Source organism: Rhinolophus hipposideros (genome assembly GCF_964194185.1).
Source record: "Rhinolophus hipposideros genome assembly, chromosome: 17".
NCBI classification, from domain to species: Eukaryota; Metazoa; Chordata; class Mammalia; order Chiroptera; family Rhinolophidae; genus Rhinolophus; species Rhinolophus hipposideros.
In genome coordinates this window covers 34,144,572-34,214,751 of record NC_138063.1, presented here as the reverse complement: position 1 = coordinate 34,214,751, position 70,180 = coordinate 34,144,572, and the positions used below count along the sequence as shown (strand labels likewise).

The following is a 70,180-nucleotide window of genomic DNA, read 5'->3' as shown; positions in this document are numbered from 1 at the left end:
ACACCTTGCAAGGAAGCAGATGAGAGAGGTGCATTGTACTTCAGATTGTGCTTCTAGTAAGTGTTCTTCACTTACATTCAGGTTTTATTACACATCTCCAAAGTTAAAATGATTTACTTGAGCTGAGCTGTGAAATAAAGCCTGCAGTATAGTTAAGCTTTGGGGAATTTTTGAAAGGAGATAAAAAAAAAATAAAAAATGAAAAAAGATTTTAGAACACGTCAAATGTTTAATGGGGAAAGTTAGAATTGTTCAGTAAAGTAATACTGTACTATTGCTTTTAATTGAGTTCAGTACTTTTTTAAACAACCCTCTGCTGCTATTTTGAAGGGATCAACTAGGATCTTTTAACAGAGTTGATGATACAGTGTTAACACGAATGAAAATGTACTAAACAACCCCATTTCCTTATTCTATCCCACTCCCAACTGAATTTTCTCACTAACATAAATTTTACATTCCTGATTTGATTTGTCAGTAAGCTCTTGGCTTATATATGCTCCAATTACAAATTCCAAATTATATAGTATGATATATTTTTCTAGCTTCAAAATTCAGTAATGTATTATTTATGGCATGTCATTTCTGTGTGTTTGCTGTATAGTATTACCTGGTTAAAAATCTCTAAATAGAATCAAAGCATCCTTAGCCAGAGGTAAATTTACATTTGCATGATAAAGGAATTTTTTTCTCTTTTCTAAATTCAGTGTTAATATAGCTCAATAAAATAAAACTGAATATGACAAATTTTTAAAGGATTATTATCCCCAATTACTCAACTTTTCTAGGGTGTTACAAGATCAAAGAATAGTTGTTCAACATCCAACACTTGTCAAAGGGGGCTAGGCAGTGAATTATTTTACTTGCACTATTTTGCTCTATGTTACAGCAGATGATGTCAATATTTTCAAAGCCACAATATACTTCTTACTTTAACTCTGTAGACAATGTAAAATTGTGATATTCTGTAGCATGCCAAAATGCAGAGGTGTAAATAAAGTCATTCACAGGGAGTCTTTCTTTTATTTCTTTCTCCCATTTCATTAATGATGGGTAATCTTTCCAGAAATAAAATCAAAAGGTAATTTTTGAAATATACTTAAGTGTGCTTGGGTCCAGGAGTTTAAAGGACTAAAAATAATTATTAACTAATTATTAGTTAATTAATTAATTAAAAAGAATGACATCTAACCACAAGTAACTTACTTGTCACTTTGATATGACACATCATCAAAAGTATTTTCTTAAGACTCCTGATATCTTCCAGATAGTTTTTTTAGGTTGTCTAACAAATGCCAGAGTGACCATCTTCAATAATTGTTGTTATTTAGATTCATCAGTTACATAAAACCATGGGAGATACAAGGAAAAAAATGGCAGTATTAGTCATCAACCTTTCTGGGAAGATACTTTCAAATTAAATTGCTTTTTGTTTTGGGGTGTTTTTGTTTTCTTGTTTTTGTTTGTTTTTTAGGATTACATATCAATATTCTAACTTTTTCTTCCTAAATTTTAAAATTAACTTTTTAAGACATCAACCATTCTGTCATTTAAATGCATGCTACTTTTCAATTAACAGTCCTTGGGGAGAGTTTAATTCTTCCTTTTAGATGCTTTCATTTATAGACCTTAGGTTGTTACATAGACCTAAGAAATGAAAATTATTTAATAAGTGAATAGTTATCATTCAAATCCACATTACAAGCTGAATTTCAGATCAAATTGCTCTTAAATGAGAAGGAAGAAATCGTGATTTAAATGTTATGTATACATAGCTTGAAAATAGTGTTTTAATGTGTATAAAGCACCTGGCTTTATAAAGAGGTAGTCCTTTGGGGTAAAAATTAGTGCCTTATGAATACTTTGGTATTTAATATCAACCAAAATACCATCTTGTGCTAATTTTGACATTGAATTTTAGCTATATCTGCTATATATTATTAATTTCTATGTTGTTGATGTAACTGTGTCTGCACTGAAAGGTTTACAGAAAAAAGTATTCATTTGGGGTTATGTATAGCCCTTTATTTCAACATCTGTTCTACATTCATGTATAAGTTTTTAGCCTTATAATCTTCATTCAGTGCAATATTCTGACAGAATTTTAACTACATAGCTTCAAAAAATACATATTCACTCTGACTGGATGTTTTAAATTATATACACAATTCATTTCTAAATTTATACCAACATTTGAATGTCAGCCAGGCTATAACACATAGTATGATACCCTTTGACTTTAGTAGGAGTTTAAGGGTGTTATAATCATTGGCTAAAATGGCCATTGCTATTTGAGGAAGACATTTGAAACCCAAAACAAACTTTACAAAATATTTCTATATTTTATTAAAGGTTAATAAATTCTAACCTTTTGGAGGATTTCTAGTATTTTTAAGACCTACTTCACATTGCACTGGAATACACCAGTCCACATATATTCCAACACCCATGTAACAGAATATGTCTTCCAGTTCTAAATTATTTCATTTATGTTAGGACAAAAGCATGAATGGATCAACCTGTTATCCATCAAGCAATTTTAAAAGAATACACAATCTATTGTTTAATTGTCTATAGCCATTCCATTTAGCTATATTAGAATTACTGAACACTATGTCATCAAGCTGTACTTAATCTAACTTATTTTTCTTTTGCTATTTTGAAAGTGTTTTTAAACTCTGATATTCATCTTTGGTGATGTTTAAAACAAGGTGCTTTCCTTCAAGTTTCAGTATAAAAGTCTTGGATTATTTGGGTGTTAGTTCCTTGCCTAGTCATATGTTGGCTATTTTAAGTTTGTTTTAATTTCCGAAGAGTTGTGTTTATAGCAATAAAATGATGAATATGCTGTCATTATCTTTTCTGAATTTTAAGGGGAGCTGGATTTTAGACTATAAGAATAATTAGAAGTTACCAAATCTAGTTATTATTTTCAGCCCATATAAGCAAAGAAATATTGTGTTTGTTAAATTTTCATACTATTAAAATTTATTTTCACTTTCTACTTCCTTGCTTTTTTTTTTTTTTTTTTTTTCATGTTTACTGAGGTGCCTGCTCTCTGGAGTGCTGCTTAGTAACGTCAGGGCATAGCCAGAAGCATCCCTGCACAAATAAGTGAACTATGAATAGCTTGCATTTTAAACTTTTAATTATTACTTTAGTATTTTATTTTTTTACCTTTCCTTCTTTCATACTCTAGTTTTTTATTTTTGTTTATTTTTAAATGGCTTTGCTTCTCATTTGGCTTTAAAATCATATCCTTTCATTTTTATTAGGGTGCATCACCTTTTTGCTCTCCAATGCCACTTTTCAGACCATTTTCATCTTCATCTTGTACAAAACCTTACCCTTTTCTGACATATGTGATCTGCTTATATCCTCCTCCCTCTGTTTTCTTTGAGACACTTGACTTCTTAATAATGTCCCCAATTTTACCAATGATGCGTATTCTGGCCCACAGTGTTCTGTGGCTTCTCCAACTCCTGAGGGTGTTCGCAGTGACTTAAATGACCGTATAGATAAGGCACTTGACACCCCAGATTCTTAGTTCCTAGACCCCCATTGTCCCCACTCCACCTTAGCCACCCTCTTCCTTGTCGTAACCCAGCGTGGCAGTAATTTGAATGCCTCAGTTTCACCTCCTCCTTATCCTTCCAGCTCACTTGCTTAGGTATTCCAATGTTGCAATTCCTTCCCTTCATCAGAGCTTCTATTTTTAAACCCCCACCACTTTCGCACTATCTGTCTGCTTCACTTCCCGCCTTGTCTAATCAAGCTTCATATAGTCATCTCAGTGAATATCTTTGACCTTGTCCTGCTCTTCCTCTTTCATATCCCAAATCTTTCACCCTCCATCTGTCTGCACAAAAACAACTAAACAAATTATTCAAGTGAGCTGACATTTTTCACTTTAAATACTCAAACTCAAATCTCAGAGTAACATCAAATGCTTCCCTACAATTCTATCTGCTGTGCTAATAAGACTTTGCATCTCATTATACCATATAACAATTCCATACCTTCTCTGTCTTCAAACCTCCCACACCTCCTCTTTCTGCCTCATTCATAGTTGGTGATCAAATCCAACTGTTTACTGAGAAAATATAAGTCATCAATCTCAAATCCACTCATCTTCCTCTGCCAAACCTACACATGCACCTGCATGTGAACACTTATTTTCCCCCTGCCTATTACAATGGAGTTTTTGTCCTACTCATATAAAAAGACAATCCCTATTTGTGCTCAAGGACTTTACTATAATAACCTCTTTCCTATTCTATCTTCTATCTATCTATCATCTATCTATCTATCTATCTATCTATCTATCTATCTATCTATCTATCATCTCCTGGAATTTTTCCATCAGCACCCCACCCTGTACCTACAGCCTCGTTTTTTCTTTGTTCACCAAACTTCTTTTTTTTTTTTTTTTGGCTTTTCTTACATATTTTAATTTATTTTATTTTTAAATGTTTTTAAATTACTCTTGACATACAATATTATATTAGTTTCAGGTGTATAACATAGTGATTAGACATTTATAACTTATGAAATGATCATCCTGATACATCTAATACCTATCTGACACCATACATAGCTATTACAATATTACTGATTATGTTCCTTGTGTTGTACTTTACATACCCGTGACTGTTATTTTAACTGTCAATTTGTACATCTTAATCTCTTACCCTTTTTCCCCCATCTCCCAAACCCCCTCCCATATGACAACCATCAAAATGTTCTCTGTAACTATGACTTTGTTTCTGTTTTATTTGTCCATTTATTTTGTTTTTTAGATTCCATATATAAGTGAAATCATATTCACCAAACTTCTTAAGACTCATGCACCCATGCTGTTTTTCCTTTCTTCCCTATGTCCCATCACACTTCAATTCCCACCCATCATTCCATCAAAATGGCTCTTGTCTAAGACTTATAGTGTCAAATACAAGACCCACTTTTCTGTCCTTGTCTTTAATAACTTCTGGAAAGAACCTGAAAAAAGAACCTATTCTTTCTTCCTTGAAACACTCTTCTTTCTTGACTTTTATAACACCATGCTCTCAAGATATCACTTACATTTCACCAGTTACTTTTTCTTTTCTGATTTTTCCCCATCTATTCATCTTTAAAATGGTGATGTTCCCCTAAAGTTTGGTTCCAAGACCTCTCTTCTTAAAACTCTATACTCTCTCTGAGACCTCATCCAAACCCCTAAACTTGGAGTAATTTTAAATACTCAAAATTAAAGTTATAATTTCACCACCCACATATCCCTTATCCCAGTAAACATGAGCCCAATGATTGATTGCTCAAGCCAGAAATTAAGTATTTCTTCTGGATTTCATCCTTTCTCTCAACCCTTACATTTGATCCATTAGTAAGTCCTGTAAATTCTATAACCAAAATATATCACAAGCCATCTAATAGTTTCCATCTCCATCTGACATCACCCTACCAGAACTTCTTCTTAAATAGTCTCTACTTCTATACAGGCCTTCTTCAAACAATTTTCTACAGATGAGCTTATTATGTGACCATCTAAAATATAAATTAGATTAAGTCTGTTTTAATAATTTCAATGGATATTCATTACATATCCTAGAATAGCATACAGGGACCTGCTTGATCTGGCATAAAATGTGATGGTGGTTTGGAGTAGGATAGTTGTAATGGAGGTGAGAAGAAATAGATTAAGGAAATGCTTTGACTTTTGCAACTGGTTTTCACTCTGCATGAAACATTTCCTCCTCGTTTTCATATGGTTACCTCCTTTCATCTTTTAGGTAGCAATTTATGCATCACTTCCTCAGAAATTCTTTCCTTGACCAACTTGTTCATTCATTCATTTATTTATTCATTCCACATATGAATGCCTAATAGTTATGCCAAGCAGTGATGATATGACATTGAACAAAACACAGAAAGTCCTTCTCTTTGTGGAGTTTATGTTCAGGATAGGGAAGGGCTGGAAGAGGTCTGATAATAAACAAGTAAATATATAGTGTGTTAGATGGCAGTAAAGGGTCAAGAGAAAAATAAAGTAGGGCAATTTAGGATAGGGAGTGCAGAATGGGAGAAATGTTCTTTTATATAAGATAGTTAAGATAGGGTTCTGTTATAAACTAATATATGAGCAGACTCCTGAAGAACATTAAGGGAATAAGCCATGTGGATATCTGGGTACAGGGTACTTCAGGCAGAGGGGACTGCAAAATTGCAAAAATTCTGGGGCAGGCACATGCTTGGGGTTATTCAAAGAAGTAAGAGACCCATGTGGCTGGAAAGAGTGAAAGAAGGAAAGCAGTAAGAAACGAAGTCTGAGAGATAACAAAGAATGAGATTGAGTTTGACCTTGCAGGCCACTGTAAGAACCCTGAATGAAATGGATAGCCACTGGAAAACTTAAGCAGAGAAGTGCTCTGCTCATATTTGTATTTTTAAAAGACCACTCTACCTACAGTGTTGAAACTCTTGGAAGGAAATCACAGAATCAAGGAGATTATTTAGAAAGTTACTGCAATAATCCAGGTGAGGGAGTGGTTGTTAATAATTTATAGTTAACTTTATTAATGAGGGACCACTACCACCTGGTTTGACCATAACAGCTTAGTAGAAAAACAAGTGACAAAAATAAAACAAACACCATCGGCAATTTTAAAAAGCAACATTAAAAAAGAAATTGGAAACAATTTCTATTGCTTAGAAATTTAATCTAAGCAATAGATTAAAACACTTGAGCTGCAACATTTGACCATAGTTGAATGAAATTTGTATGTCGCTGACTGTGGCATTTGACTTTACCCCACAATCTCAGTGTTCCAGAAAAGATGTGCAAAGCAGATGTACATTTTTAAATATTTTTGTGTTTTTCAAGAATGAATAACAATATGAAATTTTTATACTTTAAAGTAATCATTTATTTTAATAAAATGTAGCACCTTAACTGTATTTACTTAAAAATATAAATACTGTAATTATTTTTTGTGGATTTTTGACACATTTTGGAGAAAAAACTTGAAATTAATTAATGCAGTGAAAGAGTTAAATTGAAATCTCATTATAAAATGTCTTGGAAAAGCTCAAGTATAATAAATACAAATAGAGGATATTAGATTAGTCAAAAAGTTTGAAAATTATGTGAGTTTCTGGGCATGTGCTTGGTGATTGAGTTCAAACTCCAGCTGACCCTGGGAGACTTAATTTTCCCTAATTTTACAAACAAAACTTAATTATGACGAACTTAGTATATTCCAGTCTGCACTATGCCTGTGTTCCAATCATCTCTTCTCACACAAAACCTAAGAGAGTCAAGGACTCAAGAACTTGCCCAGAACTACTCAAAATGATAGGCTCCAATTCTTACCAAGTTTCATATCTGGTTGGACACAGAATGTAACTTGTCACATTTTTCAAAGGAAAATACTTTGCTGTATTCAAATTAGTAGCTACCACTTTGAAAATGAATGCCAGTTTGTGGTGACCCAGGCTTGATCACATCTTAAATGGGGTTCACCCAGAGGTAGACCCTGAGACAGGATGTGAAGGCAATCTAAAAGGGAGAAGTGGACATGAATGAACTACCAGTAGGGAACGGGTAGATGAAACAGGGAAGGGAAAGCAGTCAATAAAATGTGAGCGATCAGCTAGTTACTACCAAAGCAACTGAAGCTCAGCCTTCCTGGAGAAAACCCTGAGAGCTAGTGTAGTTTAACTCATGTACCGCAGAGTTTAACCATCCCAGAAATGAGGGAAATCATGCATTTAGAGAACAGCTACCATCAGTTGATACTTAATGGGTGCCTCTGGGAACAGACTTCGCTGTGCCTTCTGTACAAGTGGGCAAAGTGGCTATGGCACCAGTGAAGTAAAGAAACAGAAGAGTTGACAGAATTTGGGTATGTAGTACAGAAATGAAAAGAGTAAAATATGGCGAGGGCACCAACAGGGTCTGTTACAACCATTCATATACTCTGCAGCACTCTGGTGAAATATGCTACAAGAAACCTCAGAATCTTCTCATTTGACAGGACTTGAACATTCTACTGTAAATAAGAATGGATCATAATCTAAAATGTTGATAGACGATAATAAAACACAAAGTTATGAAAGAGAAAAGTTTTCAGGTCCCTCTTGTAATTAATATGTACCTTTATAATATTGTCATGTTAATTAAATGTTTGTCCTCACAGAGTGTTTGGACATATAATCATTGTCCTATAATGACTTATTTTACTATCACACATTGAGGAGTGACCCTAATATAGAATTAGTTTTGATGTATATTTACTTCCAAAAAGAAGAACTATGAGTCAATGAAATTCATTACTTTTTGTAGACATAACCCCAACATTTTAATAACTTATTTGTATACAACATCATGCTAATTCACTCAGTCTCCAAGATATAATCTTGTACCTAGCTTATTTATAAAGGTATACTAGAAATTACCTTGTTAGTTGGATATGGAAGTAATAAGTAACAAATTTTGAATTAATCTGTGATGCCCAGAGGTCAGCACAGTGTCAAGCAAAAACTCAATAATTACCTTTTGAACACATGAATAAATGTCATCCACTCACTACTTAATTTTTCTAAAATCCATCCTAGCATTGACAGTTATATGAGAACTGAGCCCCCCAGATTACATCATATTGCTTGTCAAATTCTCACCATTCCTGAGGATTTCTGGTCAAGATGGCAGAGGAGGTTAACGTTGTGCTAACCTCTTCTCAGGACCACATCAATTACAACTAAACTACAGAACAACCATCACTGAGAATTGTCTGAAGTATAGCTGAACCAAAGCCTTACAACTACCAACATACAGAAGAAGCCAACTCAAGATTGGTAGAAGGGGCAGAGATGTGGAACGTGCTGGTCCCATACTCACATGTGACCATTAAAAATTGGGAGGAATATCTGAGTGGTGGTGGTCCCCCCCTGAGGAGGGAGGGGTTCCAGCCCTTCCCCAGCCCAGAGTTTCAGTGCTGAGGAGAAAAGTTCCCATAACTTCTGGCCATGATAACCAGCAGAAATTGTGCCCAGACTTACTTGCTGACAGACTCACTTGCTCTGAGCTCCAGTGCTGGAGCAGCAGCCTGAAAGGTGCCAGGGACATATGGAGATAAACTGAATTGTCTACCTTTAGGCTGAGGGCTGGAGGGACAGCTTTCTTCAGACAGAGGAGCTGGCAGAGCCATTGTTTCTTTGTTGAGCCCTATCCCTTTCTGCGTGCAGACACAGGCAGATGCCATATCTGAGTCTCCATCCGACTGGCTATCACCATTCCCCTGCCCCACCCTTCTGATTCCTTGAGATCACACTCCACCCAACTTTTAGGTACACACAAGCTTCTTCCAGTAGCTTTTCTGTATAAACGGCCTGCCTTGACTCATGCTGCAGCCTTTCCTGAAAGATCCAAATCTCTCAAAGATCAAAAAAATCCAAATAAGGAGCATCTTGCTTCAGCATGTTCTGTACCACTGGCTGAGTAACCCTAAGCCCAGCGCTAGTGACAGCTGGCCTTGGTTCCTGGTTTGCCCTCTTCCGGCACCTCCAAGCACAGAGTGGTCGTCGCCATCTCTGTATTGCTCTGTGGCTCATGCCAGGTGGTCCTTGGCATGGCACAGACGGCAGCTGAACTTTGCCTGCAGCAGGTCCCCTCCTAAACATCCCCAGGTCTCGCAGCCCCAGTGACCAGGTACAGACTGGACTGGAGCATCACCCACCACCTCCAAGGATGACACATCCAAAGGGCAGACTGGGCAGGCATCAGAGCCCTGCTAGAGTGAACCCTGATCGGTAGGGTCAGCCCTTGCACAACACCTTCTCCACTGTAGTCACAGACAGTCCTCACAACCAATCAGCCTGAGGGTCCATCCCTCCCATTGTTATACAAATAGTAATTAAGTCTCAACTACAACAGGAGGACAACACAACCCACACAAGGGACACACCTGGACACCCGGCTCTGGTGAAAAGAAGACTGCACCACTGGGTCTCACAGGACACCTACTACATAAGACCACTCTACTAAGACCAGGAAACATAGCAGCCCTACATAGAAACAAACACAGAGAGGCAGCCAAAATGGGGAGACAAAGAAACATTTCCAAATAAAAGACCAGAACAAAGCTCCAGAAAAAGAACTAAACAAAATGGAGACAAGCAATCTGCCAGATGCAGAGTTCCAAACACTGGTTATATGCTCCGTGATCTCAGGGAGAACTTCTACAAAGAGATAGGAAATATAAAAATGGAGGTAGGAAACTCCAGTCAGAAATAAAGACTACAATAACTGAAATGAAGACTACATTAGAAGGAATCAACAGTAGATTAGATGAAGCAGAGGATCAAATCCATGATTTAGAAGAAAAGGTAGCAGGAAACACCCAATCAGAACAGCAAAAAGAATCCAAAAAAAAAAAAAAAAAAAGAGGAGAGTTTAAATGGTTTCTGGGACACATCAAGCACAGGAAGCACAGAGAGTCTCAAGCAAGATGAACCCAAAGAGGCCCATACCAAAACATATCATAATTAAAACGCCAAAGGTTAAAGACAAAGAAAGTATCTTAAAAGCAGCAAGAAAAAAGCAGTTAGTTACCTACAAGGGAGGTAACCATAAGGGAGTTCCCATAAGACTGTCAACTGATTTCTCAACAGAAACTTCATAGTCCAGAAGGGACTGGCAAAAATATTCAAAGCGATGAAAAGCAAGGACTTACAACCAAGATTACTCTACCTATCTAAGCTATCATTTAGAATAGGAGAGATAAAGAGCTTCCCAGATAAGAAAAATCTAAAGGAGTTAATCAACACCAAACTAGTATTACAAGCAATGTTAGAGGGACTTCTTTAAGACAAAAAGAAAAAAAAAATCTCAAAAATATAAATAACAAAAATGGCAATAACTGTATATCTATCAACTATTACTTTCAATGTAAACATAATATTAAAATAATATTGAATTAACATAGTATTAATATTAATTAATATTAAATCAATATTAAATAATGTTGAATTAACAAAATAATATAATACAAAATAACATTGAAGTTAATATAAAATAACATGAAGTTAATATAAAATGTCAACTACTGAAAAATTTAAATGGGAGGGAAATGTGAAGGAGAATAAGAGGTTTATATTTCCAGGTATAAAACAAATAAGTCATGAAAATGTAATGTACAGCTTAGGGAATTTATTCAATAATATTGTGATAGGATGGCACAATGTCAGATGGTTGCTGAACTTATGTGATCACTTCTTTAAGTATATAAATGTTGAATAAGTATTGTGTACACCTGAAACTAATATAATATTGTATGTTAGCTATATTTTAATAAAAATCTTTCTTAAAATTTCACCATTCTCAATAGAACTTCTTTTTCTGAATTGCTCTTTGGCACAATGATGCTTCTTTAAACTGAGGGATAATATAATTTGATTTTTATCAGATTGTAAACTACATCTTGACCAGTTGTTTTAAATGATCTGGGAAAAGATAAAATATTTAAAAATTTAGACCTTACTAGTATGTAGTTAGAATTAAAGGATAAACCTAAAGCAAAATAGTTTGTTTTCAAATATAACAACATTTTCCAAATATTTGAAAATAGTCCCAAAAAATTGGGACAAGAATATGGCTTTATTCATACGACAAAGATTATACTAGTAATAGTAAAATGCTCCCAGAACTATGTGAGATTGACAAATCAAAATATCACCTGACAGATTAAATCAAATATATGTAAAAGTTCAGGCCTTTCCTGAATGCTGTTCTGGAGAATAGATAAAGATATTCCTTCTCAGAGGGCAAAAATATTTTGCTAAATATCCTTATGTGTAAGATAAAAGTCATTTCAAGTTATCTATCCATCTTTGCTCTCTATTTATGATCAACAAATAATATCTGGATTGATACCTTGATTTCTAGGGCAAAGTAAGAGCGTCCTTTGGAGAGAGAATATGAACTTTGTAAGTACCCCATGGAAAACTCCTCTCATTGGAAATTGATATTCATCCTTTAAAATCATCATCTATAGACAAAATTATTGAACATCAATCACAAGAAAAACTGATCTGCTTTCAATATAAAGACAAAAATAAATGGGAGCTTAGAAAATCGGGATGTAAACCTTGTAATGGGGAACTCAAGCCAAGTCAGGCAATTAATAAGGCCCATTTAAATGACTAACTGGCTAAATTTCTCTTTGCAACACTCTTAACATTAACACCTAAAAGCTTTCTTTCCAAAACATTATTATTTGTGAAGTAAGGGTAATGAGCCAAGTTTTTTTAGAAGATAAATAATGTATTTTTAAAATCATTGAAATCAAGATGAGAATTAAAAATCAATGAAATAGAATAAAAATTCAATGACAGTTACAAAATTGTTAGAAATTAATGTGCTATAAACAAGAGTAGCAAACAAAAAGGAAAAAACATATAATGACTGCCACTAAAATTGAATATTAATATAAAGTGTAGTAAAATAACATATCTATACGTAATACTGCAGGTTTTTAATTAACAACAAGTCTGTTAAAGAGATATACACTAGAAATGCTGAGAATCATTCAAAGAGAGTGCACTGTGTGCTAGTTTCTATATATAAAGGTATCTGATTTAATCTCCCAAAATCTGCCAGGGAAGGAAATATGAGTAGATGAGAAATTTGCAATTTACAGAGATAAATTAACTCACAGAAACAAAGCAAATTAGTGAAATTCCTGAAATTTGAACAAGATCTAAATCTTTATCCATTTCAATATGCCACACTGACATAGGACATTTACCTTAACTCTAGAAAACAACTAAAGCGTGATGAACTAGAAGCTATAATTTGGGATAAGTTACATAAAATAAATAAAATAAAAATGTATTTTAACTTCTACACAATGAAAATTAATAAATGTGATGAATATGAAGACAATGAGAATTTTCAATTACTGATAGCAGGGTCAAGACATTTTTACTTTATGCAACTCTATGAAATTCAATAACAATGATAAATAAAATAATAATTGAAAATAATAATCCATCTTTTAAAAGAACTAAAAAAAGATTCCAACCCCTCTACCCTTGAAAACACACACACATGCACACACACACACACACACACACACACACACACAATGTCCAATATGTACACTGAAATCTGGATCAGAACTAGGATGTTCTAGAGCCAGTAAATATTTCTTTATATCTCTTATGAACTGGAGATTACTCTAAAAGTAAATGACACATTCTTTTAAGATCTAGTGACATAGGTGAACAATAGCATTATTAAAGAACATTATTGTAGAAAACTGGTTCCACATCACTGGTCAGTCTGGAAAGCAGACTCCTTAAAGATGTAACCTTTATTTTTTGAAACTAAGCTTCCTACTCCATAGAAATGTAGGGATGTGAGGTAGGATGGAGGAGCACCAAACAAAAGAATACAAAAGCACATTCAAGGTAACCCAGAGCCAATCCAACTAGACCTTCATTGGTAAAATCAAGCAGGAATAATATAAAGACAAAAAATACCTAAAAAGAGTTCAGATATTGAAATTATCAGGCATATGCTATCAAACAAATAAAAATCTAATAATATGTATATACCTAGTAAGACTGATCAAAACAAAAAGAGAACATGCAAATAAAAAATATCAAGAACTCTTTACAATAGCATATCACTATGGATCCCACAGATATTAAGAAAATATTATAAATAAGTTGTTGACAATTAATTGGAAGATTTATATGAAACAGACAAGTTCACAGTAAAAAGTACAATTTACCCAAAATGTCTCAAGAACGAAACATTCAAAGAAGAAATAATTTCAATCTTATATAAGTACTCTAGATAAAAGTATAAGACATTACAATCCCCAACTAATTTTATAAGGCTAGCATAACTTTGAAAATAACTTCAACAAGATCAGTGTAAGAAAATAAAATTACCTAACAATTTCATTCATGATTATGGATGGAAAATTCCTAAATAAAATATCCACAAATTGAATCCAGTAATACATTAAAATGATGATAACAAAATCTGGGTTTATAACCAAAAATATAAGATTGGCTAAACGTTAGAAAATTCAGTCTATGTAACAAACCACAGAAACAGATTAAACAAGAAAAATCATATAATCTTCTCAATATATAGGAGAACATATGTTTGTGCCTCTTTTTGGACTTTTGATCTTCAGAACTGTAAGATAATGAATGTGTGTTGTTTTCAGTCACTAGGTTTGTAATAATTTGTTACCACAGCAATAAGGAAATAACAGATAGCAGGGTTGTTGATAATAGCCTGTTGTATGTAAAAACAAAATCATTATCAGTTGCAAAAAAAATCCAAAACAAACTCAAAAGAGAAAAAAAATTAAGTAAACAATAGTAGCGACACATATAACAGAGGTTGATTTTCCTTACATCAAAAGAGTGTTTATAGAGATCCAAGATGGCAGAGTAGATAAACACTGTGCCTTCTTCTTTTCATGAACACATTAAAATTACAACCAAATTATAGAATAGTCAACCTGGAGATCCATCTGAAGTCTAGCTGAACAGTTTTATAACTAAGGATGTAAAGAAGAAGCCACGTAAAAAATGGTAGGAGGGGCGGAGATGCAAACCAAGCTGGTCTCAAATCTCCCTGTGGTGGTTCAAAATAGGGAGGGATAAGCTGGCCATAGAGGTTCCCAACCTCTATGAGGCTGAGGCATAGACCCCAGCCTCATTCCAGGCTCCCCAGCCCAGAGTACTGGCAATGGGAAGAGGAGCCCCCCTAAAATCTGGTTGTGAAAAACAGTGGGGATTCCAACCATCTGGGTGGGATGAAAGACTGCAAGAAACCCAGATTCCTCTTAAATGGCCAACGTACAGACTCACTCACTTGCAGGGATTCACCTTGTGCTCCAGAAGAGTGAGGGTGACTCAGGGGGTGTCAGAGGCATATGGGAAACAGACTGAGGTGTGTGGCCTTGAGGACAGGGCTGTAGGACCGTCGCCATTTTCCCTGTAAGGGATCTTCCTCCCATGCAGCCAGGCAGGCAGCCACCATCTTTAATGTGTTGAGCCCAGCCCCTACACTTACAGGCAAATCTGAATCTGATTGGTCTGGTGAGCTCCAGGGCTCCAACCTCCTAACTCACTGGGACCCCATCCCACGCAACTCCCCCAATACTGGAGGTACTTTCTCCAAGAATAGCCAGCCTCGCCCACATTGCACACTTTCTTCGAAAACTATCAGAGGCCATGGGCCCCAGGTGAGTGATGACTGGCCTAAGTGTACTCTGAGACTTTTCCTGAGTAGCTCCTGGCTCAGCGCTGGCACCAAACCAGAATCTACATTAACCTGATGACCACAACTCTTTCCACTCTAGTGAATCCCTGAGACCCTGCTTTACTCAACTCCCATACTGCACAAGGCTTTATCAGCGACCAAACTTTAAGGAAGCCAGAAAGTGGCAGCAGGCCTTGGGGTATCTGACTGTTTGCAGAGCCACCCCAGGCTGGGTACTGGTGGCATCCTCTGTTCACAGCATGGCCTCTCTGACGTGCCTTCAGGTTCAGCACAAGCAGCAAAAAACTATGAATTACTTTGTAGCTCCTACCAAGTACTCCCTGGCTACAGGCAGTGGGTGACCTAGGCCAGCACCAGAGCCCTTCCCAGGAGGCCCCAGAACCAACATACCTGGAGGTTGGTTTCAGAACCACAGCAGAGTACTGCCCAACTAGCCCCACAAATGGCATACACAAAGGGTAATCTCAACAAGCATCAGAGCCCACTGGGGTGAAGCCCACTCACTGGTGTAAGCACCCTGCACAGCAGCCTGTAAGTTGTGGACATGGCCAAACCCCACAGCCAATCAGCCTGAGGGTCAATCCCACCCACTGATGTGCCAGTAGAAATCAAGGCTCAACTATAGCAGAAGGGCTCACACAACCCACCTAAGGGACACTCCTGGAGCACCTGGAGCATGCGATCAGGGTGACTGTACCACTGGACCCTACAGGACACCTATAATATAAGCCCATGCAGCCAAGACTGGGAGGCATAGCAGATCTACCTAATACATAGAAACAAACACAGAAATGCAGCAGCCACAATGAGGACCAAAGAAATACATCCCAAATGAAAGAACAGGAGAAAAATCCAGAAAAAGAACTAAACAAAATGGAGGCAAGTAACCTACTAGAGACAGAGTTCAAAACAATGGTTATAAGGATGCTCAAGGAACTTAGTGAGAACTTAAACAAAGAGATTGCAAGCATAAAACAAAAAGATGTAGAAATCATTAAAAAAGAACCAGTCGGAAGAAAAGAATGCAATAACTGAAATGAAGAATGCACTAGAAAGAATCGCCAGCAGACTAGATGAAGCAGAGGATCAAATCCGTGATTTGGAAGACAAGGGAGCAGAAAACACCCAATCAGAACAGCAAAAAGAAAAAAGATTAAAAAAACAAAAATGAGGGAGGATAGTTTAAGAGACCTCTGGGACAACATCACGCATAACAACATTCTCATCATAGGAGTACCAGAAAGAGAAGAGTGAAAGCAAGGGATTGAGAATGTATTTTAAGAAATAATGACTGAAAACTTTCCTACCCTGGCAAAGGAAATAAACATACAAGCCCAGGAAGTGCAGAGAGTCCCAGACAAGAGGATATTGTGCTGAATGGAGTATGTCCAACAGAGAAAGCCAGATGCAATGTGATTCCGCTTATATGTGGAATCTAGAGAACAAAATAAACAAGTCAGAAACAAACTCATAGATACAGAGAACATTTTGATGGTTGCCAGATGGGAAGGGATTAAAAAGTACAAATTGGTTGTTACAAAATTGTCATGGGGTGTATGGTATAGCATAAAGATTATAATTATTAATATTGTAATAACTATGTATGGTGTCAGATGGGTACTAGATTGGTTGGAGTGATAGATGGGAGGGGGTTGGGAGCAGGGTGAAAAAAGTGAAGGGATTAAGAAGTACAAATTGGTAGTTACAAAATAGTCGTGAGGATGCAAAAAACAGCATAAGGAATATAGTCAATAATGTGGTAATAACTATGTATAGTGCTAGGAGGGTTCTAGACTAGCCAGGGGGATCACTTCTTACATTATATAAATGTCTAACCATTATACTGTATCCCTGAAGTTAATATAAAATAATACTGAATGTTAATTATAACTGAAAAATTAAAAAGGGAGGGAAACGTGAAGGGCAATAAGCAGTCCAAATTACCAGGTATAAAACAAATAAGTCTTGAGGATGTAACGGGAATATAGTCAATAACATTGTGATAACGTGGTACAGTGTCAGATGGTTGCTGGATTTATCATGGTGATCACTTCTTTAGGTATATAAATGTTGAACAACTATGGTGTACCATTAAAACTCATATAATATTGTATGTTAGCTATATTTTTAATAAAAATCTTCAAAAAAAGAAGAGTGCTTATAAATAAATAATAAAGACATCAGTAACACAATGGGGAAAAGGAAATAAATATTTCACATGAAAAGAAACACAAATGCCCAATAACCTCCCCCCACCACCCACCAAATTAGGAGATGCTAATCTTACTATAATAGAAAAATGTCCATGATTACCTGTTGTCTTTTCTCCCTGAGCCACCTATAGGCCCAGGTTAATTACCCTGACTGAGCAGTTCTTAAACTTCAGCTTGCGATCTTAGAATTACTTAGAAAATCTGTCAAAAATGAATGATTCTAGGTTCCATCCCCACAGATTCTGATTCAGCAAACCTTGGGTCAAGAAATCTGAATTTTCTCTACATACTGAACCAAAAGATTTTTGGTGCGAGTGATCCAAGAAATATATTTCAAAAAGCACTGCCTAGCTCTTGACTTTCTTATTCCTGGATTTCATCCCAAACAACTTGAGCCCAGATCCCATTCAGCGTCTGGTAGTTGCATAACTAACAGCATCAAAGATAAACTATATACACATTACAGCTTTGCCAAAGAGGGGCACTGCCAGTGCCATCAAAGTAGCCAGAGTGACATCTAAGTAATTATTACATGGTGGAACTGCTGCCATTGTGGTCATGACCAGGAGTCAGAGGGAGGACGAAGATGACATTTTTCAGTATAAGTATACAGCAAGTATGTAATAAGTGTGTAAGTAACACACTTGAATTAATACAGAACTAGTAGCCATGCTATTCTTTCTGCACTTACTTGAATGACATCCCACACTGAGGACATGAAGTCACAGAATCAACAAAGCACCTCTTGTCAGGGTGTATGATTTTAGGGTGTAAACATCATCCTTATGGTATTAACATAACTCTTTAGGAAACTGACATTTAATCTCCATGATTTTGAACACCGGCTAAATAACCTGGTTTGCTGGCACCCTTGTTGGCATACATAAATTGGCTTTAATGAGGAGACAGGTTGTTTATCTTCAGTGCCATCATCTCAAGGTGAACAGTCAGGCATGTATTCATAGCAACCGCTCTAGGTCAAAACCAAGACAAGCTTTGTTTACCTTTTGTCCATTTACCCCCAGGCTCATGCCAATGAAAATCCTTTCGCTTGAGTCAACTCTAGAAACTACCTGCCTACTGCATTTGAAAAACATGTTAGGAACATAAATATTTTTAAAATTTCCTTTCCTCTAATACCTGCTTTCAAGAAATAGAGCTGTCCCTTGGCTACTTAAATAATATCCACCATGAACCCTAAACCATGATAATTTGATGACAAACTTTACCCTAACATAATTTTCATAATATTTGGCCTGCATAGATTACATTTCTTTCTTTCTTTTTTTTCCCCAAAAACAAACAAACAAACAAAACAAACAAACAAAAAAAAACGCATACTGGAACATATTGAATTAGCTGTCTTCTATGGCATTCCCTTTACAAATATAAGTGTTAGGGTTCTTACTATGTTTTAAATGGATATGATGTAGAGAATGAAAATATCCCACTACTTTGGAATCAGGATGAGACAATATTACAGAAGCACCAGACCAATAATTAAATATCAAGAGTATCCCTGAAATTCAGTGTACATTTTCATATGAGCAAATGAAATGCTGCTCATTTGATATCAAACATAAATAATAGGACTAAACATAAGTAATAGTACAAAAATATGCTTGCAGAGCCAGCTATTAATCTCAAAAATTTGGTAAACTATAAAATACGTGAAGGATTAACATGTTCAGATATCATTCAGACATCAACACTTTTCTATTTTGCCTTCTCATATCTCGCCAATACTAGAAAGTGGCTTGGTATTTATATATATTGACTATAAAACAGGAGATAAAATTCTTGCCCTAGATTCAGCACCAATAAACTGTACAGCCTCTCTGTGCTATTCCTATAACGTGGGTAGGAGAGCATTTAGAGAATTGGATTAAATAATATCTAGGGTATCTTTAAACATTAATATTTCATGCTCTGTTTCTAGAACGGCTGGTATCCCACAAGAGAAACAGAAGTAGCTTCTACTAGTATTTATCTTAGCTCAGAACCGTGATCAAGTTCTGCCTAGAAAAGGGTTTCAAACAGAAAAACTCTGAGGATTCTACGTTGAGATAACTCCCCAACTTTCTCAAGGAGTAAATACAAGTTAGGTGCCCCGGCATCAAGTGGCCACTTCTCAGTTACTGCAGAATCTTTTACATCTGCTCCTGATAGTAATCTCCAGATTCAAATTTCAGGGACCATTTAAATAAGGAGTTACAAATGGGAAAAACTGGAGGAATCAGCTAAATGATCTAGGACCCATTTCTATTTCTTGTTTCTTTTCTTTGAAACTCATCCTATAAATAGCAACTCAGATAGACAGAAAATTTTATATTTCAGAAGAAATCAATCGATCATTATATAAACACTAAGGGTGGAAACCCTTGTAAAATATCTCCACCAGGCAAGTAAGGGAAGAATGTAATTTTCCCCCATGAAAAACAGTAACACATAGGGATTTAGACCTGTTTCATTCATTCTCTTAGGCAAATTAAGTTATTCTAATTCAACATTAACTGAAATAAAACAAAAATGATTTTCTTTAGCCAGCTAAACAATGGTCAACTTTCCATACAATGCTTCTTAGTGTAATACCCTATTATAAGTTGTCTCAGAGACTGCTTGGAAGCAGTTATGGAAATAAAACCATCACAACCAGTGACTTCTCCCAGATCCCTTAGTTCATTCTTAAGCTCTGAATGACCCATTGTTTATAACCGTAAATCCACTAAAGAAACCTTGTTGGATTCTCCTATTCTCTACTGTTCTGTATTGACTCCCATTGCAATCAAAGGTCTCCCACGTTAATTTCTGCTGATGGCCCAGAGCATAGTACTGGAAGCACTGAAGTTTCTGTATATTGTCTACCATCCTCTTGTATTCCCCTTTTGATGCAGACACCAAAAATTATTTTATGTACATGGACCATGACAAACTGAGTGGCACACAGAAGGAAGGTGTCAACCATTTATTTTTTAAGGTAGATATTCCATTTTGAAACACTTTATATTCTCTTCCCATGTTTATATAATTCAAATCTTAAGTAGTATTGCACATTAAATTTCCACAAGACACAAACCATCTCTGTAGATGTTTATGGTATGTTTCTAGAGATAGAGATACACACATTTAGCCGAGGAATATCCCCACTCGCTGGTATTGTGCTAATCTCATAGTCTTTCTTTATTACAAAATAAGTCAAATGCTTTGTACAAAAATAAAAACAAAGGTCACAACACAGTTATAGCCAATAAAAAAAGCCTTTGGTAGGTTGGACTGTAGAGAACCACTTCCTACCACCCAGTCTCTTGGCAATAATCTCAAGCAGCAACACCATTTGTACTTCCCACATACAGAGAAACAACAATGGGGAAAAGCTGCTGCACCCCAAAAGCCTAATTCTCACTGGCCCTATTAATAGAGGATATATCTCAAGAGTAAAAATAATTTAATGCTGTTCCGACCAAGTTATGAAATAAAAATTTTCTATGGTAGATACAATCTAGAGGACCACCTAGAGATGTATTTTTAAACATGGCACCATACACGTGCTTTATCTGGTCAGCTTAGGTATTTTTCAGTTAGGCAGAAATCCCCAAATATAAGGTTTGGCTTGGCAAATATATCCAAATACTACTACCTTTTTACAACAATTCATTTTTTCCCATTGCTTATATATAATTTCCTGCTCTCATAAATAGGTTAACATATAATTCATTTCTCTTTATTTTAAGATACTATACCAGCCCTCTAATTGCCTAGACTCTTTCCTGTGTTCCCCAAAATGCTAAACTAATGTTCTCAAGAGACTAAGTGCCAGTTAAAATACATTCCATTACTAGAAAGAAAACCCGCCTTATTTCTGAATTGCAGTGATGGGGTAGTGAAGACGAGATGCAATCTCCTTTTAAAAGTCTCCAGTCGACCCATATTAGCAATTGAAGAACATTTAAGTACATTTTCTTTTTATGTTTGTTGAGGTTTCTGCCAGCCTGCAATTTTTTCATGAGAAAACCATACCCTATTCTAAACCCATACTAACAAAGGGTAAGTGAGAAATAAAAAAGGGAAATTATTTCCAAAAATATCCAGATGCTGCTCTGGTCTATTTCCTTTAAACTCTCAGGTTTCCAATTTCAGTTTCTTCTTAATAACTATTTATGAGGGTCTAAAATGTGTTCCCATTTTATGCACTTTTTTTTTGGAAATGCCATGAGGGAGCAAACTCTGTATTTTGGTTACCTTAAAACAATTTAATTAATGTTATATCATTTGGGTTCGACTGTATATTTAGAAAAGAAGGTGCCAAAATGTGGAAACAAACATACTCATGAAATCAGTTTCTTTACCTTATTTTTTCAGAGCAGTCTTTACCTTATTTTTCAGAGCATCTTTAAAATTGAAGAAAGCAGATCAACTATAAGACTTCTTAAGGAGGGAAGCAGAAATCACCTGAATAAAAAGATGAGAGTTTCATTATTCTATCTTTCTCTCAACACCATACTTCAAGCCTGGTGCCTTTTCACAATGCTCTCTGCTCAAAGTGTCATTCCTTGAAGTTGGTTCGATAGTGGACGTGTGTGTGTGTTGTCAGTATATGTAATTTTGCTTTTACAATGTTGGCAGTAAGAAGAAGCCTACTAATTTTATTCAGCATGATGATAGGCTCTAGCATTTTAATTATTTTTCATGTTGTGAGTAATTTATTATTCATTGGGTATCTCCCCTATAAATCTTGTCTTCACTCTGTAAGATTTTTCTTTGGTGTCCAACAAAGGGTTTCATTGCAATAAGAATCAAGGTGTGTCTATGTTCTTAACCAGAGCCCAAACAATACCAGCCTTCCAGACCAGCCCAGGAGTTTGGGGGTGGGGAAACAGAGTCATTACAGAACATCTTCATTCCTCTGCCCAGAGAGCACCAGACTTATCAGCCATGCCGTCCTAAAAGGGCATCTCAACACACATCTTGCTGCAGAGCTGAATTCAGGACCCAGAGGACTAGGACTAAAATCAAATCTCATTGGGGTTTGTGTCTAAGAGAAATCGAAAGAAATGAATTGGCTTCTTCTCAGGAACATTTGCCTTTTGATCATTTTAATGGTAAGTAGAATTTAAAGTCCTGGGAAGGGAATGCACCCTTGTAGCCTTGTCTCCTCTGTCAGTTGTTGGACTTTCTACACGGGATTTAATCCATTTTAAGCCTTTTCTGCAACGACAGTTCTCTGAGTTCAGCCTCTGGTGATTTCAAAGGACTCTCCATTCTTGAGAACTAAATGCTATACAGAAGCAGGGTGAGAATCTGGCTTAATTAGATATAAATAGTATCAGACACATAACGTAATTCAGATTAAATGTCAGAACAATTCTAAAATTTATAACCAGAAATGAAATTGTTTTTCTATTTTCTTATGCTTAAATCAGACAGATTGCTGTCAAAATGCCCAGTGCAAATTGGTTCTAAATTTGTAGGGAAGTAAACTTCATCAAGCCAATTTCCTTTAAATAGCTATTTCCCTGTGAATTTGTTTCATGGTGGAGGAATGTTAGCTATGTTAAAATTACATTGCAACTAATTATGAAATATTTAAGTCATATGAAACTTTTTTCCGGTCAGAATGACAAAAGAAAAATGAAGAAAACCAAGCCATCAAGACAAACCCCTTCTGAAATTACTAAAGCATTCCTACAGTAAAGGAAGGAAACATTTAGATAATCTATTTCTTTAAAGTAAACACAACATTTTGTATATTATATTACTTTCCTCAAACCTCTGGGTGCCCGAGGCATGAAGTGCTTTCTAGTTAGACATCATGCATAGTGGATGTCCTACCTTGAAAGAGGTAAAGCAGCTCCTCATGCCAGATCCTTAGAGGAAGAAAAAGCAGGTTGGTCAATTTGCCAAACTATTGCCAATTCAATTATAAAAAGTCTACTTAAAGGATTGATTAAACTAGGTTAGATTAGGTTAGACTTAAGTCTATTAATGGTCAAATTACCAAACAATTCAGTCAAAACAGTTAAGAAAAAATAAGTTGAAAGATAAGAGGAGTGGATTATTAGGAAATTGTACATTTTTTTTTCCAAAGCAAATAACCTATAGTTGGCTGCACCTCAGTCACCCAGGAATGTCCGCAGTAGTGCTATTACATAAGCTTGGAAAGTGATTTCTGCCCTATTATAAGGTTAGCATTAGACAAGACACATCTGAGCATCAGTTCTAGAAGGCAGAGGGCAGTTGAAGCTGGGGAGATAGGGAAACACACCGTATCCAGTTGGTCCAGCAGGTGCCATTCTTCTGGAGCTCACATCTTTGAACTTCAAAAGTAATGCAGGAGCCTAACAAGGCCAAAGGGCAAACAGTGATAGAACGTTCCATTCTCTGAGCTTGGGAGACAGATTAGTAAACAAGACCATTATTGAGAAATATGTGCAATATCTTGTTATAATGATCATCATTTATTTACATTACTAAGGGGAGGATTTGACTCAATCTTTAGTAGAAATTAAGAATTATCAGTATAGAGTTCTTGTTACACTTCTGTGAGGTATCTCTATATTTCGACTCAGATAACCTTTTGATTTCTGCAAGGAAAACTGATTGTATGCATCAAGATTTTTGAAGCAACTTCTGGGCATGAAGTTGCCTATTCCTCTCTGTGGAGGCACATTTCATGACAATATTATTTAACAATATTATTATTTGAAGAGTGAATTTGTATTCTCTTGATCTTGGAAGAGTGTTATATTTCACATTTTCAGTATCTCTTTTTGGTAATATTGATTTATTATCCTTCATAATTTTAGTGTAATGACACTTAATTTCTCCCCAGTGATACTAAAGTATTTGTGTTTTTACATCTCATGGTAATTGTGATAGACTTAAGTTCTTTCTGTATTTCTAATAGATCTCTTAAGATATCAATAATTTTTGTAGTTGGGAAGTAGAGACTTCTAGCATGTGTCAAGATTGGGACAAATGCAGTAAATATTTAAGGGGGATCATATACTATTATGGATGTTATGGGGAATGGGTATACCTTCTTGTTTTTCATTTCCTGAATTTGAGCTCTGCCCCTTTTTCATTAACCAAATCAAAGGCACTCTGAAGCATCATTGCAGCTTACACTAATGAGGGTGTGGCAGCCTCTCAGAGACTTACGGGTACTTTGTGTCATCTATATCTCAACCACAAAGAGTACTTTAACAAGGTTTTGACTGACTTAACCTATAAAAGCTACCCAAATGCTAAGCTACAACAGGCATTTCATTTTACCATGTGTCCTTCAGGATGTTCTTCAAGTTCCTCTGCCATAAAACACATTGGGGTGATGAGGGTCAACACTAATCTGAGACTTCAAAGACCCGGGTTCAAGTCACAGTTCCCTGTCATAGGTCTGTGTAACTTTGACCAACACATCCAACCCCTTGGGGCCTCATTGTACCCCATGGGAGAATGCGTGGTCAGATATGACGTCACTAAGTTTTTTCCCATGCAGAAACTCTGAGATCCTATGATGGTCTCTACTGAATAGTTCTGTAATAGACGTTCATGTTTGGCTCCCAAATACTATTGTCATAACTTGGGTTGGAGAACCTAAAGATTTAAGTAAGATCATGGAGTGTATAAGTTTTATTAGGAAGGAATCACTTAAGGCGGAACAGTTGTTAGCTGTGAAAGGCCTATATTTTATTGAGTTGATAAGACCATAAAAAACAGCCATGTAGCTTTTATCAGATAAGATGTTTCGTGTACATATGGTGATCATTCGTGCCACATAGGAGATATAAACATTTCAATTAAACATTCTGATTTTTGGAAAGTAAAGAAGGTGGTGGCTAAGCATGTAGACATTGTCTCCTTGAAATTTGAAAACAGGTATCCAAATTTAAACACCTATTTAGAACCAACCCAGGCACTTGTCAGTTTCATTCCCATACAAAACAATGTGATTCTGACATGTGAAACAAAAATTTATATTTATTTATTTTATTGTCAGGCAAATTTCTAGAAGTATAGACTGATGAAATCAGTACAACTCTTATTATTTGTAATAAACAGAATACCCTAGATAGCATTAAATGATTGGTTTCAGTATTGCTTGTTACAGAAATGACTGATGTCCTCATCGCACCAAAGTTTACATGGAAGCAAATCTCACCTCTGTTATTTCTTTTGTTTGTATAAGTGGCTAAGGAATTACAAAATACATTTTAAACCAATTGGACCAATTTATAGTGTTGCCTTCAAATTCATGCAGAGTCCATGGTGGACTCAAAATAAGTTTTATATCCCAAGAAATAGCGAGTATTATTATCATAGCAGGGCCTATAATTATAATACAGTCTTAATAATATCTGCCTCTAGAATTGTAGGATAAAAATTCTGCTCTAAAACTATTTCATGGCTCTTGAGACTCTAGATGCTTTTTTTTAATTTCTTTTTATTAGAGAACTTCTTGATCCTTAGTAGATAGTCCTATGACTCCTTTTTAGTCCTTAAATATCCAGGGAGGAGATCCTTATAAAGCAATCAATCTGCTGTTTGAGTTGCAGTGATGTTTCCTCCCCTTTCCCAAGGGGATCACAGTCGGAATTCCTCACTCAGGAAAGTAGCTCTGATGACAGGGTGTGTGAAAGGAATGACTGGTGAAACTTTCAGATATTACCTGCGTGAGAAATGTTTGCCCTTCCTTTCTACACAGAAAATTACACGGCTTAAAAACTAAAACGCCACTACTTGATATACCTTCAATTATAAACAAAAGTGGTATAATTAGGCTTAAACTTGGCACCTCTACTATAGCCCTACGAGAATGGCAATTGCTTTACTCAATTATTTTTATAAGTATTATCCAGGAGAGAGCTGCTTATTAATAAGGTACTAGGTGTGCAAATGACTGCAAAAACTGGCTTCAAAAAGGTAAGTCTTAGAGATGAAAAATAGCCTTATTCAGTAGCTACTACTTTAAATATACTAGGTCTACAAGAGAATAATATGTATTCTAATATTGCAATAAGCACATGCAATGACTTAGATTCCACATATCTCATATAAAATCATCGTATTCTCTGTGGGAGAAAGTATTGAAAAAGAAAACTAGGCCCTGTAAAACTTCAACAATTTGCCAAAAATTGGATAGCTATAGAATATTGGATATGTTATTATTCTCCCTAGAATCTATGCATTATGACAGGTTGCACTGAAGGAAAGTCACTGTCACATAATATTTTATCCATAAAATTTTTTAAATGAATGAATGGATTTAGTTTCAAATTTATCTTTCTTACCAAGTCACTTTACCATATTTCCCACCTATATGCTAACAGGCAACTTTAATGTGGTCAGTAAAACTCAAAGTGAGCTTGAGGGTTTAAAATTGAGACAGCGAAGGAGTGGGTTCTCCTTCTTCCTGGCATGATGTAGGAATATCTCTGGGATTTAGTCTCTCATTGCATTCCCATTCTCACATCACACTAGGAAAACATTTTGTAGTTAACAAAGTTATTTGTTAAACTCCTGAAAGGCAAATGGAAATATCCCCATTTTACAAATAAAAGAACTTTCAAGGCCTCAAGATTCAGACAGCCCATATGTGGTACAGTCAGAACGTGAATCCAATTCTACATGTTCAAAAGTATCTACTATTCCAAAATTGACTCCTTTTCCATTTGGGTCAGTGCTGCATCCCGGGAATACACCTTTTACAATGTCTATAAAATCCCAGTGCCTTTTTTCTCTTTTATCTGCTTTCACCCCTCTTTTAACCTGGGATCCCTTTCTGGGCAGGGACTCCATTATTCATCATCATGTTCTCGGAGATTAGCACAGACGCATACCTTTTATCTTCTCAGACACTTTTATGGTGCCAGAAAAAGTCTTTTTCAGGTGACTTTAATTAATGTAATTTACAGTAAGGATGTCCAAAGAAAAAAGGAAGACAGAAAACTCTCTCATCAACTAGGCCACGGAAACGGTAACACACTCAGGATACCAAACATGTCTCTGGGTTGTTTTCGCTCCCTCAACTGCAGGTGACTCTAATTCTCTCTTCTAGTACTCTACCATTATGGTAAATGGTTCAGCCGCCTCCATTCCATATGCTATCTTTCAATCAGGTTCTAGGGCCAAAGCCCATCCTAGGATGATACATGATCTGCATAGGCTCTAAAAGGTGACTTTTATAGGTAAAGGATTTCTGCAATTATCCAGGAACCCATAAGTAGTCTTCACAGTTTAATTGAGGTTCAGGTAGTTCTGCGGTGTGCAATTTAGGAAGACGATATCATTTCAAATTTCTTCCAAAACACCCATTCACAGGTATTTCCTGGAAAGTGAGGAAGCCTCCTGACAAGGCTCATGACTCCATAGGGCCTGAGAATAAAATCTGCCATGTTCCTTCAGTGAGACCTGCACAGAAAGAGGAGATTTGAAGGGCGTGGCTCCTGCCACCCTCATCAGTAGAGCCAGCTAAACAGAATACAGAAATACTAGAAGTGTACCACACAGGCTCCATCAGGCACAATATCAGTTCTACTAGAGAAGAACCCTGAGATCTATCATTGCAAATGTCTCAGTCTAAAAAAAAAAAAAAAAAAAGTCAGGGATAGCAAAAGGATGAAAAAAAGAGCTTATACTCAAGGATTCTCAGGGTTATCTGGGATTGCTGCTATTTTCCAGTTGATTTGGGTGCTGTAAAGAGGACAAGAGTAAGGTAAAATGAACTCAAAACACTTCCTTTAGCCTTTTATGGCTACATGTAGGCTTTTATGGCTGATGTGGTTAATTTCTTTTTTTATTTTCTCCCTCTTCCAGGTGGAAATATTTATTTCTTCTTATTTTTTAGTTAAGTATAGTTGGGATACAATATTATATTAGTGCCAGGTATATAAAATAATTCAACATTTATACCGGGAGTGCTAAAAAAATGTATACATATGACTTGTATTCATCTTTTGTTATCGATATAGATTGAATATTACCATTTTAATACAGTTTTTTCCTTTCTTAAAATGTATATACATTTTTTGGCACCCTCCGTATATTTTAACAATGTGCACGCCACATTAAGTTTAGCAACCATCTGTCACCTTGCAAAGTTATCACACTATTATTGACTATATTCCCCTTCACTTTTTTTTGCCCACCCTTCTGGCAGTGACGCGGCTAATTTCAAGTCTTTCAAACTGATTAACTAGTACTTTTGCATATTAAGAAGTGCTGTGAGCACACCCCCTGAAGCACAGAAGAAAACTCTTTATTCACTGTTCCTTCCTCTTTGTAAATGTACCGAGCCTATCACTTTTATATTTTTACTCCATTTAGATCAGAACCTGAATCAGAGGTAGGGCAGGGGATTTATCCAAGGTCACACAGCTGGTGAATAGAGTCAAGACTCATAATTCTTCTACCTCCAAGTCTAAAGGATTTGTGTCTACACCACATTGCTTATTATGAAGCAAACCATAATTTAGGGCTATATATCCATTTAAGATATAAATTATTTGACTTAGAAATATATACCGATTTAAGAAACTTGATGCCATCTTAATCACTACTATAAAAACAGTCTTCAAATTGGAGTACAGATATCCCTGAGATACATAAGCACTTTAAAGGGTACAAATGCAGATAGTTTTAAAGGAATCATTTACTAGATCCTCAGGTTCCATATGTATACTCTTTCCTTAAGTCATTCTGCTGAACATGCACCTGAACCCGAGGTATCAAGCTGGTTCTTCTACTCCCAAATCCCCCTTTTAAAAAAAGTCACACCTCTCACCCATTGCAAACATTACTATGTTGCACTTCAATGAATTGTAAAAGTATCTTGGGCACTAAACTAAGGAATAATTCAAAACATCAGTGTCAGTACTAAGAAAAAGAATTGACTTTAAAGCTCATAATGAATCTTTTTGCATGTCATGTGGTTTTTCAATTATGTATTTTCAACAAAATTCAGAAGAGAACCTAATTGAATTGTCAGCTAATAAGTTATTTAAAAATCATTTTTAATGATAGATTGCTCTGTAGATTTAAGTGATAAATTCAAAATGGTTTGAAAGAATTAATGATTCTGCTAGTAAACAAAAAATCCCCAATATCATCTACCTATTTATGTTAACAAGTTTTCCTAGTACTTATAACTGAAAAACAAAACCAAACAAAATAAAATTCATGCTAAAATTTGTTTAATTTTAGCAGTAAGTAGTAGTTTTTCATGAACTATATTTTTAAAAGTTTTATCCATTTCTTTGCAATGAAATTCTGATAAAATTTTACTTTCTATATTTAATGATATTGTATCAAAATTTCCATATTTGCACATTGTTTAATCAGTCATGCTGTTAATAATTGCAAAGCTAATTCAGTCTAGAAGAAATTGATTTTTAACACTTAGAGTATTACAGAAATGACCATAAAACATAATTATATTCATACACATATTTTTGCTACAAAGTATAATAGATATCTATATTTAAATTATATTTAAAGCTTAAGAATATATTCCAGTAGGATGAATCTATAAAGGATATGGTTCACTAATAGAAATAGAACATAGGACTTCAAGGAAAAATAGAAATAAAATAAACTTTGCAATTATTAAAAAAATTCATCTATTTTTCAAAGAGTGGAACAGGGCATCAAATGACTACAACATTTAGATTCTGTTGAATACATGTAAAAAGCAATGTAACACAGTTTTATTTTAAAATATCATTTACAATATTCTTAAATTCCATCTTCTGCAGCTATTTAAACTTATTATGAAAATTTTTAGAGGTCATTATAGAAAATTTTGAAGACTTACATCATTTTTCAAAAAAAATTTAAGACTACATAAGCAAAATCTTTTGAAGACCTTTGCAAGACAATATTAGTAGTAGTAACACAAACATCAATGTTTTTCTCTGAGCCAGGGGCCACAATTATATGATAGCAGAGTTTCAGCGAAACCAAAGCAATTTTGTAAAGTAATATCAGGTGATTCAAAAGAATCTTTAGGTGTTGAATAAATTCATTGTTAAAAGATAAACTGAGCCATAAAATTTAAAGAATTTAGGTGAGCAAAAATCATTTAGAATCAGGCATCACCAAGCCAGAAGTGGTTAGAAACGCTCCACCAGTAGAAGCTGGGGGAGTTCTTTCATATACAAAAGGCAAGAGCAAAGTGAGAACATCATTGATAGGTGATAGTCTAAAGCCTAGTTGGCCATTCCTGATTGTCTGTCCTTAGGTTTCAATTTCATAACCTTAAGGTGCTTACAGGCTTAGATTTTGGTTTGCTTGCCTGGGCACCACGGCGTCAGAGTTTAATTAATTTAATGACAAAATAATAAATCAATAGCAGGGTGATTTGGGTCCATTTTCGAGCTGATGATTTAATTCTGCATAGATACAATATTAACCTTGCCAGCTTGTTGTAAGCTGATGGAAACTACAATGAAAATTACCTGCCACACCTCTAATTGCATTATGAGCAGAACCCCAACTAGGACTCACTCTCACTACTTCCTGTTAGAGTTGGGTTATGGGTTGATTATGCGTAGCTCTGAGGGTAAGCAGCATAATGAGGCTACTGTGATTCTCTGTCAGGCCTAACATATGGTCAGGAAAGGCCAAAGGAACACATGGAAGAGACTATCAAAGAGGAGAAAAGAGAAAAGAAGAAGTGGGAGAAAACAGATACAAGTGGAAAGCTGAAGACAAGGAGAGACAGCTCCTTATTAACTGTGGGCTCACCTGCCTGCCGAGCTCACCAACCTTCTGGCATCCACCAAGGCAGTGCTTCCAGTTAACATCCCACTGGAGAACAGTGCCTGAAAATCATATGTCAGAGTTTAGTCTGCTCTAAACTGTAGAATCTATTGGTTCGCTGTTATCTTCGTGTCCCAATCTCCCAAACATAAGTGATACATTAAGGCAACCATCAAAATGTATGATGTCTGCATGTATTCATTGATATGAAACTTTACTATGATAATCACTAAGTAAAAACAAAAAAAACTAAATGGTGAGTATAATACAATTTATTTGTGGTTTTAAAAAAATTACAATTTTTTATGTGTTTTTGAAAAAAAAAGTCTGAAAGAATTTCTCCAAATATTAACAATGGTGATCTCCAAGTCAGAGTCTGTGTGATTATAACGCAGGGACTCTGGTCCCGCTCCCCTCATAAGAACGCAGGATACGGTGAGGCCAAAAGGAACAACAATGGAGCCATAGATAGGGGAGTCATACCACTATATTCTCAATGGCGGCTAGTGAAGACACAAAAGCAAACATCCACTAGTACCCCAACAGGGGGTCTTCCTGCATCCCACTCTCTCTGGCAGCCCAGCCAGACACAGGAAGTAGGATCCACACAATCCGCAATCCGCCATCCACACTTGCTAACCCCACTTGCTAGCTGCAATCCACCGTCTGCTTCTCTGCCAACCAACCAGCCAACCAACCAACATGGCAGTTATATCAGTGGCTAATGGCTCACTGGTTACAGCTGACGGCCAACTAGTCACAGCTGATGGCCATCTACTACCTGAGCCAGCATCTTTCCACGTGAGGCCGAGAGCCTGGAAACTGCTCTCTGGAACTCTGTCCCCACAGTGATTTTCACTTTTTCTTAAAACTTCCAGAATCGTCTACTTTTCTAACAGGAAGAATATCTAACCACTAAAGACAATATTTATTATGAAATAAAACGTCCTATGCAACCAAATAAAACCATCTTTTATTAAATAATTAACTTCTTTTCCAGGCCTAGATATTTTACTAATGTCTAAGAAAATTACACATGAGGGAGAAAGTGAGTTAAAAGGAAACACTATGGCCCACTGCCACATTTCTCACCTCTATATTTCCCCCTTCTGGACTCAGCTGTCATTCCAAATTCCCACCCACACGATTCACTCCCTCCTACATGCCCTCACACCTGCAAAATCTGTTTTGCACCCACGCCACCTGGTCCCGTCTCTCTCTAGTCTCAGTTCATTGGAACTCTCTGGTTTTCCTCTGCTCCCTGACTCGCTGGAGTTTACAGTAGTATCTTATCACCTCCCTGAGTCTCCACTCCATCTTGATAACAATCCCCAACTTTGGAACAGCCCTCACATTCCTTCTCCTCAAACTGCGAGGTGGCCAAGTTCTACTAGAGAAGGCATAACACAGACGGGCTGTACAACATAGACTTTCTTCCTAATATCCACTGGTCCTCAAACTCTTCATCAACAATGGATAATAGGGTTTTTTTTTCTTGATTTCTACCTTTCTGTACTCAAATGTTCCCTAACTCAAGAATGCCAAGTGACGCTACTGTTTTTCCCTGATTCATGGCATTTTGGTGGTTTCCTATCACCTTCCGTCTTGAAGAGGGAGGGGCTAGAAGAGCCCCTCCCCATTCCTGCTCACCCCAACTCCACAAAGCTATGGAATAGGCGTGTGCAAAATTCTCCTCCTAGTACACCTCAGAAAGATTTTTCTCTCTGCATCGTATTCTTCTGGCCTTCTGTTTCAGAGGAAGAAATGTTTTTCCTCATTTTCAGGTCTCTTTTCCCTGTATTTTTGATTCCGTCATTACTATTCTTTCTTAATCGCAATTTTAACTACTCCTTGATTTCTTCCTCCTGTCGCCCTCCCTTTCTCCCTTCTTCTCTTTCTATCACTCTTTCTCCACAACTCCCTTTTCCTCTCCCTGTAGACTGTATATTTGGTCATGGTTTTTCAACCTAAAACAGATGTCTTGATCTAATTAACTCCTTGAATTGCATCATACCTCTAACATGACTTTTATCTCCTAATTTGAAAATGCAATCTGTGATTGCTATTTCCATTTCCTCAATAATTCATTCCTTGACTCCTGCAATTTGACTTATGCCACTCACAAAAGTTCGCAATGCCTGCCTGCTTAAGATCTCAAGACTGTCCCAGTTCCCAATCTCCTTGAACTTGCTATGAGGCATAAACCATTATATCGTCTCTCTTTGTCTAACTTTTTTTCACTGCACTCCTCTCATTCAGACTCCTCTCTGGCTACTTCTCCATCACCTCCTTAACCAATCTCTTCTTTCTGAACTCAGCTTCCTTACTAACCCTCCACCACAAACACCACCACTTCTTACCATTTGCGTGCTGACAGAATCTGCTCTGCACCCGCAAACCTGGTCCCCCGATCTCCCTATTCCTTTAATCTCTCAGAGCCCTCTGCTTTTAGACTGCTTCCTTCTGTCTCCTGCACAAATATGAGCATTTCCTATATGATTCTGTCCTTTTCCTACTTCATTTATCTTCATTAAACTGTTTCCTGGAACACCCTCATTTCCTGAAATTTTACATAGCACTCCTGTTTAGATAAATTCCATTTCTTCAGCTTTTATCTCTATCTCAATTTTAGAAGCACATTGAAAATAAATGACACAAACTTCAGTCGTCATCTCCCTGCAGTGATATTCTCTTGTTGGATTTTCTCTTCCTATTCAAAGTACCTTCAGTGTCCCAGAAAGCCAAGCTTCAATCATCCCAAACATATGATACTTCTTCCCCTTGCACCCACAGTCTGTGAACCCTATAAGTTCTTCAGAGATTTCTCCAATCTCATTTCCAGTGCCACTTCAGCATCCATGCTCATGTTCTAACTATGCCTTACCTAAGCAATTGCTAACTCATACGTGTCTTGACTTCAAGTACTTTTCCCTTGTAATCTTCCCTTCATATCAATGACATGTTTTAAAGACAATGTTTCTGTCAATCCCAATCCCTTATCCAATAAAGCCCAAACTCCATTAGTTTGGTACATAAAGCGCTTCATGATCTGCCTCCAAACTGACATTCCAAGCCTTGTCTCCCATGTCTCCTCACTATTGCCTCTACCTTCCAGCTAATAATATCATTTACCATTCCTGGAACATCCTCTGAAACAGTGCCTTTACATCTGTGTTCATGATTTATTGGCTGAAACTTTTTCCCTCATCAATTCCTCTTATCAAAGTAGCTTCATCGAGCAGAGCCCTTTGAAATCCTTACTCTCCTCTGGGATCTTCCCAAAATTCACCTGATAACTTTAGTTGTCTGCTTTTCCCTTCCACCCAGCCCATGAGTGCCTCTGTTAAAGTACATATCCTAACCTGTCTTGTTATAGTTAGTTATCTCTTTGTCTTCCTTAAAAGTTTAAAAGCTCTTGGAGGGCAAAAAGCCTGTATTATCAATCTTGTATTACCCATGTTTATTCCATATTATTAGCAAAATGTATATTTAAGAAATGAATTAATCAGAAAACATTGTCAATAGTTTCAGGACACTGCTTCCTTTAAATTATGCAAATGTATGCTAATGTTGTGCTTTCTATCACAGGTGGTGCTGGAAGTAAACAGTGAATTTATTGTTGAGGTAATGTATAATTATTAAAACTAGTTCCTCAATTTAAAATTGAAAGAAAAACTGCATTTTGTAATGCATCATATATCATAAACCGGAATATTTGAAACCATAATTGTACAGCTAAAAGGAGAAAGAACCTCTGCCAAAATGAAATAGCAATAGTAAAACCCGTAATGCTAAATTTTGATGCTTTGGGGCATGGTTTGTAATAGTTCAGTGTCATAGTAACTCTTACTTATCAAACTATACTAGTAGCTCATTTATACGTTTCTCAATTTAAAGAAAAGTAAAAGCAGCAAAGTAATACATTAGAAGGGAAAGAAGATTTTTAGACAGTTACATCAGCAAGAAAGAAAATTGGACAGTCAATCAATGAGGGAAAAATACAAAAAACAAAAAGAATGTAATCACACTTAGGACTCAGGCAATAAAGCTACTGTCTTCTCTGGCAGGACTTTATTTTATTATATTAGTTAAATTTTCATGATTGATGATATCAAATAATTGAAGAAAATATAATTACTTTTCTAATCTGTTGACAAAACAGGGAATAAGTGGTACATTTCAGGAAGTTGTATCAAAATGGGGAAAAATGTAAATGCTTTGGTTCTTGAAAGGATAAACTCCATTCACATGGAACATCCCCTTCCCTCAAAGTGGTAATTAAATCAAGCCTTAGCCTAAACAAACATACAATTATCTATATCTCAACAAATACATCAGGAGTTATAAATATATATGCATATGTTTTTGCATGTATACAAATATGTTTATGCATGTAGTAACATTCTAAAGTCTTTAATAGTTTAAAATTGTTAAACATCCCCCAACAATAGCAAAAAAGACTAAAGAGAAAAACATACAGCAAGCAGAGATACAAAAGGACAGCACTGAAAATCCATATAGATGTCCATGGGATTATTGCAGGTACCATCATTTCAGTTATATATTCTTCTAATCCTGAAGTAATATATTTGGATGCATAGCCAGAGTGGAATTCTAATCAACAGAAAAGAAAAATCCCTCCCCTCTTTTAGGACAACACACTCATCAGCACAACCTTTCTTTTGTATGGGGTTCACTCACATGAGACACCAGTAATCTTTTAAACTCTGGAGACAAGAAAGCCTGTCAGAGCTTAATAAAGGGTGAGGTGGGCAAGGTCTCTACAAGGTGAGGATCCTTACAAGACATTTAGTCCTGTCCAAAATGTCCACAGAGACATTCAGTCAATGGCAACATGTCCTTGATATTTGATTCTATCCAAAACATCAGTAAGCATATATAGTGCATGCCAAATTGTCCTTGATATTTCATCCGTCCAAAACATCCATGCTTAGAAAATGTCCCTGGGTTCAAATAGCCCATAACGTTACATATACTTTTGATTTATAGAATTAATACATAAAAAATACTATCATATTTTATTGGTCCAATAACTATTTTGTGTCTGTATTGCCAATAATATCTTGCCTTGGGAGCCTAGCTGGTAATGTCACATGGAGTTGGGTAGATGGGTTGGCTTAGATATCTCCATGGACATTTTGGACAGTACCCAATATCAAGGACCATTTGGCATGAACCAAATGTTTCTGTGGACATTTTGGACAGAACAAAATGTGTGCTAACTGGTGAGGATAGATTGAAAGAAGAAAAATTACATACACCATATTATCCAATATAACACAGTATGAGCTCCACGCATAATGAAATTTGCTTCACTAAAAGCATACAATTAGAAATGAGATGATTCCAAAAGAAGTAGCCAGTAAAGGTGACCAAACTATATCTATCTGGAGTTGTAAATTAGTAAAAACATTTTTTTTGTCCCTCTAATTCAGTATCATTGCTTCTGGGTACACCTTACGGTGTTGAATAAATGTCCTTACTAAATAAAACTGTTCTAGCACTATACAAAATGTGAACTATTTTTGCTTAAGGTGAAGGAATTAGACATTGAAAATGGCACTACAAAATGGCAAACTGTCAGAAGACAGAAGCGGGAGTGGATCAAGTTTGCTGCGGCCTGTCGAGAAGGAGAGGACAACTCCAAAAGGAATCCAATTGCCAGAGTAAGTGATGAAATAACAGGAGTATCCTATGCTGATAACAAATGCTTTTACAGGGCAGGAGAGCCCTCAAACAATCTGAGGACTTGAAGCCTTCACTACTCCATAGTGATTTAGGAAGATGGATTATGTGTAGTCATTTGTTCATGTTGCTGAGAAGCCATTTTGACTATCACATTCTGGGAGCTGATGCAGAGCAGAGGGTCCTTGAGTGATCCTAGAAGAGAAACTTGGGTCTCCAGCATTACTGGGTTTTGTCCATTTATCTTCTGCTTATCATCACCTACATGTTATAGGAAATTTAGATGCGTATTACTATTCTTCTGACCAGCTCTCCCCAAAATCAAAAGTTGAAAGAATCCATTAATTCTCTCCAAGAAAGTAAGGACAGTATCCAAAGTTGTTACTAGATTCTTACATCCAAAAATTAGTAGAACCTTAAAAGGTATTTGAAATAATGGCAATCAATAAGGAAGAAAAGTTAGGGGAAGAATGTCATAAATTGGCCCATGAAGGATAGGGTCCACATGAACAGCTTCATTCACTCTTTCTAAGCATCTTGGCCTTGGGTCACTATTGAAGTCAAGAGTAGTGATCTACTAGAAGTCCTCCCTTAAAGCTTTACATTAAAAATATAGTAAGCACCAGCAATGATGTTATAGATATAATCTTAGCTTGAGTAAAGAGATTTATTCTCTCTCAGAAGTTTTCAAATTTTTGAAACACTTTTAAATTGTTTCCATTCAACTCATGATTATAGCTTTATGTTACCCCACTTGTAGTGCATATTCTTTTCTTTTTATTTGCATTGGGGATTTTTTGGATTTTCATCTGTATAAACAAGAATTAGAGTGGAGCTCATCCAAGTTGTATTTCTAGCTGCTTTTATTTAATTGTGGATATTCGGGTAACAAATCTTAGTATTTTACTGAGTGTTCTCATCTTTAGTATATAGGTTAGATTTCAAAATTTAAACCACCTTTGTTTAAATTTATGAGCCATAGATATAAAATTATTAAAACAAAATCTATACAGCAGAATATTTACCATAAAAATTTATTTGGCAGATGAATGATATGGTAGGTTTTGATTTATAAAATTATTGCCAATCTCTCTAAACACTGTATTTACTTTTCTGATTTTCTTAATTTATCTGCCATTTTGATTAAATCTCAACTCAAGACTAGGCAGGGTACATATTAATATAACATAATGTTTTTGAAAAAAATAATAAAGAATGTGATGTCATCTGTCAAACTCTTTCTATGCAAAGAAAATCAGAGAAGTGAACAACGTAGTGTTAATAACAAATCTAGCATCACATGTATGTGCCACATGTCAGGCATTGGGGTGGGGCGTATATATGTTAGCTCATATAATCCCCACAACAAACCTAGGTTATAAGTGGTATTATCCTATTATAAGACGGTGCTTGGCAAAGTTAAATGAAATTTCCAAGGCACAGGCTTATGTCACAGTGCCAAGTTTTAACACAAAACCCATCTGGCTACAAAGCCATTTCTTTCTCACTCCACTATACTGTGAAGTTCATAATCTGCTCTAAATCCTGGCCTTTTTCTTCATAGATTCGATCAGACTGTGAGGTGAAACAGAAGATTACATACCGCATCTCTGGGGTAGGAATTGATCGACCACCTTATGGAGTGTTCACCATTAATCCTCAGACTGGGGAAATTAACATTACCTCAGTCGTGGACAGAGAGATAACTCCACTTTTCTTGGTAAGTCACGGCATATTTTGATTTACGCATATTACCTTTTTTCTCATTTAAAAAATATCATCTCAGGATTCATGCTTACTTCTCATCAAACACAGTAGACTGATAAAACATAGTAGACTGAAACCAAATAAAGGGCTTGTAGAGATGGAAAGAGTATGAAATAAAAGCTTATAGTTCAGGATACTCTGATGTGTTACATATAGTTCAGGATTCTCTAATGTATTGATAGTATTTAAATTACCAGACTGTAAAGTAGTCAGAATTTACTGAGAAAATTGTTTCTTTGCACATCTCCTTATATGTTTTCAATCATGTTACTTAATTTGCTTTGGTGGAGAAAGACAATTTTTTTCCCAACTTTGCACAGATCTATTGTCGGGCTCTGAATTCACGGGGTGAAGATTTAGAAAGGCCTCTTGAGCTTCGAGTCAAAGTTATGGACATAAATGATAACCCTCCAGTCTTTACACAAAATGTGTACACAGCCAGCATTGAAGAAAACAGCGATGCAAGTAAGTAGAATGATACCTCTTCTCTGCATTATACCATATCTCTTTCTCTAGGTCGAAAGCTTCAGGAGACCCAAGTAATTTAAACATCATAAAATGTCAAACTTTAAAAAAAAAAATCCCACAAATTCTAACTTAAAACTGAGCTAGAAAAAAATATAATGTCTAAAATGCTAAATACCTTCTTATCTGGGGAGGATTCTTATACATGTGATTTAGCAGGGGCTTAGCTCCTTCCTCAGAGATTGTTCCTGGGCTCATGATTAACTTCATTCAAATGAGTAAACTCCGGTGAAACAATGAATGTGAAAAAGGGCCCTGTTTGCTCCACTCCTCAAATTCTGAGCTGACCCACACCAAATAGAAAGTGATAAAGGACACAACTGCAATTGTACTGTCAGATCTCAGAGTAGGATGACCTAAAATATCCCATAATATCATAGTGATTATGTTACTTAAAAAGATACCAATGCAAGAACATGCTGATCTCTCTCTCTCGCTCTCTGAGTGTGTGTTTGTCCTCTTGAAAGCAAGTAACACATTTCCCCTGTGCACCATTCCTTCACCTGGAGACACCCAGATAGATAGAGTTAAGGAACACAGAGCCAAAGAGTCGACATAAATAAACCTCGTTGCCTCTTTATTAATTTACTGCCCAAGCCCAAATTTTGCTTAGATTTCTCACTAATGAATACTCAAACCTTGCTTAGATTCCTTGCTAATGAGCAGTAACTTTTTTTGTCCTATCAATTCTTCAAAAATTTATTTTGTCTGAAAAAGTGTAAAACGCTGGCTGGTCCATCATTTCTCAGAGCATCATTTATGATTCTCCCATGTGCACATTAAATTGGATGTTTCCCCTGTTAATCTGGTCTTGGGTCAATTTTATTATTAGCCCAACCGTAAGAATTTTAGAAAGGTGTAGGTGGATGTGGGGACAGAGCCCCAGAAAGCAGTTTCCAGGCTCTCGATCTCACATAGAAAGAAGCTGGCTCAGTATTAAATGGCCATCAACTGTGATTGGATGGCCATCAGCTGTGGCTAGTTGTCCATCAGCTGTAACCAGTGAGCCATTGGGCACTAATATAACTGCATGGCTACGCTAGCAGAAAATGGGGGCTAGCAAGAAGATGGTGACTGAGCTAGCAAGAGCGGATTGCAGAGAGGCGGATGCCGCCGGCGAGAATATAGTGATATGACTCCCCTATCTATGGCTCCGTGGGTGTTCCTTTTTGGCCTCACCATGTCCTGCGTTCTTATGTGGGGAGCGGGAGCAGAGACCCTGCAGGCCGTCCCGCAGGACAGTGGGAATTCTCCCCCACCTTGACAGTTCCCATCAATCAGTCACAAAGGATAATCACTGTTCTTCACAGTCTACACAGCAAGCCACATTACATTCTCTCATTAATTTTTTTCCATTTTTCCCATCTGCTGACTTCCATCTCCAACTCTAGTACTCCTCTTTTTCCCTCTCTCTGTCACTCTTCCTGAACTGCTTTCCTTTGTACACTTACGCTTTTCCTGTTTGGCTGACTCCCTGCCTTCTCTCCCTCTTTACCTTCTGCCTCTGTCTTCCCCCAATCCTCTAATATTCCTTTTCCTTTTGCATCTATATCTGCGCTTGTGCCTATAAATAAAATTTGGGAAAAGAGAATAAAAAAGAGAAATTTCAGAGAAAAGGCAGGTAAGAATGCAAGCTAGAGATAACAATGCAGAGTCCAAGAGAGAAGGATGGAGAAGTCTGGAGGAAAAGAGAAAAGAGACAAGACATGCTGGAGGAGAGAATGAAAGAAAAAGAACAAAAGGCAGAGGTCAGAAGGACATGTCAGGAGAACATCAGATCCCCTAAAAAACTGATGTTGAAAATAAGAAACACAAAATATTCAATAACATAGGATGTGAGGACAGAGAGAGGCAAAGTGGGGATTTTGCCTAAGAGAGGGTAAACAGAGAAAGGTTCTCCAAAGCCCATTGTTTCCTCACTAATATAATTCAGGACAAGCTTGGAGAAGGAAGAGAAGGTGAAAGCCACATCCACATCTACTCAGTTGCTGATTAGCAGCCTTTATTAACGCTTCTCCACGTGAGGAGAGTTAACGACGGAGAAGAGTTAACTACGGGACCAAAGCATACTTTCATAAACTATGACTTCCATGAAACCTGGCTCTATCTGTTCAAGGGGTCCCTGGTTCTTGGTGCTAGGATTTTTAACTCTGAAGCCTGGCTGAGAAGCACAAAAACATCAGGGACCTGTCAATTCTGAAAGCTCCCTCCTGTAGGCTGATATCCTTGGTGATTAGCTTAGAATGCCTGTGCTTTGTCCCTGTGAATAATTAAAAACTTCTTATATTCCTGTGGACAAATCTTCTTTGCAATAATTATATTTTTGACTGTTCAGTAAAGTACTCTTATCATCCAAGGCATGCAATAATAATTCTCTGCTTTGTGGACGAGCAACAATAAAGAATATAGGTGTTCAAGAAATAATCACAACGTTGCATTTAATTACGCTACCACTTTTCTTAATTAAGCATTTTAAAATAATTTCACAAGACTGCAGCAAAAACAAATTGCTAAAATCAGTTTCTTCAGCTTTATGATGAAGTTTATTGAACTTCTTTTCATTCATAAAAGATCACTATATTTTGCTACTAACTTACCATCTATTCATTTAAGGAGTGCAAGTACTTTATAAACTGTAAAGGATTTTATAAAAGCAAACCACTGTTATTTTTGTAATCAATGGTGTAGCTAAAGTTATGGTAATCTATTCTCATGGATAACTGGAAGAAAGAGAATGCAGGAGAAGGCCAATTATTTTTTCTTCCTTTGCCTGATAATTTGCTGAATTTTCTAACAGAGTCCCAAACATTCTCTACCTCCATCTCCATTTATAGACACACTGGTGGTAAAGTTAAGCGCCACAGATGCAGACGAAGACAATCATCTGAATTCTAAAATCGCCTATAAGATTATCTCTCAGGAGCCGGCAGGTGTGCCAATGTTCATCCTGAACAGGTACACTGGAGATGTCTGCACGATGTCCAGTTTCCTGGACAGAGAGGTAAAGCCTTCTATGAATGAATGATAAGAAATCAGAAATACAATTTTGAAAAGACAGAGATGAAAAGGTCCACATATGCCTTTCTTCCAATGTACAGGAGGGAAGGGAAAATAACCCAACCATTATTTTTCATGAAAATCATATAGAAAAAAATATATTGAAAGATTGTATAAAATTATAGAAAAAAAGTAGCATAATGACATCAGAATGTATTGGTTTTCATTCACAACAAGACCTTAGTCTTACAATTCTTTGTCATCTCAATCAAGCAACACAGTATGTATAATCTCCTCGTGAGGGGCTCAGATCGGGATGGAGCTGCAGATGGACTGTCTTCCGAGTGTGTCTGTAGAATCAAGGTTTTAGATGTCAACGATAATTTCCCCGCCTTGGAGAAAACCTCTGTAAGTTGTTCCTCTTATAATCCTTTTTCCATAAGTGCTAATATACTTGTTACGTGTATGGATGTACTTAGCTTTTCTGTATAAGCCTTGGAATTTCTTCTGTATGATAATATAGTATTTGCCTCTGAGTCACTAGTCCATGCAAATGTTGCATATTTGCTTTTGAGTCACTTTCCATGCAAATTTCCTCTGTGAAAACAACAGATCATTTCCTCCATACTCTTCACTCACAGAAATGTGGAAATTTATTAATATAATTCTGGGAATTATGTAACAACATTGATGTATCTTTATATGCCGGATGAGCCGGATGATTTTCTGAATTAACTCTAACAGAGTCCCAAAAGGAGGGCGTAAGGTAAGGAAAATTAAAAATAAGCAAGAAAAAATGAAACAAAGTGCCAGTTTGACCTTGATTTCACATATAATGCATAAATATAAGTTCTACTATGTTATAATCATTTCATTCTTAGATTTCTGATCGGACATATGGCATTTAATAATGGTGCAAAAATCATTGACATACTTTGTTGTTAGTATTTTAAATAATAATTAAGTATTAGTAAATCTATTTCCTCTTTTGAAAATTCATTGATTATAAAATTGATCTATGTCATTCAGTACTCAGCAAGCATTGAAGAAAATTGTTTAAATTCAGAACTAATACGATTAAAAGCAATCGATCTTGATGAAGAAGGCACAGATAATTGGTTGGCCAAATATTTCATTCTCTCTGGAAATGATGGAAATTGGTTTGATATTCAAACAGACCCACGAACCAATGAAGGCATTTTGAAAGTCATCAAGGTATAGTATGGTATCTGCAATATTTCCTTTGAAAGAAGTTTTTTTAAAAAAACTCATAGACAGAATCTGCCTACAAAAAGTAACCCATAACCTTGAACCCCATTTATGTGAACAAAGCACCCTAAGTTAGCTTCTTGTGTCAGGTTGAGACTTCCAGACAGCAACACAATATTTATTACCAAGAAAAATAAGAAGGCTGTTTTTTCCCACAGTGTCCAATATCTAGTTGAGAAGTTAAGGCAAAGACACCCAAATTAGATAATAATATGAGCATTAAAAACATAATAAATAGAAGTATGGATGTGACATTAAACATAATCGATTGCCTAAGGGGTGAAATATGAGATAATTACTGAGGTAACAGGTGAGATCCTTTTGAGCTAGATTTGTCTGAAAAGATTTCATGCAGGGAATAAGGTATAAGCAGGACCTTATAACTGACATTGCTAATGTGGGTAATGAAATGAGCACACACATAGAAGTGAAAAAACGTAAAACGTATTTGGGGTTTAGTGAGCAACACTGTGAGGCTGTAGCAGAGTATTCACTGAAGGAAACCGTGAGATGCAAGAATGGAGATTATGAGTTGGACTTGGCCTCTGAGAAACTTGAATACTATACAACAGGGCTTGGCATTTTCACAGATGAATTTTTCTTAAACTACGCTTTTACTTTATGGACTGCAATAAAATCTAAAAATGTAAATTAGAAACAAAGCTACAAACTAATCAGATTCAAATGAACATTGGTATAACAAGGGAAATTAACTTTTTCAAAGAAAATTAATACTAACAACATAAACAGAACTTAGAGCTATGAAAATATATGTTAATAGACACATACATATTTCATTTGGCACACAGTGTGAATTGTGATTATTCAATTCTGTCACTATTTTCCTCTATTCCTGTTGCTGTGAAACTTTTTTCAGACAGTGTATTAGGAAGCCATTTAGCCTTCATCTAATGCAAACATATCGTTTACATGTTGAGTCATTCTCTGTTCTTTTTAAAGTTGTCTGGAGCAATAAAGTATTACTGCTTTACCATGAAACACAACCAATAGCACCGAAATCATGTGGTATATTAATTTATGATGTGGTCATCAAAATTATGGGGAAAAAAATCTATACTTTTTAAGCTTGTCATTCAAATGAACACACAAATTTTCAGAATTCCTTAAGAAAACTGGGGGACTACAAGAATATATTATGGCCTTCCAGTTTGAGAAACACTGTTTTTGGGCCAGGGGATCAGCAAACTATGGCCCACAGGCCAAATCTGACCTGCTACCATTTCACAAATAAAGTTTTATTGGAACAAAGCCACTCTAATTAATTTACGTATTTCCTATAGCTATTTCCACACTCCAATGGCTGAGTTGAATGCTTGAGATAGAAACTATACATGATCCCTTCAAATCTAAAATATTTACTATCGACCCTTAACCAAAAAGTTTGCAAACTCTACTTATAGTACCAAGAAAAGCTTTGTTGTTTTGTTTTTTGTTTTAAATAGCAGTAACATTATGTGCTCAACTCTGGAAAGATTAAAGTCAAGAAAATGATTATATTAAGCAAATCCTGAGGTGCAAATCCTAGAATCTGATCCAGGGCAATAGCAGTAAAAATGAGGGATTTGGTATAAGAGCCATTGCTAAATGTAAGTAACGCGGATAGGAAGAAAGAGACAATAGGTCAAATTCTGAATATATAGTCAAGGTTTTTTCCACGGATCAGAATTTGTTTAATCTTGCATCTTGGGTAAAAAAATCAAGATCTATACATGTCATGCAATTCTTACCTATCTTCTTAGCATCTTAATCATGAACTTTGCCTGTTATCTTGTAATGTGTAACCAGTCTTTGCTGTTGGTTTGCCTCCCAAAGTACTAAGATAATAGTAAGAACTTTGTGCATAAGCAACTTGACCTACATAGCTTTCCATTCCTAGCACCTGGCCCAGTGTCCAAAGATAGTAGAGACGCAAAGTAATGGTGCAGATTTCACTCAAATGGGAGTCATTGAGATTGACTACATAATTCACAATTTCTACATAAAATCATAAAGATGAAAAAGAAAACAACAATATTCAAATAATAGTCGTCTGTTAGATATTGTATAGACAACGTAGCTCTTTTTTTCCCTGGATGATAATGTCCCAAGTGTCTTAAATAGAGCTGAAAAAATATGCTTAAAAACATCAAAATAATATGAACAGTCTAATTAAAATGAAATTAAAAACCTTAATATGTGTCTTAGCACATAGCCAGAAGAACTATGTGTTTAGAGGATATATGTGTAATTTTCCCAGGATTTGGCATTTGGAATAAAGTCACTAGTGTCCTTTTGTTCCCTCTCCATTTTCACTCAAGCCACCTTTGGTAATGGGCTTTTGACAAAGCTTTCTATAAGCCTTTTCTTAGTCTGAGGACATAAACAATTCAATTCAACTCAAATTAATTGAGAATTATTATGTGCTAGGGATATGAAGGTGAATGAGACATGGTCCCTGTTCTCAAGGAACTTGTAGTTTAACAAGACAAACTGTTTAAGAAAATCAAAAATCTCTCTGTCAGTAACAACTTCATTTTGGTATTTATTGATAAATGTGTATGGAAATACTAACAAAAAAATTTAAATATATATGTGTACATATATACCTTCACTTCAACATTGAGAAGAAAAGCAAAATGCTACCCAATTAGAATTCTAACAAAGAAATATTGGTTCTCTATTTTTATAATAATTCTAATTAATGTTTATTAAGCAACACTAAATAGCAACTATTGGGTTATATTGTATGTATAGTGACTTTATGCATATTATCTCATTTAATCATCACAACTCTGGGAAGAAAATACTGTGATTCCTTTTTTATAGAAAGTGAAGCAAAATCAAATGGAAAACTAACTTTTTTAAGTTCACCCAAGGGGCAAATGACAAAGACATGATCCAACCACCTGCCTCTGATTCCAAAATCGTATGTAATTGCTACTTCTGCACCTCACTGTGTCATCTGGAGGCCAGTAAAACAAGTTATAGGAAAGCAGTAGAGATTTTTTTCCCTCCAACTCTGTTCACCTCTATAAGCTCCTTCTAAACTCTGTGTGCCCTGTTGTGTAAGCCTCGGACACATGTGTACCAGAATTTTTTTTTAATTGTTAAAAAGCAGAACATACACACCCCGGCAGATGTTTGACCATTTCCTCAGTCCCCTACCATAGAAACAAACAGGTCCTTTCTGATGGAGACTTCCATCCTCCTCCATCTTTCACACTTAATTCTAAATTGAACCAGCATCCCCTGAGAATTAGCAATGTCATATTAAATTATATCCCCCCCAAAAAAAAATTGGATGTGAGAATTGTATAGCTTAGCTTCTACATTAAAATTTTCAGAAGCAAAAACCTCGCCAGAAGCCAAATCTATTTCTGGAGGGGTTCTTTTCATCCTGAGCCCTTCCTGAGCCTTGCTTTAGACCCCTGAAGGCTGCCCCCACCCCACTTTTTCTAACACACCTGCATATCTTTTGTAAGTGATTATTCTTCCAATTATGCAGTAACGGAGTCTTTCCAGCCTCTCCACTCTAATTGGAGTGGTGGCAACCAGTTGTTTTTATTCCTCTTTGCACAATCCTGACCTCTGGGGACAATCGGAAAACCCTCGAAAAAAGGCCCCAGTTGCAAAGAATGGATGAAGATTTTTGCCTTTCCCTTATCTGCCTTTTATCTTCTCTGTTAGAGGGAAGATGAGCCCTCAACCAATTTCTTGTCTATACAGGAAATTGTGAATGTCTATACAACTGTAAACAATTATTAATATGTTTTTGCCACACCCTATTCAATAGGAAGAGAACTGTTTTGACAAACAAAAAACCACAAATGTGTGTGTGCACAAGTCCCAAGAGATTTCTCTATCAGTATAGAGAATCTCAAATTTTTCATTTATTTAAAGACAGCATGGAATTGTAGAAAATAAAAATTGGGCTGTAGAAGAGGAATCTCTTCCAGTTGTAAATCCATTTTGGAGTACATAATTCATATTCAGCTCTGTGCTAGGCATTACATGGGTCAGGGAGGCAAACAGATATACAAAAGCATTGAAAATCTCCAACCTCAAGGATTTTAGCTAAAATTTAAGTGAGGCATATTGAGCCCGCTCTTGTGAAGATTTTAACTTAAGCCTAAGAAAACAGTCATGATATCATAGAATTTACCTGAAGAGCAGAGAGTTGTGTCAGGGTCTTGCTGATGGTACTGGTATCCTGACCTCTGGTGTTGGTATATGTGTTGCAAGTGATGCTTATGTTAGTTTCCAGAAACTTGAAAACAGACATTGCTCAGTACTCCCTTTCGTACAATTGCTTTCCCCCTGGGCCTTTTCAAGCCACCATATCAATCATTCTGGATCAAAAGATTCTATTAATTATTTTCCAGGGAACCCATTACAAAGATGACTTTTCTCTGGGTAGCGTATTCACTTATTTGAATGTACCCTGTGAAGGAATCTTCCTGTCCACCAGACCCAGCACAATTAAATCATAATTTAGGACTGACTATAATAATGACGAATTCTCTTTTAAAAGTAGTTTGCTGTGTGTGTTTTTTTAAACTTACATGTTCAATTGCATCACATATGTTGACTTCTTTATTCTGCTGATTATACTTTCAGAAATTTTCAGATATGAATTCTACAAAGAAAATTGGGACTTATTCATTCCATAGTTGTTAATATTTTTAAATTTCATTCTAAGTTCATACTTTTATCTTTCATAAAGACTTCATTTGGAAAGAAAGATCATTTTTCATTTCAGGTTTTTTATAGAAGAAGTTCAAAACTCCAAATTTGAGTTCAATTTAAAGTGACAGGGCTAAATGACTTATACATCTGATTATACTAAAAGATAAAGGAAATGACATGTCTGAAATACCTCATGCAATAATAAATAAAATTTTATCAATTCAAAATCTGAATTGCATAGCTCCTGGACTTAATTCTGGTGTGTTGCTTTCTTATTCTATCAAAAGAGAGTCTTTTTGCTATTTCAGAGGGTTGTGTTTTTTTTTGCTTTCTATCATTTCAGATGCTGGATTATGAACAAGTGCCTAATATTTATCTTAGTATTGGAGTTAAAAACCAAGCTGAATTTCACCACTCAGTTGCTTCCCAATTCCGAATGCACTCAACCCCTGTAAGAATTCAGGTTATTAATGTGAGAGAAGGACCGACATTTAATCCAAATTCTATGACCTTTAGTATGCGAGAAGGAGTGCGAGGAGATTCCTTATTGAATTATGTGCTTGGCACATATACAGCTTTAGATTTGGACACAGGAAATCCTGCAACCAATGTCAGGTACTGTTCATATTAGAGTGATAAATCATGGTTCGGGCCAGTGTTAATTCATGTAGCATGTGCTAGTGTATGCGGGTTGAAATATTTTGGAGTTTTGCTTTTCCTATTCATCTGTTTGTTATAGAAGACTATCGTGGCATTGACATTTTCTTAACATTTTAATAGTGTTTAAAGGGCTCCAACTTAAGGGTTTAAGAGTAATTGTGTCCAGGGAGCGATTGTAAGATCAAAGAGTCACCTACAGTTACTCTGTGAGTCTCCTTGATCTTTTGTGGCCAGTTGTACCACCCTGCACCTGGGCTGATTAAGCTATATTGTAAAAAGTAAGACATCATAAACGATGAGTCATAGCTTGTTTCCGCAAAACCTGTATTATCCATAATTTTGAGACTAATTTCAACCTTCCACTTAACCTAAGGGAGGGGGGAATATAATAGAAGAAGCTAAAACACAGGTGTTTCAGATATGTGATGAGCACGAAGAGAGTCAGCAAAATAGAAAGGTAGGAATTAGGGGCACTAAGTACATAGATTATAGTCGCACATGAATTAGACTATATAAGATATTCTGAAAAATAACTATAGCGAAATATATAAGTATTCTTTATATCTTCTCCTTGCCTCTCTTCTTTTCTTACACCCAACCTTTTTGGAGTGAATAGTCTATTGACCTATAAATTACTTTGATATTAACAATTTTGATTACTTAATCAGGTAACAAATTAACAAACAACAAAAGCCATGAAGGCTGTCACTATGGGATAGAGAAAAAGGATATGTGAGATAAGTGCCTTGGACACCTAAAATTGTGCCTGGTACAGACACCAGATCTTCTTCTAATACGGTCAAGCACTTTGAATCCATTATATGTCACAACACCGACATACATAAGCAGAACAGATAAGACCACAACCCCTAAAAGGTCAACAAATGAGGAGTTCTGAAACCAATATGCCTTAAAACCTAGGAAAAACAAAGTATACCACCTGTGAAAATGAATAATGAATATTCCTTTGATATTGCCATAATTTAATAAATAGACCTGAAATAGACTGAATACATTGTATTAATAATTACTTAGAGTGGAAGAGTAAAAATTATGAAATTTTAAAACTCTGTTGTGAACCTGGGCATTAATATGTTCAATACTGGAAATATATATATATATATATATATATATATATATATACACATATATATACATATATACATATATATACACATATATATATACTTTTTTATAAACTAAGGCAATTATCACTGTAAAACATGCAAACACCATACTTAAGTTTAACACATTGAATGTGACTTAAAATTCTTAACTTTCATATAAGCAAATGATGAAGCTATTTGTTTAAAAACAGGTATACCATAGGACATGATGCTGGCAGCTGGTTAAAAGTTGATTCAAGGACTGGTGAGATACAATTCTCTAGGGAATTTGATAAGAAGTCAAAATATATTACCGATGGCATATACAAAGCAGAGATTTTGGCTATAGATGGTAAGAACATTTATTTTTAATCTTTTAACAAAATTATTATTATTGGATTAAATATAACTGATTCTAATGTTGATATTAGGTTGACTCAAATAAAATATATCATTTGGTAATATCTGCAAGATTTATAGAAAGTCTAAATACCTTAGACCAAGACTGAATTTAATACACTGGCAACCATAATTTACACTTGGCATAATTTATTAGATTTCACCTACTTCCAAAAAAAAATTTATGTGACTTACAGTGTAGAGCAAAAAGTGAAAATATATAAATAAAATTCGGTTTCTGTTGATGGCCTCATCTCTGGAGATGGTTAATCCAACCTGTAGAATATATTAGGAATGTTTACTCAAAGTAAGCGCTACAAGGTGTGCACAAAGGTCACTGGTGGGCTATCTGCAGGAGAGGCAGTATCCAAAGGCTAGAGTGATTTTAGGGTCACTAAAACTGAGCTGCAATGACAGGCCTGTGTGAGTGTCGCTTGATTAGACCTGTTACCCCAAGTAAGATATTAAGAACCAAGAAGCATAAGGTTATTCCAAATATAAGATCCAAATTAAAAGTCTTAAGTGCAAATGCACTGCTTTAACTTGTAACTGAGCTGTTTTTCATGTGGTGAATCTATGAAGCTTTCCTGTTGGTGAGTAGCAACAAGAATGTGTTTATTTATCAGTAGTTAATGATTCTCTGGAGCACTGCCTAGGAAACCAGCTACTACAGAACAAAGCAACAGAAAAGGTCAGTAACCAGGAAAGAAGGAGGCAAATAGATGTCCCAGGTACATACCTGATAGCAGATAGATACTGTAGGTTTGTCTTAAGTGTGTGTGTGAGCTTTACAGTAGCAAACAAAGAGAAAGATTAATGGGAAAGAAACCATGGTAATACCCAAAGAAATACAATCCATACATTCTGGTCTTCATCCTGTGAGTGTTATGTTTAACATCTGGGTCAGTTATTAGTATTATTAGTATTCTAGAAGGCCTGTTCTAAAATGAACTCAAAGCGTGTTGATCAGAACCTATGTTTGCATGTTGGTCCTATGTGAAAATCTTCAAAAACTGGAATAAAAAATAGGCATTGCAAGTGAACAAGGAGAGAGGAAAAAAACCATCAACATGTATCAGCAGAAAACTACAAACAAGGGTTGTAGTTTAGTCACCTAAGCAGAGTGTCTGCGCTGGCACAGCACCATCCAGATGGTTCGGTTAAGTTTGTTCAAGGATGCTGGACCAGCCTCTCTTCAGATACCAAACAACATCGGGGAGCAAATGCTGTCTGCAATAACCTGAGCTCTGGGTTGCCACATCACAAAGCCGTAAGAAAGTTCTGGAGAGTCAGAGAATGACACAGACAACAATCTATGGGATAATCTGATGTCTCTGTAATGAAAGCTTAAGTCTAGAAAGTCCAATGATGAATCACAGGTATTAAGAACATACTGTACAAAATCACGTGAGAGGTGGATAGGCTTCCAGTTTATTATCATTTGATTAACTAAAGGCTCTACCGTTTAGGTATGCAAAAACCATCTTTACAAGAAGTTTATTAACTTCTCCAACAACGACCTGTAAAATAGCCAAGAGATGGTAATGTTCTAGTTTACAAGTGATAAAACTTAAGACTCTTTACAAGTTCAAAATAAAATAATTCTTTATTCATTGTAATAGAACATACAGGAGAGAAGTGGACTAAAAGCCCAGCTTCCTATTTCTTGGTCTTTTGCCCTTTCTTATAAACTATACTAACCCAAGATTTGTTTCAAAGAAGTTAGGGGGAAAACTCTAGTATTTTTATACTTGTTTTCAGAAGTACCTTTTCAGAGAGAAATAGCACCTAATGAAAAGAATTCAAAGAAACAGTGAAAATAGAAAGAAAAAATATACAATCATTACATTTCAATTGTGGTTATTTTGACAACACAGGAATGAAAAAGCATCCCGAATGGAAAGCTCTAAGCTGGTCTCGGGGGTCTCATTTATGGGAACAGGGTGGGAACAGAAAGCAGGAAAACTTCTCTGAGGAAGAACATTTTAATTTTGCATCTTAGGATGTGTAAGAGTTAACAGAATTCAATGAGGGTGAAAAACATTTTAGGAAGAGTGACTAGAATAAACAAGACTCTTGAGTTAAGAAGAAATGTGTCCAAAGAACTTAAAAGAAACCAGTGTGGCTGGAAGGCAGGGAGAAAAGGCAAGGGTGTCTTCAGTTTGTTGAAGCCGGCAGCAACCTATCAGGCACCAACTCAAAAGTCATTCATACTGTTCCTGTATGCTATGGCATCATCAGGGGATCTGAGAAAAAATGTTCTCTCTCACACAATTTACCCCCAAATCCATGATGCTTTGCTGTTTCAGATGGATCTGGGAAAACGGCTACAGGAACCATATGTATCGAAGTTCCTGATGTCAATGATTACTGCCCAGTCATTTTTGCTGAAAGTGAAACCATCTGCATTACCTCTCCATCTATCCTTATCTCTGCGAGAGACATTAACGATCATTCTTATGGGTCTCCTTTTACCTTCTGTGTTGTTGACCAGCCACCAGGGACAGCTGACTTATGGGATATCAGATCAATAAATGGTAAGTGGAAGGCAAACGTGCGCATACTTTAAAGACCAAAAGCAAAAACAATTACAAAATAATTAGTCTCTGTTTCTATGATCTTCCCATATTCATATTAAATGAAAACAAATATACACACTTAGCAACATTTTGAACTGAAATAAAAGTTAAAATGTTTTATCAATACTACATTTATAAATAGTAGTGTATAAATATCAGTTCACCCATCATTATATATAGGTGGTGTATACACCAATATTTAATCAGTTTAAAATAAACAGAACCCTTGACAAACTCACCAGATGTCACAATTCCCTATCCTAATTTCAGGCAAGCCACTCAAATGTCTCTGAAATGCAGGTATCCCATAGATACACTTACACATTCTCTACTTACTTAGGAGCACATAAGATCAATGAAATTGTTTTTATAAAGAGCTGTGAGCTCAGACTTATTTGTAAGGATAAAAATTTAAATTCAAATTGACCAACATTAGAAGAGCAGTTATAAGTAAATCTAAACAAAATAAACAAACAAAACAGAAACAGACTCATAGATATGGAGGAAAAACTGATGGTTGCTAGATGAGAGGGTGTTGAAGGTCTGGGTGAAAAAAGTGAAGGAATTAAGAAATACAAATTGGTAGTTACAGAATAGTCAGGGGGATATAAAGTACAGTAAAGGTAATATAATCGTTAGTATTATAATAATTATGTATGTTATCAGGTGGGAACTAGACTAATCGGGAATCACGTCGTGAGTTATACAAATGCCTAGCCACTATGCTGAACACCTGAAACTAGTATAAAATAATGTTGAATGTCAACTATAATTGAAAAAAATCAAAATAAATTTTAAAAAAGGAAGAGCAGTTAGGCAAACTGCAGTACATAGTATTAAGATGTAGTACTGTGTAGCATTAAAATTAGAAATAGGTGAAGCATTTAGATCCAAAAGAATTCATAAACCAAAGCATGTAAAGTGTAAAGATCCCAAAGTAGTGTGTGTGTTTGTGCTAACTGTTGCTATGTAAAAATGAAGGCCTCACATTGAAAAAAAACAACAGAGTAAATTTCAGGCAACATGACATTTAACATACTTGGGGGTCTTTTTCCTGACAGTTAAATGTACAACAGAAAATGCGATGAGGACCTCATGTGGGCTAAAACAGCTCCCTAATCTCACATTCATTTGAGGAAATAGAAAAGACTTTGGGGGTGCAAGGGTGGGACGCAGAGCCCAAGGAGGAAGAAGTCTTGAACAATTCATTATAAATGTTAAAAAATGTTAAGTATAAGCAAAAGACTTAACCTGGATACACAGAAGAACTTGCCAATGTGAAAGGGAAATAAATATTGAGATGAAGGGTTTTAATAATCTTATCTGGTGACCTTAAAAGTAGGCCAGACTGTCACTGGTGTGCAGGAAGGCAGCGCCCGGGAGCAGGTTCCTCTGTCTCTTTCTAGTTTCTTTTTGCAAATATAAGTGAATACAAAGATATATTGTTATCCCCCCTTTTACTTAAATGGTAGTATACTGTATATACTTTTTAATGTCTGATTTTTTTCTCGTTCAACAATTTATCTGGGAAGTCTTTCCATATCAGTATAAAAGCCTTCCCAGTTCTTTATTCTAGCAACAACAACAACAACAGATGTTAAGTATAAGAAGGTCTACAACGAAGGGAGCATAAAAATATCAGCCCCTGGGGTAGCTGATTAGCTCAGTTGATTTGAGCACGATGCTCGTAACACCAGGGCTGCCGGTTGGACCCCAGCATGAGCCAGTGTGAGCTGTGCCCTCCGCAACTAGATTGAAACTACTTGTCTTGGAGTGGATGGGTCCTGGAAAATCACACTTAGAAAATAAATTTTAAAAACTTAAAAAAAATAAAAGCAGGCCCTAAGTTAGTCTTGGGTATTAGGAAGGGTCAGCCCCAAGCAAGTTTAATGTATGTTCTCTTTCTTTCTTCCTTTGCAGCTACCTCTGCTATCCTGACAGCTGAACAGCCTTTATTTGCCGAAGTTTACCAAATCCCAGTCCTAGTGAAGGACAGCCACAACAGAGCATGCGAATTGCCACAGATGCTTCTGTTAAAGGCTTGCGATTGTGACAACCACCACATGTGCTTGTACTCTAGTACCCCGGGCATCTACACTGGGGATGGCGGCTCAGTTACCAATGTCATATACGGCCCTGTCCCTGATGAGCGAAATGAGGTTTCAAATGTTGGTCTCGGACCAGCGGGGATTGGTCTGATCGTTCTGGGCCTCTTATTATTGCTCTGTAAGTACTGGATTAAATCCCTCTTTTCAGCAGTTCTTCAAAATAAGAATGTAACCAGGCTCACTCAGATGGCTAGGTTTACTTGGCCATTTCTTTTTGGTCTCTATGGCAAGTTTTGTGGAAATTTGGAAATAAACAGTGGGACCGATAAGGTCATATACTTGTTCAATGAGGATAACTTAAAAGGTCGAGGGTTAGTGAGGCTCAGAAAGGTGTGAAACATGTAAATCCCTAAGTATAACACAGCAAAGCATCGAGTAAATTCTACAATGAAAATTTCAGCAAAGTGCTTTCAGAGAGTGGCAGAAGCAATTCAGTCCAAGTGTGAAGGCTGAGGAACTCTTTAAGGTGGACATGGCTTTGAGCCAGGCCCTAAAAGTCAAGGATTTTCTTACAAGGAGGTTTGTGTGTGGGGGTATCTGAAAAGCAATCTAGGACAAAGGAACAACACAAACATCAATGGGGAGAGAGATCGAAGGGCGTAGCACGCTCAGGAAGTGGAGAAGCTCAAAGGTAGGATGGGAGCCATCACCCAGGAACATTCACGATAGGCCAAACATTCATAGGCAGTGAGGAGATTTGTAAGCTCAGGTGATCTGATCACTCTGGCATAGTGGGAAGCAGAGAGAAGAGCCTAAAGAAGGCAATCAGCCTCTGGGCTTTGGATGAGTGTCTAAACCAGGACAATGGTCAGACAGAGCAAAGTCCCTAAAGCAAAAACTTCAAAAAGATCCTCCTCTCCCAATACCATATTTTAAGACATATAGATTCCCCAGGGAAAAATTCGTCATGCATTTTAGGTTGCCTTTGCAATACTTAGATTTTGTGGAGATCAAAAACTGGATTCTAAAATTTTAATTAAATTCTTCAAACTACAATATTAATATGTTTGAATGGATGAATACAAACGAAAGCATTATCGTTTTAAGGTATTGAAAAATAACAGCTGACTTTAGGGCGGGCTTTCTTTGTTAAAACAATCTGAATTTTCAAGACTATCCAAAGATCATCAGTGAATCTCATGATATTAAAGACATTTCCCAGAACATGACTCTACAGTGAGTAGAACTGTCCACTTACATTTTAGCCAATAGTCCTTAATTCTTGCAGCATATTAGAATTACTTGAAGGTCTTTAAAAACCACTCATGCCCAAACAGGCATACTCAAGACATGACCCCACTTTTGGCATGTTTAATTCTCTGGTGAAATTAATGTGCAGTTCAGGGAGCTAAACCCAGAATCGGGTGCCATTTCCAGCAGGCAAGCACTAAAAATTGTATGACTCTTCCTGAACCGGACAAAGAAAACATGAGAGTTGTTAAATTGATTGTAGAATCAGAGAGGAATACATTTGTGGACAAAGTTCACTTGTTCACAACGGTGAAGCCCAGGGTCTGTTGGGCAGTCAGGGGGGCGAGGAACAGGGTGATGGTACCGTGTTTCCCCCAAAATAAGGCCTAGCCAGACCATCAGCTCTAATGCATCTTTTGGAGCAAAATTTATATGAGACCCAGTCTTATTTCACTATAATAGAAGACCAGGTCTTTAATATAATATAATAATATAATGTAATGTAATGTAATATAATACAATATAATATAATGTAAATAGTATAATATAATACTGGATCTTATATTAATTTTTGCTCCAAAAGACGCATTAGAGCTGATGGTCCGGAGAGGTCTTATTTTCGGGGAAACGGGGGGGAGGGGAGGGACCTGACCCCAACCTTATATTCCCAAAGGCCTCAAATTAAGACTTTTGATGTTAGCTCCAAATGAGATTATGTCTCCAGTATTTGTATTTGTATGTGCTGAAAACATTCATTTTCTTTATTAGAAAATGACTTTGTTAGACAGAGCTCATGCCTATGATAGTGCATGGCCTTGCACACACCTAAATTCACAGAAACATACTGCAGGTGGAGCAGTGGTCTAGAAGTGGAGAAGCCCTCAGGAAGTGGAGCGCTACCAATTCTAGTCCTTTCCAGAAGGCTCTTTGGAAATGTATAGCATGACCTTTCACTGTTCATGGTGCAGACAGCAAAATTGCCGAATTAGCTATTTTAATTCAGCAGTTTTGATATTCTCTTCTGTACTTCTAATTAAACAATTTGCTAAAATGCCTATTATGTTAGGAAAGTAGAAAAGCATAAAGGCAACTAGAGTGGACCCAAAGAACTAAGCTGGGTGTATTCTAGAATCTTAGAAAACTTAAGAAGTGTCTGTATTTATGGATGAAAGAATTGAGGTGAATTGTGCCATTATATTTTATAGATAAAAATCGTAATAAATGTAAGTAGATCAATTAAATTTAGTTGGTGACATTTGATTGATTTAAGTGTAAATATAGTAAGGGTTGGAGAAGGGTCTTATCTTTAGATTCTATAACCGAATCCTGTATCTAATTCTCTTGTTAACATGTACTGATTTTGTGTTTAACTTACATGTGTTTATGTGGTGTTTGGTCACATGGGTTTGTATGCATTGGTTTCTGTGATATATGTATATATATAAATATATATATATATATATTAATACATATATATCAACAGAGAGGGTATATGTGTTCACATATACACATCCAGGAACCTGTACATATACACATGGAAGTAAATATATATTTGTTCATGTGTGTACACATATATAAACTCACAAACATATACATACACAGATGATTATATGTGACTAAATACACATATATAAATGTGCATGCATGTATGAGTACATGGGAAACTATGAATCAGAAAATTTGATTTGAATCCTGGATCTGCCACCAACCAGTTCAGGAATCTTGGACTAGAGGAAACAAAGCACTTTACTTTCCTAATCTGTCAGTAAAGAACCCAGATTACACGATCTCAAACTCCAGTCTAGCTCTAAGAGTCAATGGGATTTGGTGGTTTTGTATTTATAAACATGGGTATGTATACTCAGTCCTTTAGGGAAAAACTGATGCTTTCTTACATTTGTATTTATTCCTTTGGTTCTAAATATAATGCCACATTTTCCCAAAAATGATACATTCAATGGCTTTCTAAGTTGAGCCGTATGTGTTAAGTCTTCCTCTTCACTTTCTTGGACAGTGTCACCACTCTTATTGCTCATGTGCTGCTGCTGCAAACGAAGACAGCCAGAAGGCCTTGGGACGAGGTTTGCTCCTGTGCCAGAGGGGGGAGAAGGAGTGATACAGTCTTGGGGAATAGAAGGGGCCCATCCTGAGGACAGGGTGAGTAGACTGTCACTTTCCAGAGAAATGTGGGGTTTCAATGGAAATCGAGCATGTCTTCACAATTACACAGCACACAAAAATAAAAAAGATGTCAATTTTTAAATATTTAATGTAAAGCATTTATTTTAAACATCTTTTTGTTTTTCTTTTTAGGATGTGTCAAATATATGTGTACCAATGACAGCGTCTAATACCCAGGATCGTATGGATTCCTCTGGTCAGTGAACACCAAAATCTGTTTTGTTTTGTTGTTTTTCGAAATCTGCAAAATTATTCAACCAGATAAACCTCATATATAAGCATTTTATAGAAAAACAACATATCTGTCGATCTCCTTGGATAATAATATAATGAGAAGGAAAGTTATATGTTTGAAGTGGCCACTTTATTTTTCTGTCTTAAACTACAGGCAGTGAAGTATGTATAGCAATTAAACTGGCAAACTCTGGAATCAGAATGCTTGGGTATAATTCCCAGCTCTGCCTCTTACAAGTAATAACTCCCTGAGCAAGATACTTAACCTCTCTGGGCCTCAATTTTCTTGTCATTGAAATTGAGCTTATGACAGCACCTACTTCAAAGTGTTGCTGTGAAGAGTAAATGAGTATGTTTGTGTGGATAATATACAGAGGGTGCCAAAAATATGTATACACATTTTAAGAAAGGAAAAAACTGTATTAAGATTGTAATAATATATACCAATAACAAAAGATGAATATAAGTCATGCATAGACATTTTTTGGCATCCCCAGTATATCATGTATAGTATCTATTATATGTGTATGACACATATGTGATATACTGTATATTATATATATGTATATATGTATGTATGTATGTGTGTATCACAAAATATATAGTAGAGGGTGCCTAGCACAAAGTAAGCGCTACTGTAGCCATTATTTGTAATAGAAGCTGTTAAAACATTAGAACAAAAACAAAAGAAAGGAAAAAGCAGCAAATACATGTATGTTCTCCTAAAAATATACTGAAGAACTTTTCTGAAATTTCACATGCATTTACCACACCAATCTTACACTCTCCAAATTTATGAGACCCATGCACACTTCAGACTACTGAAAACTACCCAGCTATTGGGCAAGGATTGAACAAAGTAGAAAGGTTACCCAATTTTAAAGCAGACAAGAGCTTTCTCAGAGACAGTTCCTTAATATCCCAAGCCAGACCCTTCGGATAAAAACAGCCTAAGGAGACTGAACACTCCCCTGAAAGCCAGCTCTCTCCATCCAGCACCAGGGTGAATGAGGAATGTTGAGTTTCAATTTCTGCAAAGATATCGCTGGCCTTACTTTGGAAGGTTCTGGAGTGGATGCAAACCCTCTCAGATGGGTCAGGGGAGCTTGCTAGAGCCAGCACTGGAAGGGACTGGTGCAGAAATAGTGCGCCTCTCCTCTTGGCTAGTTCTACACCTTTAAGTGGAGGGTGAAGTTTGTGCAAATGTGAGAAGGCCGAGTCCAGTAAATGGCTCCTTCTGTACAATTTACTTTCTTTGATTTTATCAGCAAGCCTGAAGATTGTGGGTATAATTCAAATCTCTCTTTGCCCAGTGTTCCAATTCCTACTTGTGTGGTGGTGGTGGTGGTGCACAGCAGACAGCGGCTAGCAGTGGTTTACATGGATAAACAATGCAGACAACTCAAGCATGGTTATATGAACACCTTCTCTTTACAGAAATCTACACTAACACCTATGCAGGCGGAGGAACGGTTGAAGGGGGTATATCAGGAGTGGAACTCAACACAGGTTTTGGGACAGCCACTGGCCTGGCAGCTGGAGGAGCAGTGGGAACACTGAGAAGGAGAAGTTCAATACACAGGGAATATGCAGACACTGGCCTGAATATGGCTTTCTTGGACAGCTATTTCTCTGAGGTAATTTCCCTGCACAGTTACGTGTAAAATAATCTTGAGGCTGAATAATAATAATAACAACGGGAGTAGGCTCTTCTGAAATATATTCAGTTATTCTTAACCCTATCCCAACCCAGAATTAAAAAAATATATATTTCACTTTTCCTTAAAATATAGAAAGCCAATTTTCCAAAGCATTTCGTATTCAATTGACATAACACATCTTGATACTGTGAAAAAGTCTCTAACATCTATCATCATTCTCCACTTCCCTTTTTCCACTTTTCTGTCTTCTATTTTCTTATGGTTTCCCCACTTTGTTTCCCACAGCAATTGCAAAGCAGGAGAATCCCAATCAAGGGGGAAAAAATGTGCATTCATGTCCTTTCTTTATGATGTCCTTCTTGCTCTGCACGTGCCTCCAATAGAAAAGATAAAAAATAAATTAAAAGCCAGGACTGGGAAGGAAGATAGTGGTAACTCAATAGCAGAGCACCACCATGACTATAGGCCCATAAATCCGGGCCTATAACACAGGTGTCCTAATCTCTCTCCAGTGTTGCTAAATGGATGAGTAGGGATGAGGGCTATGAGTATTCCAAAGAGGAAAGCCCCATAGGCATTGGGTTGACCTAACAACCCAAATGGATACCATAAATGGTAAATAAATCCTCTTGTGAATTCTATTTAGTATGTTTATTTCACTTAATTAGTAGCCCATTTTATCTCATATTTCAATTAAACTGTGTTACTCCCCACATGATAATACATGAATTTCACCACTGCTCTTAAAAAATTCTAAGGATGTTGTAATTTTAGGCTATATCTTAAAACTGGTGGTTACAAATACTATGTAATATTGTGTGTAAATAGTATTGCTTATTTAAATGAGTGATCGATACTACTGTGTATATTCCAAAAATGGGAGCAAATTATACATGTATCATAGAAATGTTATAGAAATGATATTTAACATATTATTCATAAATATCACAGCAATATTAAAGAAGCTTTATCATTAAGATCAAAATTGCACTGGTCATTTTTTGCTATAGTTACAATTAGTGCTTTATAGGACAAATAAAATCAAAATGCATTCTCCTTTTTCTATGGGCACTGAGGTCACCTTTCCCCAAACATTTTAACTCTACACTTAAAAAATAGCAGTAGATTTCAGAGGTGGTAAGCAAAAGCCTCTGAAGAGCAGTGCCAATTCTTCTTTCCTGTCACTTTTTACACCAGCAACATGCACCGTAGTTAACTTGTGCCCATGCAAGAGATGATTATCTTCTCATCAAGCTCTCATTTAAAATATTAAAAAGTATAGTTTTAAGGTAATCCCTAACTCATAAATAATTGACTTCAAGACCTAAAAATCATTCATTCTTAGTGACAGAATTTAGACTGTGGTACAGATCAGACGGAAAGCAACATGATGTAGTATAAAAAAGATAGTTGGATTTGAAGTTGTATTCTACAATTATTTGGGTCTTGGGCATGTCATTCTCCGTCTCTGGGCCTTCAGTTACCTTATGTATAAAATAAAGAGAGAATCAGATTAATCAGGCAATTCAGATCGTGCTGGGCAAGCCCTGTGGGAATTCATTGGAGCCATCAAGGACCATACATAGCCAGTGAGAGAAAGGAGAAGAGAATAGCAAGTCTCTGCTCCCACCCGCCCCCTTCAAACAGAGAAGTCTCACTTTCATTCATTCTACTTGTTGGGCTCCTACCTCGGATTTCATTTAAAGGGTCTGTCATTAAAAATAATTTGAAAATCACAGTAGATAACCCCTTAATGTTTTCCTCCTGTTAATCTATGTCCAGAGACATCCCAGTTCTCTTCACACAGGCCACATAAAATTTCACTGAACATTCTGATATAAGTCTCTGAAGCTTAGAGATATTTACATCTTCATACTTGCTTTTATTCTAAGTTGATCAAATATTTCTCCTTAAGTAATATTTTGAACATAACTATATTTTAGTATTTCTAGACTACCTCAAAAACGAAAGACTACAAGTCCAAAAGATTAACACATTGTCTTTGATTTAAAATCTGAATAAAATGTAGAAATGATCATTTATTAGATTTCAAATAAAAGAAATACACATTTATTCAAATTCTATGCACCATGAGTGCACACTGAGCTCCTTAAAAAATTCCAATTATTTAGAAAGACGTCAAAGAATCAGTGTTTTTCTCGGTTCATTCGATGAAATCTTCTTAGGTCAGAGGACTCTAAAACATTATTTCAATGGAAGAAAACTTCTAATTTCCTATTTTTCTTCTAATTTTAGAAAGCATATGCTTATGCAGATGAAGATGAAGGCCGACCAGCAAACGACTGCTTGCTCATTTATGACCACGAGGGAGTAGGGTCTCCTGTAGGCTCGATTGGTTGTTGCAGTTGGATTGTGGATGATTTAGATGAAAGCTACATGGAAACATTAGATCCAAAATTTAGAACTCTTGCTGAAATCTGCTTAGACACAGAAATTGAACCATTTCCTTCACACCAGGCCTGTATACCTATCAGTACCGACCTCCCTTTGCTTGGGCCCAATTACTTTGTTAATGAATCTTCAGGAATGACTCTCTCAGAGGCTGAATTCCAGGCAGAAATGGCAATACCTGAACCCATGATGCATGGGGATATTGTAGTGACTGAGACTTACACTACTGCTGATCAGTGTATGCAACCCACTACGATTGTTTTTGATCCTCAGCTTGCACCCAATGTTGTGGTAACCGAAACAGTAATGGCACCTGTCTATGATGTCCAAGGGAATATTTGTGTACCTGCTGAGTTAGCCAACACACAAAATGTAATCTACACTGAGAGAGTACTATCTAGTCCTGGTATGCCTGATATGAGGAATAGTAGCATGACCGAAGGTTGTATGGGATCTGTGATGAGTGGCAGTATTTTGGTAGGACCGGAAATTCAAGTGACACAGATGATGAGTCCAGATATTCACATAAGTCAAACTATTGGTTCCACATCCCCAATGACATCTCGACACAGAGTCACACGGTATAGTAACATACATTACACTCAACAGTAAGTGCTTTATGGTCAGTATTCCATATAGAGACCTTTCATCTTGTCATTGCCAACATACCCACCAAAGATGTATATATAATGTACTATATTTAACATTTTAATAGTCAACAAATATTCAAATTTTCTAAATTTAGTGTCACTCCTTGATTATATCTTTTTGATGGTAAATGCAGCTAAGCACTTTAGATACGTTTTTAATTTTTTTTTTCTGATTTTAAATAATGTGCCAAAAAACTTGAAAAAATGTGTTACATCTTTTGATACCGTCTAATAAACAGTATATAACTCATAAGGCAAATCTTAGAGGTCTTCAGGCCTGTAGAACTGGTCATGTAAACCAAGATATCCTTGTTCTTGAAGGTTCCAAAAGAAGTCTTGTCTGCATTCACCAGTCATATGTGTCTTTAGAGTACTATTTCTATTAAATATTTTTAATTGAAAAGTGAATGAAATGTACATTTCTGAAAGGAAATTTGAAAGGAAGATGGAGCATCTATCAATAGAAATATGAAGTCATTTGTCTCTTCAAACTGTTTCTCAAGATATGCGATATTTAGAGCATGCTTAATATAATACTGGGAGTTAGCTGAATGTATCACTGAAAATGATTCATCAAATGGAATCATATGTATGTATAGATACGAATCTATACATACATACATAAATCAATATGGACCCATTTTTTTGCACTTTATTGATTTATATCATTAACTATCAATTAATTTAGAATAGCAAAAAAATTATGACAACACTATAGGAGAAACAGCTCTTAGGAGAAGTAGTAGAGATTTTCTCCCTTTCAGAGAATTTTTTCCTTACTCTTGATACTTATGTCAGAAAACCATATGAATATGGTTTAATAAGTTTCATTGACCTGAGTCACAGAATTTTTATTTAGCAAATCAGATAGTCTTCAAAAGCACCTCCATAAGTATGTATATAGTTAGCAATATTTACTTAGAAGCTACTATGTGTTGAGTGCTGGTCTTGGCTCTGTGAATATATAGGTGAAGAAGACAGACATGATTCTTGTCTTTATGGAACTTCTAATTCATACCTAGACTTAAAATAAAACTCTAAGGATACAGCTTTGAGTTCCTACCAAGAATAATTAACAAAATATTTCAGTCCATTACCAAATAGTGTTTTTCCTTTTAACACTGCTACTTACATTGAATGAATGCAATGGAAACATATACACAGATTGCTTATTTTTAGAAGGCATTAAGCTGGCTTAAGGAAAAGAAATTCTAGTGAGATAGTTTTATTTAATTCTGTAAAATATGTAAACAATATAGTAGTAAGTATAATGTGACTAGTAAAATAATGTAAATGGAATAAACTTATTTTTGGGAATTATTCCTTTTGTAAGAAAATAATTGTAATGCTTCTTACTTAATTTTGTTCCTTTACAAATAAAACTATTGTAGAATTTGAGTCATCTCTCATATTCTCTTACCCAGTTCTTTTATTTTACAGAAAATGATTCTATAACTAGAGATGTTAAATGACCAGAACCTTTCAATTGTGGTACAAAACTTGAACCCATTGCTCAGAGACTCTGGTCAGTATGCTTTTCAAATACTATAACTTCATCAGACATGGAGAGGATCCAATTTGGCCTGTTGCATGGTCTTTTCTATTTCCTAATGGAAAGAAAAATATCTTAGGAAAAAAAAATAGGTTTTGTGAAGTTTAAGTGCAGAATGGCTAAAACAGCATAACGCCAGAAGGTTATTTACATGTGTTTTAATCTCCAAATTACATGTATTGCCAGTTGTTATAGTCATTCCTTACTTTAGTTATTCATAACCAAGATTCTGCTACATTTCATTACTCTACAAATTGATGAAATCCACAAGATAACCACAGAGCATTGTGGATCAATTTAACAATCAACATCAGCCATGTAGCATCTTGTATGCAATTCAGTCCTGTGGCATATCCTGACATGAGTGTTTCTTGAATTTTTCATTCTATTAGGCCAAGAATTCTAAGAATTATGAAACAATTAGTGAATAACTAAATACAAGGTGCTAAGGGGATTAAAACTGAAAATACTATGAAATGTGAGATATGCGGAATAAAATAATACTAAGCATTTAGTTGATAGATTAAAATTTTAAAAGGAGGTGAAACCACTTGTGAGAAGGGTAAGAGAACATTTCTGTGAGACTTTTCTACTCTCTCTCTATCAATATGCAAAGATTTAAGGGTGCTTCCAAAAGATGAAAGCTTCCCCGATAGATGACTTTCTCCATGCCATCTATGGAAACAAGACCAGAATCATTTCATTTTCTCTCTCAGCATTATCAGTGAGGAGGAATTCCTTCATCATTCCAAGATGGTCTGTATCATCTATATATGACTCAAGCCTCTGAAATTGGCGTATTTTTAAAATATGTTTAAAATAGAAAACATAAAGCAAGATTTCCACTTCACTCCTTAAGAGTTATGGTATTGATTTATCTAGGAGGTAAAAGATGATAAAGCACTTATGTTAGGGTTTGAAAATGAACCCAGGGGCCAAGGAAATAAGATTTAATAAATAAATAGATATAGGTTGAGTCATATCTCCTGTCCCATGTAAGTACTTGAAGGGATAGCATTATTAAATGAATAACTGTATTCTCTTAGAAAAGTCTTATCAGGTGAAGGGAAAGAAAGACACTAGAAAACCTCGTTTCATTAAAAAAAATTATCTTTCAAAATTCCTTTATGGATTAGATATCTCTGACTGCAGTATATTACTAAATGTAATAATGTTTTATATATTTCATCAATAAAAAATATGTGACGAGAAAAAAACGCTTTACTTTCTCTTTGATGCATGTAGTATTCTATACACAACCAACACATTCAGAAAAATTTCCTCCCATTGTGTTGCTAGGTGAATATCACTATTATTATTATTATTATTGTTATTATTATTATAGGAGGATGGATTCATTTGTAAATTGAAATTCAGAATAATTCATTTATTTGTCAATGGTAGAATTTCTCAATATAATCATTATTTTATTAGTAAATGCTCAGTATAAACTAACAAATCAATTGAATAAGCTCTAGAAACTGTTCTAGAGGGCATGTAAATTATGGAATTAAATACTATCTCTTTTCACTGGATTTAAATTCAACGAAATTATTACTATTACTGTTCCTGTACCAGAGACACTAATTGCTGCTGAACTAAGGAAAGAATAATTAATTTCAATTAAAGGAACTGATGAAGGTTTTTGAATATGACGAGATCTGAGCTAAGCCAAGTAGAATTTTGTCTGTAAGGGATTCCAAAGGTATAAAAACCAAAAGCACAGGACATATTCAGAGACTATTAAGTAGTCAAATCAAACATTTTTTAAAATGCCTGGAGGAAATTAGGAATTATAAAATTATTTCATAGTCATTTTATATGATAATTACTGTACTAATTACTCAAGATGTTATCCTATTGAATTCTCAAAACTACACTATGTGATATGACATACCAATGTCATCAATGAAGACACTAAAGCTAAGGGAAATTGTTATTTTTCTGTTAGAGCTTAAGTGAATAGCAGAGTTAAAAATTCAAATTCCAAAGATCTTATTCTTACTTACTAATTTTTTGAAACTTATTTCTGGAAAGATATGTGAGAAGCAGATGGTAGAGATCTCAAATCCTATTAGGGATTTGACTTTAACTTGGTAGAAAATGAGGACCCAGAGAAATTTTTTGTGTTGGTGAATGGCCAGGTCCTATTTCACCAGACAACACTGGGGTAGCCCTCAGATATCCTCATGATAGCTGATGTGCTGTTGATCACCATGATACAGAGACACCACCACGGGTGGATCACTAAGGCAGAGGACCTAGTATGGTGGTCAGTCAGGATCTTCTGAAAAACCAATATTCCAAGGTGAGCTCACTGGCCCCAAAGCCTGGGAGATCCTCTCGACGTCGATTGAGCTGAGCAGGTCCACGATGTGCGGTCTAAAGTGACTCCAATGAATCATTCTATATGCTAATGATAAGTATTTGTACATCAAATGCCATTGACCTTTTTTATTACTTTAGATGCGGGGGATGACTATTTGCAGTTTCTAGACTAGGGCACACTTTCTCATAAGTCTGTCACTCTGCCCCACCCTGATTCCTTAATCTGGAGCCCGCTTCACTCCCCTCATCCACTTTGTAGCTTTTTCCTACTCATCCCTCAACCCTGACCTCACACATTGCCCCTTCTTGGGTGCATTTCTTGATATCTCATTCACTGTCCTAACCGGCTTGCGTGCTCCCTTGCTTTCTTTACTCTCACTGTTAACACACTATTTTTCCTATGCCTGCCAGCCTGTGAGCATCTGAGAACAAGGACAATACTTTTTTTCATTTCTGTATCTCCAGTGTAGTAGAATGTCTACTACCTGGCACGTACTCTTTAATTTTGGAAGTGAAGAATATAGTCAAATTCTCTCAAGCACCTAAGAGGAAGTGTCTGCAGTTCAACAGTGTTGCCTCTAGATAGCAGCCCTTTGACTATCTCTGAAAAGCTTCCATAAATTCCACCCTTGGCAAGAAAATACAAGTACAAACTCACAAAGACAATTACATTTCAGGAGAAATTTACCTTTTGCAGAAATAATAATAAAATTATTGAAAACAACTCCCATGCCTTTTGAAATAAACTATGGTATAGCTGAATAAAATAAATTCTAAAATGTTACAGAGAAAGTGATTTTATGCAGAATAAATACTTCAAAAGAAAGTTAAAACTTCTGAAACTTTGATAGAGACTGCTAATAATGAAATTACCTTATATTACTGCCATTGGTTGATTGATAGCTTTTTTTTCCTTTTTCAAACCAGTTATTCTATTTCTTATGTATAAGTTCATTAAAAAATTTTATATATTATATATCATATATACATGTATATATATCATATATACATATATATTATATATAAATATTATTCATATATATTATATATTATATATTATGTATTATTTATATATATATAAAATCATACAGCAGGGAGCAAATAAAGTTCCCAATATTAAAGTAAAAGTTCTTTACTTTTCAACATAATATATTCTTCAAAACCACTATGAAAATCAAATAAATGAAGCCCAAACATTACACTTACATGTTACATAGAAAAAAAACCCATTCCCAGAAAGTCAACAGTTATTGCCACTAAACATGGTATAATCTTTTATTCTTTTCTTGAATGTTACAATATGTAAATGGTTGTTACAATGTTTTAAACATGGACTAAATATTAAATAGAGATAATGACAATTAATTTGCTAAGACAACTTCTTTAAATCCTATTTCAGCTTATTTGAAATAACAGTAAGAAATGGAGTTCATACTAGGAAAGAATTACTGGTGGGGATTTCCCAGTGCTTTTGTGGATTATTAAGAAAGTGAATAAACAATAGATTGTGAGATGTCTTATCATTTTTAAAAAATAATAAGGGAAAAGGTAATAAAACCATTCCAACAATTATACAACTGAGTTCAGTTTTACAGATAAAGATGGCAATTATCTGGTACTGAACTGCTGGCAGGAGGGCACCATGTGCTGGCATGAAGTGCTTGTTCCTTAGCCCACATGCAGGCTGAACTGTACATAAGAAAAGCAATGTAAGGGTGCCAGTGTATAATGTGGATAAAGTGAGTTGAATGAAAGTGGAAAAATGAAAATTGAGGACTATCTGTATTTACTGTTTTTGACATAAAATATCAATTCAAAGCATTGAAAATTTTTTTTCTTAAAAAAAGGACTATACTTGTGTTAAAAATCGTAAGAGTTTCTCTGTAATTAGTAAGATGACTGAGTTGAAGGTAAGGGAGATGCTGAAAGGTAAGGGAGTATGCTTACTAGGGAGGAGGAAAATATGGGTGGTGAGTGAATGAGGTGTCACACTGTGGCAAAAGTCACAGTGTGCACATGTGATCAGCATAAATATTGGCTGTCTGGGACGTCTTCATTATGTATTTAACAGGGCGGCACTGACTGGGTGGGGACTTTGGTATCAGTGAGGCATAAGCCATCAAATGTGGGTGGATAAAACTAGACAGGGGTTATAAAGAAAGAATTTTAAAAAGTTATTATTATGTGCCAAGCATTATGCTAATTGCTTTTCAAACATTTCCTCGCTGAATCCACCTTTTATAGATGAAGGTAGCAAAAGAAAAATGATATGGGAACTACTGTGACTGAGTTCTGACAGTCATTCATTCATTAAACGTACTGTGAGCGTTTCATTCTTTATTTGTGAGCTACATGCTAGGAATTGAGAGGTGAAGTACGGTCCTTGCCATCAAGGATCTCACATCAGATGCAGGAAGAAGTAAAGAGTTAAAATACAAGTGTTACGCAAGGGGAATGAGTGAGAGGGTTATGGGAGAAGGAAGGGGCTCCAGCCGTGTGGAGCTGCAAGGGCCTCTCAGAAAAAATGACTTTTGGACTGAGTCTGAAAGTGCCCACAGGAAATACGCAGATAAAGAAATGGGAAGGGCATCCTAGGCCAATGAAAGAGAATGGGAGAGAGAAGGAGAGCAACAGGGAACGTGGAGAAAGAGGTTAGATCCTTCTGAAAACTGGAAGTACTGTAGTTGGTAAGGCTAGAGAATGAAAGAAGACGGTTGTATAGGCAAGAAGTCAGAGGTCTAAATCTGTATGACATGCTAAGGAAATTTATTTTAATCTGAAAGCTAACGAGAATCACTGAAACCCTTAAAGGAGAATAGTAAATCTGAAATCATTTCTGAAGTTTGTTCTAGTGCGTGGAGGAGTATAGGGCTGTTGGTAAGGAGATCAGTGAG

General features: G+C 35.9%; 1 protein-coding gene across 1 annotated transcript; it reads left to right on the top strand.

Moving 5' to 3' along the window:
- Positions 1 to 22,571: 22,571 nt before the first annotated feature.
- Positions 22,572 to 63,368, top strand: DSG4 (desmoglein 4; the record flags this gene model as incomplete). The annotated part of the gene is made up of 16 exons (XM_081078388.1): positions 22,572 to 22,619; positions 34,864 to 34,899; positions 36,831 to 36,962; positions 38,546 to 38,701; positions 39,069 to 39,213; positions 42,108 to 42,274; positions 42,544 to 42,678; positions 43,300 to 43,485; positions 48,569 to 48,840; positions 50,204 to 50,343; positions 52,700 to 52,927; positions 54,890 to 55,195; positions 58,283 to 58,425; positions 58,582 to 58,645; positions 60,121 to 60,320; positions 62,601 to 63,368. The coding sequence occupies 16 exons, from the start codon at positions 22,572 to 22,574 to the stop codon at positions 63,366 to 63,368; spliced, it is 3,126 nt and encodes a 1,041-aa protein (XP_080934514.1).
- Positions 63,369 to 70,180: the final 6,812 nt, after the last annotated feature.